General features: G+C 42.0%; 1 protein-coding gene across 3 annotated transcripts; it reads left to right on the forward strand.

Moving 5' to 3' along the window:
* The first annotated feature begins 14214 nt into the window (after window positions 1-14214).
* LOC103662937 (multifunctional methyltransferase subunit TRM112-like protein) lies at window positions 14215-40086 on the forward strand. Of its 3 annotated transcripts, none has more exons than XR_005834121.1 (2): window positions 14215-14313; window positions 18581-18666. XR_005834121.1 is itself a non-coding variant. In XM_040627075.1 (2 exons), the coding sequence occupies exon 2, from the start codon at window positions 39315-39317 to the stop codon at window positions 39690-39692; it is 378 nt and encodes a 125-aa protein (XP_040483009.1). In that variant the 5' UTR covers window positions 14215-14313; window positions 39228-39314; the 3' UTR covers window positions 39693-40086. The 3 variants fall into 3 exon arrangements, 2 of the variants coding, with proteins under 2 accessions (XP_040483009.1, XP_040483010.1); XM_040627075.1 differs by lacking the exon at window positions 18581-18666 and adding an exon at window positions 39228-40086; XM_040627076.1 differs by lacking the exons at window positions 14215-14313; window positions 18581-18666 and adding exons at window positions 38148-38797; window positions 39228-40086.
* The last annotated feature ends 32003 nt before the right edge of the window (window positions 40087-72089 follow it).

Raw genomic sequence — 72089 nt, forward strand, 5'->3', positions numbered from 1 at the left:
GGCCTCAGTTTGGGGGTCTACCACCCAGGAGTTAATAAAATCAGATTAATTAATAAGCTGGGAGACTCAGAAGACTAAAACTTATAAATAGGAAAAAAAATAAAAGAATTTGGGGCTGAATGTGCTTCCTACAGCAGTGTCCTTGCTAAATAAATGCTAGTCTCCTCTATTTTTCCTCGTGAAGAGGGGGGAAATGTTTTCAATAAAAGAGTGAGAAGGGAGTCCTTGTCAATAGGACCATCCACAAGAAGGTCTGTGCGCACTGAATGCTTCTATTTAAAATTCAGTCCTGAATACCACACAGGTGTTTCTTCCAGAGTTGATGGTCTCCTGTCCGCCCCCACCTCCCACCCCATAACGTGGGCCCTGCCTGGCCTTCAGCATTCCCTTGGGTTGGGACTGCAATCTGGCTACTTTTGGGCATCACCATAATTATGTTGGTCAAGGCCTGTGTTCTTGACAAAGAAAACATTCCTCTAACTCAACCTGAGTAATCCTTAATGAGTCCTTGTATCTTGTGATAAATTTCATAATTATTCAGCCCCTACCACTAACACCGAAATTCATCAGTCAAAGCAAATTAGCCGAGATTCATTAGAATAAGACATCTAGTAGGCACATGTACTTTATTAGCCTCTTACACCAATAGTTTTAATTAGGTACATATTTCACAGCTCTCGAGCTACTCCAGTGAAGGGCTGCCTTTATCTCTTTTATTTACAGTAACAAGCTATCAAACAAACACCACCATAATTAAACTTGGATATAAAAAAACTTGTTTTATTAATGGCAGCCTATTCGAGCCTTGGATTTCTGAAACCTGCACTAGACAGATATTTTTATTAATTAAATAAATACTATTCAATTAAACTGAAAAGATGAGGTGATGCGCGAGGGGGCCACGGGCTTGAGTTAAGAGTGAAATTCTCATCTTCCTTGCTTGCTCATGGTTTCCTCTATCTCACCTTCAGCCAGGGGAAAAAAACATCCCTTCATCAGATATTTTAGTGATGAGAAAAGTGATTAAAATCCAGAACATTTTTAAATTATTAATAAGGAATTTAAATGATGTTATAAAAAAGGGAAATACAGGAGAAAATGTTACACATTCATGGAATTTTGGCTCATGCATAATAAACAGCTGAAAACACTTCACTTATACTACTACCCAAATTAAAGAGGCAAGAAGCCGCGCCACACGCTTTTGTACGCGGGTGTCAATGAATGACAAATGGCGCCATCTGCTGGTCCGCAAGTTAAACACTTAATTCAGAGCCCCGTTGTCAAGAGCCATCAGTTCCGAGGTTATCAAAAAAAAAAAAAAAAAGGTATGATCGAACGCCCTGCCTACTGATACTTTCAGATGGTTAGACAAGGTATAACCCTATAAGAAAGTCAAAGTTTGAACCTAACCCTAAGTGTCTCATCCAGAGGCTTCACAGCAAGATGATGTCCGGGGGGAGATTACTATCCTTTCTGATCTCCTAAGAGTAATATGCGCCGAGTTCTCTTTGCGGTGTACACAGAAGTATCACAGCCAGATCCTCAAAAGGCAACAGGGTATGGCAAAAAAACTGCACAGCACACACACCGTCTGATGCCTTTGAACCCCCAGTTTCTCAATTACTAGAGGAGGGAGCCGCACAGAATTCCAGGATGGTACCCCATGCTCTCTCTGGCACATACTGTGACACCATCGCCGTCATCCACAAGTCATTCTCTGGAATGTTTCTTTCTTTGTTTCCATTCCCACCTCTGCTCTTCCCTGTCTGTGTCTCCCTGCATGAATATGAAATTCCTCACTCTTCAGACCTCCCAGGGGCTGGTCTGAACCCAATGAAATAACATCATTTTAATACAAATGAGCTATATTGATTAACTAAACCAGTTTATATAAATCATTGAACAAAAAAATATATGTGGAAAACCTTTGAATATATCTTCTAAAATTCAAATCCTCAAAAAGAGAAAGACTATCCATGATCCCAACATTTGCAAAAAGTCTCCCTCTTTTTAAGTCTGACCAACTCAATCAGTCCTGCAGAGGCCATCAATACCTGCAAACTGAAAATCTACATTTCCAGACACCACTGTCACTGGGACCTTTATCCCTGGGCCACATTTTGGAGTAAAATGTGAAATTAGATCATTTTTAGATTCCTTTATTGTTGTTATAATATTGCTCCTAAGTAACAGATTCCAGAGAAAATAATTTACATTTTTATAGGATATCATTTAGAGGTTATTGCAAACAAAAATGTTATTAACAAAATTTGAGTGAACTTGTATTGCTTCTGCCCTTTCTGTGAGGTAGCACTCGGAAACACTCTTCCCATGGGACTTCCGTGAGTAAGAAGAGCCTAACTCTGGGCTGCCAGATTATAGTGTGGGTCACCCACATAGTGTGGAATGATGGGGGGGGTTGTAAATTTCCCCACATCTATCTTCTTTGGGGCTTAAATCTTCTGTGCAAATAGAAGACAGCCTAGGAAAGCCTCCTGCTAAGGAGAATCACCTACCCTTGAAATATTCCTTAATATAGGCAAGTAGTCTTTTTTTTTTTTTTTTACTGAGGTATAATCGACATACATGATACTAGTTTCAGGTACAATATAATGATTCAAAACGTATTTGTATGTTTTGTGAAATGATCACCACAGTAAGTCTAGGTAACATCTGTCACCATACATAGTTATGGATCTTCTTTTCCTTGTGATGAGAACTTTTAAGCTTAATACTCTTAGCAATGCTCAAATATGCAACACAGTATTATTAACTATCTTTGCCATGCTGTACATTCAATCCCAGGACTTATCTATTTGATAATTGGAAGTTTGTAACTTTTGACTCCCTCTGCCCAAACTCCTGCTAATCCTCTCTACTTGGGCATTCTACAGGCATGCTGACTCAACATGTTCCGAATCGTCTGTCTTTCCACCAAATTATACCTAACTTCATGATGCTCTTCTCAGTCAGTGCCATGCCCATGTCCGGTCTCCTGACCAGAATGTTGACGTCATCCTGCTGCTTCCTGAGCCCAGCCCAATCAGTCACACACTTCTGATCGTCCCACCACCTCCACAGATCTTAGATCCCATGTACTTCTTGCTGCCCCTGCTGCTCCTGTCCCACTTTCTACCGTAGCCTTCTCTTTGTCTATTGCCATAGCTTCCTGACGAGACCTCTGCCTTCAGATTGGCCTTCTCAGCTCTCCCCTTCACAGAATCATCAAAGAGATCCTTCTAAAATGTAAACCTTCCTGTATCAGTCTATATTTTTCAAGACTCTCTGGATGGCCAGTGTCAGAAACCAATTCCAAACCGGCTCACGCAAAAGAAAGACTTTATTGGTTCTTCTAACTTGAAAAGTCGACCCGGGTGTTCAGAAGATGAAGACAGGGGCCCGTCTGTCTTTACCCTCAGATCTGCTACCTCTGGGTTGGTGCCAATTCATTCTTTGGAAGGCTCCCTTTGCGGGGACATAGTGGCCCAGCAGCTCCAGATGTATATTCTAGCAGTTTGCAACCTCATCAGACAGAATCTTGTTCCCAAGAGTTCTGGTGTAACTCTGGATTGATTCTGATATGGTCCACTCTGGCCACATGCTAATCTCTGAGCCAAACACTGTGGTCTGGAGGATGAAATCATGCTTGTTCAGGTGCACCTCACATGCCTACCACCCCTGTATGTCACCAGAGCCGCGTGAAATGAGAGGATGGGAGCAGGGTTCCCTGAAGGAAACCAAAGGCTCTTACCAGAAAAGGGCAAATGGATGCTGGGCATACACAAACCATCCCTTTTTATCTTCCAGTGTTAGGAGGGCCATTATCCAAAAAGAGAAAATCACGAGTGTTGGTGAGGGTGTGGAGAAACTGGAAGCCTTGTACACTTCTGGGCACACCAGTATAAAGTGGTGCAGCTGCTGCGGACGGCAGGATGAGAGCACCTCAAAAAATTAAATACAGAATTACCATACGACCCAGAAATCCTTCTTCTGGTTATATACCCAAAAGAGTGGAAAGCAGAGTCTCAAACAGATATTTGTACACCCATGTTCCTTTCTGCATTGTTCACAATAGTCAAAAGGTGGAAACAACCCAAGTATCCATGGATAGATGAGTAGATTTAAAAAATGTGGCATGTACATACAATGAAAATTATTCAGCCTTTAAAAGAAATAAAATTCTGATGCATGCTACAACACGGATGTACTTTAAAAACATTATGCTAAATGAAATAATACAGGCCTAAAAGGAACTTTGTACGAAACTACTCACATGAGGTACATAGAATAGTTAACTTTATAGAGAAAGAAAATAGTATGGTAGTTACCAGGGGCTGGAGAGTTACCCCAGGGGTATGAGGTATCATGGTAACTCCTCTCATTCTGGTATTCTTTCACACATTCATTCATTCATTTGCACAACTCTTTGCTAGGCACTGGAGATGTCAAGACAAATCCAGTTCTTGCTATAAAGCTCACACTCCATCCCTCTTCCAGCAACCTTGACGACCCCTGTTCTGCCCATTAGCCAGGTCCTTTGCCTATCCCCACTGACCTCAGCCATGAAAATCCCTCACTGCCTAGTTTCACCCCCTTTCCCAGCCAACTAGCCCTTCTTCAATTTCTGACCTCTGGCAAAAAACACTCACCTCTGTCTCCCGCATCTGGAATATAGGCAATTCTAGAAGTATAGAAAGATCAGCCACTATAAACAGAGGAGGACTGTGTGAGGGAGAAGAGGCCCCCTGAAACAGGGCTGCCCTGCATCTGCCCTAGACATTCTTAGGATACGCCTCTATTAAAGTGGGTCATACAAATCCCCAAAAGTCTAAAAGGTCTGAAAGTCCTAGAAGAGGGGAAGCAGTCTCTTTGAGGATAAATTGCAGAGGAATGTTGACCATTCACAGTCAGTCATGGTGGAGGGTATCTGACCATTTAGGATAGAAGATAAGAGCAGTGGCTTTCAACTCTGGGGGCATCAGAATCACCTGGGGGAAGTTTTTGGAAACTAACAATTCCTGGGTTCTGCCAGGCCTGCTGAATCAGCATCTTTGGGGGGGGGGCTGGGCATTTGTATTTGAGAAAGCTCCACAGGTAGTTGTATTATGCCCAAAGCATGAGAATCTTCAGTCTAGAGGATAAGGAAACAGGAACCCGGGCCCGAGAACCAAGTACGAAGTGCTGGAAAGGTTTTACCATGAGTCCCTAGCTACAGCATCCCATGCAGAGAGAACTCTGGAATCAACAGTTTATCAGTGGGTTAAGTCTGATACCCATCTGTATTAGTCTGCTAGGGCTGCCATAGAAAATTATCACAGACTAAGTGACTTAAGCGACAGATATTTCCTTATTTTCTGGCAGTTCTAGAGGCTAGAAACCCAAGACAACATGTCGACAGGGTTGGTTTCTTCGGTTGCCTCCCTCCCTGGATTGTAAACAGCAGTCTTCTTCCCGTGTCTTCACATGGTCTTCCCTCTGTACATATTTGTGTCCTAATTTCCTCTTCTTATAAGGACACCACTCATATTGGGTTAGGACCCACTCTAATGACCTCATTTTAACTTAATTACCTCTTTAAGGATCCTACCTACTAATACACTTTCTGAAGTAGCGAGGGTTATAGGACTTCAACATATAAATTTTGGAAAGGGGCCTGGGGAGGCACAATCCAGCCCATAACACCTACGTTAAGGACAAATTCAAGTCTTCCTTGCCCAAAGCCAATAGAAATCCTATGTGCATAAGCTTGTCCTGAGTTGGAAAAAAATATGACACCTATCTTGTCAACATCTGCTGCGAGAGTCCCACATGAGGCAGAAGAAAGTGGCCCATGAATAGCACATACATAAAGTGAAACAGAAATTATTATCATGAGAATATTTGCAGTCTTCCCCCTCTTGCATTGGTTCTGACTGTGTCAGGTCACAAGTTACAGAAGACCTGACGAACGGTAGCTTATATAAAAAGGCTCATTTTTCTCATGTAACAAGAAGTCTGGAGACAGGCTTCTTCTGTGTGAGTTCTGCAACTTACGCATGCTGACACCAATGCCTCTGTGCTTTTCATGGACTTTCTCTCACGCTTGTGACTTCATGGCCACAGTGGCTGCTGTAGATCCAAACACCATGCTCTCATTCAAGGTAAGAAGAAAGAGGGAGGAGCCATGCCATATAGAAGAACCTTTACCGGGGAAATGAAAATATCCTTAGAAACTCTCTGCAGATTTTTACTTGTCATTGGCCGGAACTGTCATTTGGCGACTCCTAAGGAATCTGGGAAGGCAAGTATTTGACTGGATGCATTTATTCATTAATTCAATAAATGTATTTATTGAGTGCGTAATATATGTCAGATACTGCTCTAGGTACTTGGGATACAGCAGTGACTAGAAGAAAAAAATCCTGCCTCGTGGAGCTTATATTCTAGAGGACGCTTATAGCCTGGTGCTCACATTGTCACTTCCTTAATAAAACTGGGTGGAGAGATAATACCTGTCACATCCTCCAGGATGCAAAAACAGAACCCTGTAACTTCCATCCTAATTTTGCACCTGCATTCTCCTCAAAAGTCTTGCTGGAGATGGGCTAGGTCAACTTAACATAACAAAGATATAGATGAGGGGAGGGAGGAGAGGAAGAGAAAAATCAGTGAGGGTCTAAGAAGAAGAGACTGGAATAGCCACGGGAATGGAAACAAGGAAGCGAGGAAAAGGAATTGTGTTCTTCTTTGAGTCTTAGTCATGATTTTTGAGAAGGCAGAGTGAAGAAATTGGGCTACTCAGAAATTCCTTTGGTTACATGGGTTGTGACACTGCTCTGATACTGAGTCGCCTGGGCCTCAACGTCCTAAAGGTAATACCTTCTTTGTAGCTGAGATTGTACAGTCATCATTTCTTGACTTTGCATCGTACAACCTCATAATCACCTTCCAAACTTCACGTTAATTCATGGCTGCGTCACTCTCCCCTCCCTAAAATCCTTGGTCCTCATTCTCAAAGTTAATCCTGCCTCAATTCTTCCCCACGTCCCAAGTTGTATATTCTACTTAGCCCCCTGTAGCCCATCCAACCTTCTCCACCAAGTCCATCCAAATTGTCTGTTCCCCTCATTCCCCCAACCTGTAGCTAGGAGAAAATTCCATACCCAGACAAGACAGAAGCAACAATCCACAGTCTGGTTCTCAAAGTATGAGTCTTTCAATCTTAAACCCATGTCAGGGAACACAAGCACACTTCTCTAACAAAATCCTTTTCAGAAAATCTTCTTTCCTTTTTTTTCCCCTAAAAACATAGGAGCAAAAGACTACCCAGTTTAGGTTACTAAATAGAACACTTTGCATCATCTGCAGAGAGATTTTTAGTGCCCTTACAGTTTACTCCAAGGATAATGGGTGGAACTTGCCTTGTATTTGTGACTCAAGAACAAATCTTAGTGAGTTTCCCAAAACAAAGGAAGTTAAAGAACCAGACAGAAAGCAAATAACACCCATAGCTGTATCTTTACTAAAAATAATAGAATGTAACAAAATTATTCTTCTCTGGAAAATTAACTAGAAGATTCCAGTGTATTTTTTTTAAAAGTCAGTTTTATTTCCTGGAGCCATCTCTTCCTTATATACACACACTTATAAGAATACACACACCTGGGGCGCTTGGGTGGCTCAGCTGGTTAAGCATCCAAGTCTTGATTTGGCTCAGTTCATGATCTCAGGGTTGTGAGATCAGGCCCCGTGTGCTTGAGATTCTCTCTCCTTCTCCCTCTGGCCCCACCCCCACCCTCTCTTAAAAAAAAAAAAAACAAAAAAAAAAGAACACACACTCATGCAACACTGTATTAGTTAGAATTAAGTTCTTCTGGGAGTAGCAGAAAACTCAAAATTATAAGGCCTAAACAAGGTGGAAATTTTTTCTCTATTTCAGGTAACATACAGGCAGACATGTCAGTCCAGGGTTTCTATGGAGCTCCACAGTGCCAGGGACCAAGGCTCTTATCTTATTGCACCACCATCTGTGGTCTCCATTACCAAGGTCATCTTCTTGTTCAAGATGGTTACTCCAGCTCTAGCTTTAATGCCACATTTCACCAAATACATTCAAGAAAAGAAATAAGTGGTACTTGTCACTCCTGCTCACATACCATTGGCTAGAATTTAATCATATGGTCACACCTAGCTGCAAGGCACTTTGGGAAATGTAGTCTTCTCATGATAGCCGTTTATGCGGCTAAACACTTATTTAGTTTACTACTATAAAGGAAGGGAACGACAAAAAAATGTAGTATTGAATTATAATGCAAAGTAAAAAAAAAATACGTTTGGCCATACTAATATAAATAAATGGTTGACTAAACAAAGAGGAAAGAATAAACAAATCTGATACTCCACTCTTAAGGAGGTCAAGCATAATTCTCTACTCCTTAAGTGTGCGCTGCACTTAAAAGTGAATTTCTTCCAAAGATTACAGTATGGGAAAAAGAGAGTAACTCTACAGTGGATAAACCAAACAAATATTACCTCAAGCCAGGTAATCAAGGTTAACATCAATAGTGATCAATCATGTTGATAGTATCTACCGTTGATGTGACATGATAAGGATGGCACTTTACCTCTGTGGTCTTCCCAAAAGCATATACCCTTCAATCTAATCATGAGAAAAACATCAGACAAATCACAATTGAGGGACATTCTACAAAATACCTGACTGGTACTCCTAAAATTGTCAAGGTCATCAAAAACAAGGAAAGTCTCAGAAACTGTCATAACCAAGAAGAGTCAAAGGATACATGACTAAGAAGTATAATGTGAGATCCTGGATGGGATCCTGGAATAAAAAAAAAAAAAGGTATTTGTAAAAAAACTGAGGAAATCTGAAAAAAAATATGGACTTCAGTCAATAATAATGCATCAATATTGGTTTATTAATTGTGACAAATGTACTGTATTAAAATAAGGTGTAGTAACAGAAGAAACTAGGCATGGATATATGAGAACTCTACTGTCTTTGCAAAATTCTGTAAGTTGAAAACTGTTCTAAAATGTAAGTTTATTTGGGGTGACTGGGTGGCTCAGTCAGTTAAGCATCTAAACTCTTGATTTGGCTCAGGTCATGATCTCAGGTCCTGAAATCAAGCCCCTCATTGGGCTCTTCACTGAGTATGGAGCCTGCTTGAGATTTGTTCTCTCTCTCTCTCTCTCTCTCTCTCTCCCTCTGCCCCTCCCCCATCACACTTTCTCTCTCAAAAAAGGAAAAAATTTAAAATGAAAGTTAATTAAAAAAAAAAAAAAAGAGGAAACTCGACATTGGAGGTTAACTAGCAGTTTTTCCCCCAACCCCATACATGAGCCATCTCTTCTCTCTATACCCCCAAATCCAAGAGATGTTCACACTCGAAAGGGCCTTTGAGGCCATGGCTTATCCCCCAAAATGAGGGAAAGAAATCAAAAGAAACCCCCAAAGAGTGCTGGCCAGCTATTACCCAGCTAGCTGGTGGAAAAGCTAGAACCAGAAGCCAGACCTCTTGACAAAGGTCCAAGTGCTCACCCCACTTTTTCACCCTGGTGAAGGAGATACCTTGGCATAGTGGGAAGAGCTCTGCCATTAACTGTCCTTGTAACAGTGGCAAGTCACTCCATCTCTCTGAGCAATGGTTTCCTCACCTTGAAAACGCAGATAGTGCTAACTGCCCTGTTATCTTAACGGGACTGTTGTGAGAAGTGAAACCCGTATAAACATCTGGCATTCTCTGTTGTAATAGTCCAGTAGGGACCTTTTGACATACTGAAATTTGTGACACAGCCCAACAGAATTGACCCAAACATCACATTTACTTATTCAACATGTAGGCAGTATTAAATTGTCTTTCAAAATTGGGATCTAAAATCTGGTCACAGTCGGTACTTTTCTTTTTTCTGATTACTTGCTGGAGGTTTGCTGTTAACAGGCTGTTCCGGTGCCTCTCACACCTCCTTGCTCCCTGACTGACCATCCAGGAAGCCTGGATTCGTGCACAGACCCCCAGAAGAATACCAGAAGCTGTTCAGGCCACCAGCCTCCTCACCACCACTCCGCCTCTCCTAGCAACACAGTGACAGTCCTGTGGGGTCTGGCAGATGGTATTGATTCCCTGGGGAACGCTGCCTCGCAGATCCAGGTCTCTGCACAGGCCTGCTGGGCCACTCCAAAGGAGGACAGCGCCATGTCCTCAGGGCCGGCTGCAGCGAGAATCTCCCACATCTGTGCTCCTACCATGCAGCGACTCATGCCCCGCTCTCTATTCCCATTCTTTGGCACTCCTTAGCCTCAGAGGCACTGAGCTGGTCTTGGCTCTAGTGTCTACTACCTCAGGGGTTCAGATCCCCACTCTTCTTCCTTCCAGGGCTCCACCTTTGGAGTCCAATTGCTTTGGTTTTTATCTTAAACCCTCAACACTCAAAATGTTTCCCAGATTGTCCTAGAACACTCATTCACTCTCTCCTATAGTAAGTTGAGTTGGGTATCTCAAAGGTACCTTACACCCACCCTTTGGAGGAAAACCATCATCAGGACTCAAAGACATTGCAGCTATGTAAGGGAGACTCCCAAATAATTTCCCCTCTACCCTTTGTGGGATGTGGTACTACTCTCAATGATGGCAAGACTTTTTAACATTCGTGATTGAAAGTATGAACCCCTTGATGAAGAAAAGAGAGAGAGAGACAAAAAAAAATCATACTATCTGACAAGGCATTTTCTATAAACAAACAAAACATTAAAAAAAATTGAGTACCTACAATGTCCCAAGCGTTGGGACATTGGGAATCAAGAAATCGATCAGTGTTCCTGACTCAAGAAGTTAGAGCTTCGGAGAGGAAACAGACAGATGGTTACCATGCAGTTCATAAGTATCCTAAGTGGCTATTTACTAGGGGATATCATGCCAACACAAAGGAGGGACCCAACCAGTCTTGCGGAAAGCAGTCACCCGCAACTACTCTATGTCTAAGAGGGTGTCCCTGTGGAGGCGGCCCTCTGGGCTGGGAGATGATCAGACTGACCCCTGGTTTCAAGTCGAGGACAGAAGGATAAAGTGTGGGATTTCCTCAGTACTAATATTATGAAAAACTTAATATGACATCAGATAAAAACAAGAAAAAGGAGAGATTCTTGTATTAGTCTGGCCTCTCTTGGTTGAAAGTGACAGAAGTTGAGTCCAACTGAGCTGGGCCTAACAGAGAATTGAAAGATACAGGACCATAATAAAGGCAGGGGCCCAGGAAAAACCTGAAATTGGAGCTTGACCTATTGGCTCTATTTGATCTATGGCTCTATTTCTCCCTGGGAGAGGCTTCGTTTTCTTCCACGGATTGCCTGCCTTCATGTGCCGGAGACCACAGCTCGGAAAGCTCTCGGGTTCAGCATCCAAGAGCTGCTTCCCCAGAAAGACGTGCACAATCATCTCTTGATTCCCATTTGGAAAACCCCAAGGGAAGATTCTGTTTGGCCTGGTTTGGGTCAGTGTTCATACCCAGACCCATAAACTAGAGCAGGGCTGAGTGAGGAGAGATGGTCCTTTGAAAGTCACCTCAAATAGATGAAATCTCTGTAATTATAAGCACACAGTAATACTCTCCTAATTATTTTCTAGTCACCAGGAAGTTGGCTGGAGTAAATAGATATGAACTGTTTACACCTATCTAGCATTTTGCTAAGGAAGCACTGAGGGGATGGGGTGAGACTAGGGATCGGAAGGGATAAGGTTCAGCACCTGCCCTCAAGGAACTTACCGCTACTGGAGTCACCTTGGGTCTGAAGTGGATCTGGGAAGCCACCTGAGAGCAGGGGAGAGGCTGGAGCAGTGGCGGAAGATGAGCCCTAAGAGGCTGAGCTCCTGGTCTCCTGCTTCTAGAGTCTCACCTGCTTCATGAGTTCTATATATTGGATCTCACATAGAATCATGTCTGTGAAAAAGGGTTTTACATCTTTAAAAATGTGTGAACACTTACAAGTATATTCCAGCTCCCTTGTTTTGCTCCTGGAGATTCTGATGTCCAGGAGATCTGCCTATTACATGCATTTAATCCTCACAACCATGCCAAGATCTGGCTGGTGGAGGCAAAAATGAATGTGAAGCCCCTTCTCCTGACTCTCCACTACCCCCCACCGGCCACTGTTCTGCCACCAGCCTTCACTTCACGTGCATGAAACAGCCAGATAAAACCATAGCCAAGAGTCCACATATGGAAACTCAGAGAAGAGAGGACGTTCTCTTGAACTGTCCTACAGCAGTGCACTGACCAGCACCTCACGCGGACTGAGGGAGAGGCAGATGAGAGGGTGAGAGGAAGGGAAAGAGAGCTAGCACGGATGGGACGGCGCACTGAGAATGGGGCCAGGTGCACGATGTGCCAAGAAGCCGGGGCAAGAAGTGGGCCAGGAGAAGAGAAGGAAGGATTGCAAAGGAGAGGAGGTAGAGGAAAGAGGGGAGATACAGAGGCCAGAGCAGCCCAGAATGCCAAGAACTGCCCTTCCAACAGCTCAGCGTCTTCCCCTGACGTTGCACCACAAATTAAGTCCTGAAGTCACTGATCAACATTTGCTCCGGAATTCATAACCAGATGCTTGAACGGAGGTTCACCTAACTGCGAAGGCACAGCGAGAGCGACTGTGTGCTAGGCACTGAGCTCAGGGCCAGGCAGAACATGCGGAGCCCGGGGAGACTTGCTTGGTGTCCCTACAAGCCAATATCCTCCTGACCAACCGTCATTTACTGAGAATGGGAAAAACAAATTTGCTACTAATATAATTCAAATATGTCTTTCTTGATGTTAAAAACAAGAGAATCATCTCATGCACTGAAACATTTTAACTTTATTAGAATTGCCTTCCATTCACTTCTTTTAGTCTTATAACCAAATAGTGCTTCTTTCAAAGGACAGAGATAACTTATATTGATAGAGTTGTAAAATCTTGTTCAAATTTTGCTTAAAAATCTAATTTTTCTGACTTTTCATTTTGACAGAATGTTTCCCATGTTTTTGTTTTTGTATTCTCTTAAGATTCTCTAAATCAAACAACTGCTTGGGAAGGTTGGTATCAGGATTCAGATTTAGATAATAGCATAATTCTCCAGAAGACAGCCACAGGCCAGGCATTATTTGCCTGATTTTCGGTCTCAGGGTGGGTGGCAGCAGCCTGAAACCCAGCAACACTGGCAAATAGGGATTTTGTTTTTCCTCTGAAGGTTACTGTCTCTTCTGGCAGGATAAGATCAATTCCTTCTAGTCGGATAAGTCAGGATCATGTCCAGAAAGCGGAGATTTATCACTTATTCCGGAGGTGTCTGGTGTGTCTTAAACATTGACACACAACCCCCCTCCCCACAGGCAGCTGCCTTGATGGCCCAGCTCTTCATTTGGCTTTCGTGGTGCCAATTGTTCACTATTTAATCCTCACAACAATGCTAAGAAAATAAGTCATATTATTATATGCATTTTATAGATGAGGAAATTGAGACTTAGAGAAATAAATAATTTGTCTAAGGACAAACTAACTGAAAAGCAAAGGAGCCATGATTGGACCAGAACTTCAAGCCTATGTTCTTATGCACATCATTGTCGACTCACTCCTCTAGAAAAGGTAAGCACATCATTCACTTACATCCGTATTTTAGAATTTCTGCCAAAATGGCTATTTTTGAACTGAGGCCTTCAAAATCAGAAGCACTAACTTTGGGTTCCTCACTCATTCAATCCTATCAATGAAGAGTGTGTCGGGTGGTAGAAACAGCATGGGTCTAGGACACCTGGTCTGTGAATCACAGTACCTGACACATAGTAGGTGTTCAGTAACCCCTTGTGAAATTGAGACCCACAAGTCACTGTGTACATTTGATTATGTCTTTCTCCTGCGTGTTCAAGAGGGCACGTTAATGAAAGATCCCACAGTTCACGCCAGCATCACAGGGGTTGCAAAACATTGTAGTGTAGCATGAAAAACTACCACCATTTACTGAAAATCCATTAAACTTCCTTCACAGTAGAATTTTGGGAACAAGGATAATGGGATAATATAGGAGACTTTTGCTCAAAGTAGCCTCTGCCTCTAACTGCTATTTTGTTCAACTTGTCATAATTTCTAACTTTGTCCCAGAAAAATCTCAAGGGAAAGGAAATTAAGCTGTTTCCCAGATTTGCTTTTTAAAATTAGTCCTGGGCCGGCCTTCAATACTGCAAACATTCTGTGTGGCCACAAGGGAGGATTGCACTGAATTCTTGGACCAACTACGAAGCTTTGGGGGCCTGACAAGCTGAGAGAGTGCAAGAAAAATGACACAGGTGGGTGTTTCGCACTAATTGCTGCCTGCCTTGCTGGTCTGTCCAGGGGCATACACCTCTTTGCCTTGCCCTTCGGTTTGTCCTTGCCCTTTCCTGCTATTGGAAATAATGTCTATTTGCTGCCTCTGCTTGGGTTTGGGGCTGGGGAAAGTTATCCACAATGACTAAATCAGGCCAAAGTTTTGCACAAGTGCCCAGGGACCATCATCAAAGTCCCTGCAGTTTCCCAATCCAAATGGTCCCTTCTCCATGGAGGTGGGAGGTGGCAAAGTCTTACTTGACATTGGCGGCCACCAGCTGGGGTGAGTCATCGCTTCAGAGAACCCATCTGTAAATGCTAGACTTCGGCAAGGACTTGGTTTTTTCATTTTCTTGGGAACAAAGGAATTCAATTTTAAATCTGCATATTCATCATTCTGGAGAAATAAAAACAGTATGAAACTCACTAAAAGATTTAATAGTCAACATTTAATAATTCCCCAGTCATATGTGGGACGAGATTTTGTTCTAAAGAACTTTAACTCTCACAGATATGTGATGGTGCAGGCAACATTCAAGAGAGCTCTCTTTCTTTCCCACAATAGATTTTCTTTCATTCGATGTGGGTTTTCAACAGATTACCCCCAAGAGGAAAATCCTGCCTACTCTCTCTTTTCCTCACGGTGCTGTGGTCGTGGTGTTTTAAGCATTGCTGGGAATTTCTTTTGTATCTGAGTCTTTCTTACCTTCTCATCCTTAAAGTCATCTTTTCAATGACATTCTCTCTTTAAAAAAATTTAATGTAAACTATAAGAACTACACCAGACATGAGTCTTCATCTCAAGGCGGTCCTCTGTTTTTTTCTTAGCCACAGAAAGACTGCTTGGGCCCTGGGAAAATGTAATCTACTGGTTTCAATAGAGAGATTGAGGGAGAAAATTTTAGGAGTCAAACACCCATGAAAGCTCTTGCCAATAAAAATGTGGATTTCACCAAGACTTTAAAAAAATATATTGAAAATTGGGAGAGATTTAGAGGCACAGCTTGTGATTGAACTATGTTGGTGCTATTCATAAATGCCACTCATTTTCCATCGTACAAGAAATTTACGAAACTTGAACCAATCCCTCTTGCATAGGTATTATTCAGTAGTAACAAGTTCCGATAATGGAGAATCAGGTTTCCTTCTGTCTAATCATACGGCCATTTTCCCAACTGTTTCACACATGCTAATGGAGTGTGACAAGTAAAACACATTTGGCTCAGTATATGGTCCAACATGAAATGGCTTCACGACGACGAGGCTCCTAATCATTTTTCTCCTAATCTACCACTGCTTTAGGGGGTTGATGTCTTCCCTGTCATGAGCGATTTCAGTGCACTGATCAGGGTGGACTTGACAGATTCTTTATCAATGTCAAGTGTCTTTTGTGGTTAAGTCCAGTAACGCTAAAACAAAACGCCTCATAGATATTAGATATATGGTGGCATTACAGAATGCTCTTGCAGGCAATAGTTTTTGGCCAACCTATGAAAAGAAAAATGGAGTGGGGCCGAAAATCAAAGGAAGATGCAGCAAAAGTCTTGGCAGTTATTTCTGTGGAAGTCAGACAATGTGACTGACATGGGGCCAATCACTCTCCCCTCCTCCATTCAAGTTAGAATAGAACAAAGAGAAATTGCCAACAAAGAAAGCAATGATCTAGGGGGAGGGGACTGAATCTCAATAGGTTTTTAATTTCAGGAAAAAGAGCAGTATTGCAGAAAAACATGGGACCCCCGCATAGGGTACATGCCTAACTTATCAATTAAAATCATACATTTTCCCTATGAATTTTTCTTTTGACTTGTGAAGTTAATCTGCCAGGCTTCACTAACATTACCAACTCTCCCAATATCTAACGTTAGTGCAAACTGGCTCAGAAAAAATACAATCCAAGAACCTCTGAGTAAAATAGAGACTCTGGTTGATTTTAAATTTGCTTTTGGTAAAAAGAGTCTCCAGTGCCATCAATATTGTGCCTTCTCCAGCAGTCTAGCCATGATAACTTCATTATGGAGAATGTTTGCTTTTTCAGTGCGTAACAATGGTGATTCTATAAACAAATTTTAAAAGATTTTCTCATAAGTGTACAAAGTGAGGCCTGCCAATCCCCTTTCCCCCCAAATAAAGAAAATGTCCCAACCACTTGCTAAATCTGTGGTAAATTTTGTTAAACCAATGTTTCAGAATACCACAATCCAGAATAACATGGGATGCAAGAAGTCTCATTGTCTTTAGAAACCTGAAAGCCAGGGCTAATAAAATTCTCATCAGAGCTGCAAATGGACAGTAGAAAAAAGTGCTCTAAGTGTTGTGGGTGCTAACCTGGAATTGTTATTTGTTACACTATTAAATCCGCAAGTTAGTATGAATGAACAAGACAGACTGCACCCCTTCCTCAGCCATCAGCTGCTCTTCTGCATTACACAGTGAAAGGCTAAAGCTATTTCGCTACTTTCTCCAATTTTTTTTCTTTTTTGTACTAATTTAGAAAGTTGGTACTTTAATGTAATTGAACTCACTGAAGCTAAAAATGTCCAGGCCTTTTTAATAAGGTACCCTTCAATATTAAACTTTGGGGTCTGTTCTCTTCCCAAGTAGGCACTTAACTCCCATTAGCACTAATGGCAGTTGTACACAAACACTGAGTAGGAAATATATATCTCTTTGTCTCTTTGTACTGAGCTCCAAGGGAGACAGAGGGGAAGAAAAGGAAAAACAACTCTGAGATTGAATAAAAGAGGTAGAGTTGCTGATTCATTTACAAAGATGAAATTAATGCTTGGCAACCCCAAATTTCAGGGAACATGCACTTTTAATAAGTGAGATGAGAAAATTTCTAAATCATTTTGAATAATACCCAAACCATGTTTCCCCGAGAAATCTGTTTTACCTCCATCCCCAGCACATACATTAGACCCATTTTGCACTTGTTATGTACATAATGATTCTCGACAACATAAGACAATTTCATGATTTTTTTCTTATCATTTTTACTTATCTACCAGTGAGCCAATTTATGCAGCTTAAACCACTGCTAAAGAAGATGCATCAAAAATTGTCTGTAATCATTACAAATAATAGCGCAAAATGTTCACAAGTAGCTGTTTTCTTATCATATTTTCATTAAAACGTCTTTTCACCTGCTTTGCTTTTCCCACGTCTGAAACCTGCATTGTAATCAGTCTTATTAACTGAGAACATAAATATGATTTATTATGGTCTGATAATGGAAGCTACGTGGACTCAGAGAAGGGCTATATTGTCCTTTGATAAAATGGCTCTTTTCTCTCAAATGGAGAGCTCTATCATGAGAACATGCAGAATGTAGTGAGTGATTATTTCCTCAGGGTGAGTGATGGCGAAGCCCGACAGAAAATCTTCTTGTTGACCATGACAGCCTCAGAGGGTCCCCAAACCTCCCTGAGTTTGACAACCTGCAGACACTTTTGATGAACTGTATTCTTCTGTCAGAGACAGCCTGTCTGGGAGGAGAAAAGAGACCCTTATTGTCTGATCGGCTATTATTGTCTTGATCTTTTATAAGCAATCTCTAATGCACATGAATATAATATCCTTTCACACAAGTGCCAAGCATAATAGAAATGTAGTTATAGGACACTCCCCCTGGTTATGTAAATGTCCCTACGCCATAATTAAGAGAGATGGTTGGTGACTGATAGGGGAAAGAAAGAGTCATCAAACTGTTTTAGCATTTCTCCCTATTTTAAAGACTTCAACCAGGGTAAACAGCATTTATGGTAGATATAGGGAAGCAGATTATTTTGAAGTCTCAGACTAAAAGGAAAAATAGTTTTGAATATGGTATTAGTGTTATATTTTTATTAAACATGCAAATGGCAGCTGGTTTTCAGCCAAAAGTGATTATCATGCTGATATGACTTAGAAGAAAATGAGTATGCCTCTCAAAATACCTGGCTGAGGGGTTACAGCAAGAACAAAGCCCTATTAATAAGGAATGTACTTGCACAAATGGGTCCTCCAGTCCAAATAAAGTTCTCCAATAAATTTCCCTCTTATCCATTTCCAGAAGTCCAAATATGGCAAAAAAAAATATTTTTTCAATTAACCAATATATTGGCAGGCAAAACTCTTGCAATTATTGGGCAATTAAATCTACTTCTTAATGTGGCCCTTGGGAGCCATCTCCATTTCTGAACTGTGAAGGATAGTTCTAGATGGTGTTTGTTTGGATTTGATGACAAAGATTTTCTGATCTTCCAGGTAAAATCCAACCAACTTGTAGCAAGCAGGCCAGCCCATGGAGGCCAGCAGCTTGATGCTCAACCTCAGCGGCAGAAAGGAGAAAAAGACATCACCCACCCAAAAAATTTTAATCCCCCAGCAAAATACAATACTCAATTTTTCATTAACCTTCTGACATCTGGACTCGGAGTATCCCCACACTAATCACTAATGGGTTTTGCATTACCAATTAGTGGAGCGAATTCTCCAGCACTGGTGCCAAAGGGTTAATCATTAGTTTCACACCACTGGGTGGTCAGAGTTAGAAGAGCAGCCCCCAAACCCAAAAGACTGGCGAGTGAGGGGCCGGGCATTGGAGAGAGCTCTCATTATTGAGAAGAAACATGCAGCTCACAGGCATTGACCTCCATACCCCTCTCCTGGCATCTTGCTTCGAGGTGGATTTAAGTAGGATACACGTGTGCGCATGCGCACACACGCGCACATATTTATACACAAGTCGGGGCCCAGAACAAATCACCAATCTAGCCAGTCTCTACTGAGCCTCTTCCATCAAAGGTAGATCAGACCAGAGGGATTCTCTCCCTCTCTCTCTCTCCCTCTCTCTCAGCACCTCTCTCTATTTGCTTCTCTAAGCAATGACTTTCCCATGGGAATGAAAAAATTTGCCATTTCAGAGGGAGCTGGGTTTTGAGAAGTGTTTGATCTCTCTTAAGAGATACTTCTCTGAAGTTCTGCCAACCCTCGATTATCTGTACAAATGAGGCTTAGAGAAAGTATGGAAAGATTCGATTCACAGATAATCTTCAAACTCCAGTTTGGTCTATATTTTAGTTTCTTTCTGAACAAATTGTACCAGAGCAATTAACAAACAAAACTGATTGGATGTTTCCTGTCTCCTTTTATGGTCAATTTTGTGGATGTCAGCAGCATGAGGAAATTGTCAAAACACTGGCAACAAGGAGAGAGGAAAGGGAAGAAACAAAATACCCAGATAGTCTGCGAACTAGATAATCTGCTCCTGAATAATTGAGAAGAATCTAATTTCAAAGATAATAAAAGAAGGCCCAGAGAGCAATTCCGTCTTGAAAACGCACAACCCCTTCCCCTAACCCCAAAACAGCCAGTAGGAAAACAAATAAGTAAACAAAAAACCACAAGAAAAATTTGAACCTACTGTCCCCATCCAGTTTTTCCCTGATTTAATCTACACATGTTCTAAGTTAAGTTATATTCTAAAGAGGGTCAGGGCAAGGAGGAGAAGGAAGCACAGAAGACACTTCTTATTTGTGTTCTGTCTAGCTCTGTCGTCAGGTACTGATAGCAGCAGGATTGCTTTCAAAACTATACAGCCTAAAACTACTGAAATCGATCCACTTCTCTCTGTCCCTTTCTTCTTTTTTCTTTTCTCTCTCTCTCTCTCTTTTTTTAGGAAACCCAGCATTCAAAAAGGAACAGCAGTGACTCAGCACTTTATTATGTTTTTAGTCCCCAATTTTTTATTCCTTATACCAAAAAATGCTCGAGACCATTTGATACTGAAATCAGAAACTTTGCTACTCTTGATTCTCCACGGTGCTTCCACTCAAGGCCAGAATTTAAAACTTCTCAGTTAAGGGAAGAAAGACTCTTAATGAGCCTAATCACGCACATTATTTTGGCCAGAGTCATTGACTGACTGCACTTATTTAGTTCTGCTTTAGAAATGAAAATCTAATAAAGTAACTGGCAGTTTAAATGTCACAGAAATTTTCTCCAACATCCCAACTGGAATTGTGAAAACAGGCTCAAATTCCTCTAATCTCCCTCTCTTTCACCTTCAAATGCCACGCTTCTAAACCAAACCATTTCCTAAGAAATAGCAAAACTTGGTTGGGTTCAGAGGTCGGGTCAAGGGTGGGGAGGAGGAAAACTCTTTCTTCAAGTTGGAGGGGATTTGCTTTTTTCCAAACACTAAGGCAAGAAGGACCGGAATCTTGAGGCTGGGAATGTTCTGTCTCTTGCAACGGAATTCAAAGGAGCCATTGTGTTTGATACTTTTGCTTCCCAATTGGCCTCTGACAGCAACATCAGAAGCAACAGATACTTCAGTTCTACATCTGGAAAGAGGCATTTTTTTACAAAGAAAAAAAAAAAACACTCCTAAAGACACTGAAGCCTAATCACTCTATATTCCATAGTCTTAAAGATTGAGATCTCTCTGATACTATGTGATAACCCCTTGAGTAATGGGAGCAGCTCCATTAGGACTTGAACAGATAGCATTTCTATACTTTCCCCTCAATAAAACTAATATTTAGAATAAGCATACTGGTTGGATGCTTTCATTTCCCCAGCCACTGAATTGTAATGATCATTGTACAGGCTACAGCACCATTTATTAAGGTGCCAACTGGCAAATAAACTCTTCACTAAAATGACTTAGGATGTACAGGACTAAACGATCAAGCAAACAGTTTAGGTTGACCACTGTCCCACTTGCTCTTCTAGAAGATGTATACATCAAGTCCTCAGATTTATGATGGGGCTTTTAAAGTTCTGAATAGTCTGGACCATAATAACCTCATAAATCCATGCTAAAGAACAGAAGATATTCTGAGCACCATGGTCGTTACCATCATGATGGTTGGGACCACTACATAATATACCCTGGTGGAAATTTCCCCCATTTCTAGTGCTACTCTGACCCAAACAGAGATGAATCGAGGGCAGGAAAAGAGAGAAAGAATGGGAGTAGCACTCTGGGAAGCACTCAAGCAGGGACAGGAGAAAGGATAGGGCAGGAGAGGGGGCATTAGTTGGTAGAGAGGTTTTATGAAACCATTAGCAAGCATGATAAAGGGAAAAAAGGCAGCCACTGAGAAAGAATTCATTTCCCAAATTTTAATCACACATGAAGAGCCCTAGGTAATTTTAGTTGTTCTGTCAGCCAAGTCAAATCCTGGGCCTCTCAGAAGCCATTGGAAATGTCTCAGGTTCTCATTCTGCTATTCTGATGGAAATTAAACTTGTAAATCAATAATAGAACAGAACCAACTCGGTGTGAAAGCACTACTCCTTTATCCTCTCCAGCATTCTTGCCCAAATGATTTAAGATTCCCAAATGCAAGTGAAAAAACTTAAGTTTGAGACTTCCTTGTACAATTTCAGCTCAAGTCTCCTATTGAAAGAACACTGTGAAGTAGACATGGAGAATAACACTGCATAGCACTCGTGTGCTCACGGGCTAGTCCCCGAAAGTTTCTGAAGTGATTGGCGTGTGCATCCCAGGGGAATCTGGGGTTGTAGACATGAGCGACAGCAACAGACTTCTCAAACTTGCCCTTGTTCATCCTTCGCTGGCTCTCCTCCACCACCGCCCTTCTTCTGGGCATCTTTTTTCCTCTTCTTTTCTTTTAAATGTATGTCATCTTCTATTCTTTCCTCTAGATTTTTACCATCTGTTATTCAGCTTTATTTTTTTCTATTGTACATTTCTGTCCCAACTTCTTAATTTTTATTGTCCCATGATAAGCACCGCATTCCTCTAGACCACACGCACAACACTAAAGAAGTCCTCCAACTAATGATATTGATGCCCGTTACAGACACAGCCGCTCTCCCCAGCACTCAGCTTTTCTCAGCCTTTCTCACTCCACCAATTAAGACTTTCCACATCTGGAGCAAGATTAAGAAATGCGTATCCATTGCTGGTCCGTTGCTGGTACAAAAATGGTAGTTGCTGAGAAACCCTGAAACAAACACCAACCAAAATGAAAGCATGACATTACCAGCAAAGACCAGAACCAATACTTGGGAAGAATGTCATCCAATCCCTGATTCTTGATCCCCAACTCTGAGACCCCAAGAGCATCCAGGGCATCCATGTTCCCCAAAGGCCTCAGTCTGGTTCTTGATTCTTAACTCTAACCTCTGGCTAGTAAAAAATTAGACTGAAGCCTAATTTGGGGCAATCTCATTTCCTAGTGACTTTACAGTCACCCTTTTGAACACTTCTTCAGGGCTTTGCCAAAATCCTGCATTTTTATTCACTCCACTGTAAAGGCTTCTTTTTGGCTATAAAGACTGATGTCAATTAAAATTACATTTTTTCATCTTCTTGGAGGCTTCACATCTACAACGACTGTGTGACTCCATCTGCCGTAGTGAGTGATCTCTCAGCCATAATCACAGTCTCTGGAGCACGTCATTCCCAGCCTCGCTTTTTTTTTTTTACAAGTGTGAAAATATTAAAGTAAAATGTTCTGCAATAGAGCATCTCCTTGTGCTAATCATCTGATTTAAAGTTAAAAAGGTAGAAACTTCATATATGTGACAAAGATTAAAAGAAGAAATGAAATGAAAAATACGGGAAGGGATATTCTCTCCTGGGACTGTCATTCAGGTGCAAGCATGCGGGTAACTCTTGCTGAATCCTGCTCAGGGAGGGGGCATTAGCCAGAGAAAGCCAAACCTTTAGTTTCCACTTCTTACACAATCACTTCTGGGACTATTGACAGCAGAAGTCAACCAGCAAGAGATCATTTGTCCCAATACACAAATGCACGTCATGTGACAAACACACTAAGGAATTCTCATAAAATGAGGTGGGCGGTAGAGAAAAAGAAAAATCACAAATAGGGTACCCCACATTGGGGAGTCCATCAGTGATGATGACATAAAACTCAATTCAAACCACATAACCATAAAAAAGAAATCTCTTGCCCATGTGACTGGGAAGTCCAAGGTGAGTTCTAGCCTCAGATGAGGCTCACCCAGGTGCTCGAACAGTGTGCTCGGAAATCTGTATCTTTTCTCATCATCTCTTACCTCTGCCTTATTCTGTGTTAGTTTTAGTTTCAGGCAAGATTTCTCTACCTGGTGGTAAAGAAAACCATCAGCAGATCCAAGCTTACACTGACCTTTACCAGGGCATCCTAGAAAAAACTATGTCTTCCTCTTTCCCAGAAATTATATCAAATCCCCAAAGGACTCTTAAGAGTGCTCTTTGGGTCACTTGCTGATGGAGAAACCTGACCATTTGATTGACAGCCTTACCAGAGTACGAGGAATGTGGGAAAGGTAGATCTCAAGGAAAAACGGCTTTTATTAGAAGAAAGGAGAATGGAGGCTGGGTAGTCAAAGGCAGATGTCCTTCAAGCAGTGCTCTTCCAGTCACTTTGAACCTAAATCACTAGCAGGAGCCTTTGGAACTCATTAGCATCCCCTGGCTCAATGGGAAGATAGCACCTCACCTTGCTCCAAGTTACTGCGGTGTTTTTTGTTTTGTTTCTTCTTGCCTGAGTGGAGAACAGACTTCAGCACCTTATGAGCCCCAAGTACATGGATGAATAAGATCTGCTCAGCAGCTTGCAATGATTTCTTTATTGCCATTACCAACCATCATGCAAGTAAGTAGTTACTGACTTAAGAACTCACTATTTACTCAATAACCCTCGATGGGAACTGTGATCCCTTTACACAGTTATAGAAGTACATAATTATAGACTTTTCAAATGGGTATTTCTTTTAGACATTTGCCTGTAATAGCTCCTTCAAAGCTGTTAAGCTTTTATCATGTGAAGACCCAAGTAGAAAATATTTAGTTCACTCCTCATTGACCTAATAGAGAACAAACTCATCTTTAAGATGGTGTTATGGTGTTAGCTTCTTGCCAAGAACACATGGATAGCCTTGTAAAAAAGGTTTGGCTTGGGCTATTTGGGCAGGAAATCACATTGCTATTAGATCACACTCACCTCATTGAGTAATTTAATATTGACACTAAGTCATCATTGGCCATTGTTTCTATAGTCCCTCCTGAAGGAAACCTTGTCACATCCACTTGTCCTGACTTTATTACTATCCAGTGAGGGTCCTATAAAAGTAAAAATCCGCATGGGTTCCCTGAATTCATCCTATTTCATTACTGAAACACAGAGCATAATTCTTATTTAATGGAGAGTATATTTTTTAGGCATATTAAATAAATCGGTCCCACCAAGGAAGCCACAAAGAAGATCATCGAGAGATACCTGCTGAGGTCATGGGCTCAATAAAGTTCTGTGATATACGTTGCAGTGTAATGCATATATCTGACACAATCATTATATGCTCTGTATACCATATACAAAAATTAGTGGCATACCATGTTCAAATGGGTCTTAAGGATATATAGTGAAATTTAACTTGCTTAGTTCAAATTGAAACACCACAAAGTATTCACAACTTTCTCAAAGGTGCTAGGCTAAGTGACAGAGATACAAAGATAAAGTTGGAGATCATGCTTGCTCAGCTACATCAGGATTTTATGTTTACTAGCCCGTGTCCTATCATTCTTGCGCTCTCTCGTCTTTACTACTTACAACTTCTCGCTCAGTCTCAGATTAAGTGCAGCTCCTTTCTCAGCTTTCTACCTTTGCACATAGAGCTTCTTCTGATCGGAATCCTCCCTCCTTTCTTCCACCTACACCTTACTAAAATGTCATATCCTCAGAGAAATTTCCCTCATTCATCCAGGCAGAGCTAGCCACACACCATCTCTGTTTCTGAAGCACATTCTACAAGCATCTATTTGTACCATATGCATTTGTTTGAATGTTTTCCCCCTATTACACTTGTGAGCTCTGTAAAGGTCAAAATCATGTCTGACTCATGGCTATCTCTTTAGGACTCTTGCAGAGTACCAGGTACAAACAAGTCTCTAGTAAAATGCTGAGTGATGGTCATTTATTTGACTGCATTCCTTCTGCAGAGAAAAAGCAATGTTGCTCTCACTGCATTTCTGCTGTCCAGGCCTCATAGGCTCCTGGGAAAAGAGATATAGATGCACAAACACAATTAGATTAACTCAGTCAATGCTGATGGAAAGTCAAGAACAAGCAATGGTGGGAGGGGACTTGGAGGTATGAGGAAAAGGAGGAGGGAAGAAAGGGAGAGGGAAGTGGAGAGAGCAAGAGAGAAAGATGGAGTGAGACTTTGCAGAAGGAATAGGACGGCATGAGCTGAGGGGAAGATGAACAGCATGAAGGAAGGAGAAATACAGGAACTCTGAGGGGAGCGAGCTTGGGGGCAGTGCGAACTGCACGGGTAAGACACAAGACTGCCATGTCAGAAAAGGGGGCTGGATTAGGACGGACCACTGAGGGCCTGAATTGCCAGGCTGAGCAATTTGCAGTTTGCACTCTGCAATGGTGGAGAGTTGAGAAGAAGAGTGACATGGAGGCATCTGATCGCACCTGGGCTTCGGTAGACCAATGAGGAAGCTATGAAGACTTGGTTTCCAATACTGCAGAATCAAAAACTCAAAACACGCTTTGCAAGAATCTAATCTCTCAGCCAATCTTAGTGAAACCCAGGCCATCCTGGATGCACGAGATGAGAGAATTAGATTGCAGGCGATCAGCCCCAGCATTCTGTCATCTCCAGACCGGCAAGCATGCCAGGCAACTTGCTGTGTCCTCTGCCTGGGACTCACTTAACCCTGGGCATTCTCATGGCTTTCCCTTCTGTCATTAAGGTCCCTGCTCAAATATCATCTTTACAGAGAGCATTTTCCTAACGGCCACGTCAAAACCGCATCCCATCACTCTAGCCTTTTGTCCTGCTTTATTTTTTCCTCAAAGCACTACTGACTACCTGACATTATATTATATGTCTATTTGTCTATGCCCTTACTATCTATATACTCCAAGATAGGGATTGTCAAAGTTTCTATAAAGTGTTAGATAGTAAATATTTTATAATTTGCAGGGCATATTGTCTCTGTAGTAATGACTCAGTGGTGCCATTGTAGCATGCAAGCAGTCATAAACTCATAAATAAATGAACATGGTTGTGTCCCAAAATATCTTAACTCCCAAAAACGGGCTATGGCCAGATTTGCCCAAGGGTCATAATTTGCCAATCCTTGCTTTACTAAAAAGTTCCAAGAGGTCAGCAACACTGTTTATCTGGCTCACTTGTGGATTTCCAGAGCTTGGCACAAAGTTGGCACTCAATAAGTAATTTTTAAAGAGTTCATGAATGAATGGAGTTCTACAGAAAACAGGATTGTAGGAATACTACACCCATGTGAATATATATATATATATATATTCCCTTTGTGATGGTTAATTTTACATATCAACTTGGCTGGGCCATGGTGCCCAGAAATATAATCGATGTTATTCTGGATGATTCTGTGAGAGAGTTTTGGGATGAAATTAATATTTACATTAGTGGACTCTGAGTGAAGCAAATTGTCCTCCATAATAGGGTGTGCCTTATCCAATCAGTTGAAGAACTGAAGAGAACAAAAGAATAACCTCTCTTGAGCAAGGAATTCTGCCTGCAGATGGCCTTTAGACTTGAACTGCTGTATCAACTCTTCCCTGGTCTCCAGCCTGATGGCCCATCCTGAAGATTTTGGACTTGCCAGCTTCCATGATCATGAATCACGCAAACCATTTCCTTAAAATATGTGCACATGCGTGTGCACATGCACACACACACACACACACACACACACACTCATCTTATTGGTTCTGTTTCTCTGACTAATAAACACATAAATATACAGCAGATTTACTCCATTGGCAAGGTAGGAAATCAGTTGGTTCTGTAGAACTGGAAGACTTCAGCTGGTTGTACTCAAATCATTGTCATAACAGAGCTTTCAAGGATGCCCTATGGTCTTCAGGGAAATGTTTCTCAACATGAAAGAACTTTCTGGGCCTGGCTTCCACCTATCTCCAATTCTATGTCCAGTCAACTTGGGTGTGCACCATACATGAGAGCCATACAACACTGCTCACTCCTCACTGCTCCCTGGAGGTCAAGCTCTCTCAAGTTACTATACCTATGCTACACCCTCTGCCTGAAATGACATCCCACTGCCTTCTCACCTGGCTAATTCCTATCCATTCTTCCACAGTTCCCCTGGAAGCTAGGGGACACAGGACAGGGCTACGTGTTGATTTGCTCCTGTCCTCCCACCTGGTGTGAGCTCCAACCCCCTCAAAGGTAGAGATCCCCTGCTCATCTCTCTATTCACCTCTTCCCACCACCAGTCTATACCTGACATGCAAGGAGGGCATTGATGGGCAAACATCAATAAACAAACAAAATATTTTAAGAAACTAAACCAAGTATAAGATGGTATTGCTTACTTGTGATCTGTGAAAATACAGCTTAGTACCACCCAAGGAAGATGCAAAGTCAGATTTCAGGGGTATTAAGTATCTGCTCTGGGGGGCCTCTGGCTGGGCAGAACTCCCGGTGACTTAGAAAATGACTGCTCAGAGTGAACACCAAATGGGGAGGGGGGAGAATACTGCATTCTCCTCTCAGCTCCATACCATCTTTCTTTCCGACTTCTCAAAACACTAATGAGGTGGGAGTAGGGTGGGAGGTGGAGTGATTAAAAATAGCCGGAGCCTGAGCAACCACTTTCAGCTCTCTCCCATGTCAAAAATGTTGAGCTCTAACTATGGGAGTAATTTGAGGGCCCATGTCTTTTCGAAAGACACTAACGGGAAAATGGGATTTGCTTTACAGCAATGGATAGACAACTTAGCTGAAACACATCTGATCCATGAAGGCAGGTTCACCTGGTTGGCAGGAGCTCTCATTAGCGTGAGTGTCCTTAGTAGATGGCTACTAACTAGATTGAATTTAGTTCTATCAGATTATAAGACTTCCTGGTTCTATCACCGACCTGCTCTAGAACTTTTAAGCTTCGTGCTTTTATTTCTCAGTACCTCAGTTTCTGCATCTGTAAAACAGGGAGAATAATTCTTGCCACCTGCCACCCAGGAGGGTAATGCAAATAAACAAGGCAGCATCTGTAAAGCACTTTGCATTTCCATTACTTCCTCTCTATGAATCTGAAGTAGGATTATTATTACTGAAAATGTCAGCTATCATCTGAAAGGCTTATTTCAATCAAAGGCTTTCTTGAGGAACATTTCATAAAGGAAAAGTGAAAGCATGCACATTCTCCTTGGAACTATCATAATTAGTCCCAGTAACAGTTGGGCCATTTTTTTTTTCAGTTCATTTATAGTCAGATTCTACAAAATTGAAAACATCCAACATCTGGGCTGAAAAACTTGTACAAAGCCAGAAAGCCCCCCAAATGGGCATGTGTGGGCTTCAGCGACATAGGAGCCAGATGTACTTTTTGCCTCAACTACTCTTTTCAACCTTAGGGAAAAAAATTATAACTAATTTTCACACTTACAAACCCTTGGTTTTCTTCTCTATTTTTTTAAAGTATCCTCTCCCCAAATAATCAGAAATCTTTAAAAAAGGAATCTTTTAGTGAATGTATAAAAGCATTCAGGGATCCAGTTTTAATATGTAAACTTTCACAGGGACAAATAACAGTTAACATGTATTGTCCCTACATTATGGCCAGGCCCTGTGGTAAGCGCTGAGCAGGTATTATCTCATTTAATCTTTGCATCCACGCCATGAAGCAGGTACCATCATCTTCCCCATTTCACGGGTAAAAATCCAAGAAACAGCTAGATTAAGTAACTTGCCAAAGTACCATTAGTACAGAAAAAAGCAAAGTGTTTTGGTTACTTCTTGAAGTTTGAAAGAAAATTTTGCTTACTTCTACCTAAACACAGCAAGAATTGAAGACAACCTTTGATATAATAAATTTTCCCCCGCCAGATTCAACCACTCTCTCTCCCGGGAAGAGCTGCGCAGAGCCTATAATACAGTTCCCAGAGATGAGCTGATTTGGGCTCTAACAAACAATCCCAACTTGAGAATTTGCTTCTGTTTCTGCCATCTTCTTTGATATTCTAGGGGAAGAAAACACACACATACACTCATAGTAACTTATTTCAGCTATTTGCTGAAGAAAAGCTGTCTTCAATTCCTGTTGTCTGTGGCATGCCACCCAACAGCATCTAGAAGCTTCCTCAGGGAGGCAGGGGAATTTGCTGGATTGCCAAACAGCCTTAGAAAATCTGCTGGGACACTCCATCGAAGGGCTTTGTGAACAAAGATAAAGAAAGCACATTAGCGTTGCCTTGTTTCATGAAAAAAGGAACACACACAACAAAACTTGATTACAAAATCTCATTTTACAAACTCAAGGTAAGATGCACCTCCTTGGGGCAATGGCCCAGCACCCCCATAGGTTTCTTCCACCATGTGCTCTCTAAGTAAAGACCTGATTCGACTCCAAGGGTTGGGTTAGATAAAACGGGAAGGGTTTATGTGCACAGCATTTAACTTTAAACATTTCTTCATGGAAATTTACAATGCACATAATTTACATATTCAATACCAGTGACAATTTACTTCTCCCATCTGAACAGGGCTTTCAACTATGCCACTTGAACTAAATTAATAAACAGTAATTACAGAATGTTGTGTGAGCTAGCTGTTGATGTTGAGCAGATTCTAATCAACACCTTCTTTTAAGGGCCAATTAAAGCTGAATGTATGCAATATAAACATCTTCGAGTATTTAGACATGAACCGCAGAACAAGGTAAAAAAAAAATTAAAATCCAAACAATTAGACTAGGGATGAGCCAGTCAAACCTGGAGAGATGGACCCTTTTCAGCCAGTCTCTAAAGTCATGTTAATTTCTTCAAATGACGAGATTTTTGTGAAATGGGGAGGGGCTCCAAGGACTCGTTAGGCCAAACCCCATCCGTTTTGAGATTTCTTCAGCATCTTGTATTATTTTCCATATGCTTTAAGTTCCAAGGCATTTCTTTTTAAATTGCCTCAAACACTTTTTCTCCTTAATTCATGTGCATCTCAGCGAAAACTTAATCTCCATATTTCTGACTCATTTATGTATAAATCATCTATGTGCTATTTGGTATCTAAGAAACCTCTCCCTAGGCCCCTTCCTTGGCCATCCAGGAGCTACACAAAACAGAGTTGCCCCAGGCCCCTCTAGGGGGGATTTTATCCCAAATAAATAGAACACATACAAATTACTAAGGAGAGGGATTAGGAGCTATGGGGAGGAGAAATCAGACAGCACTTCAATCAGTTGTCCTCAGAACCAATTGCCTCTGCTTTCTAACATGGAAGCATCTGGGGCTGGCTTCATGGCTTTGGGAAAAAGAGTATAGGGGAGACATTCGAGGAATGGTAAAAAGCTCTGGATAATGTACAGAATGGCAATAGTGACCAATATATGTGGTAGTGAATGGGTTTCTCCCATAGCTGGGAGATAACGATAACCTCATTTCTTCCAAGCATCTCAGAAGGTTGGAATGGGAGCAAATTACCTATAGATACCACTTTATATGGAACAGAAAATGGCATACCCACAAGAAGTCTAGAATGAACCCAGTCTGAGTGGTTGCATGAGGATACACTCATGGGCCTCATTACCTAGAATTACCTGCCTTCCCCTTTCTAACTTAGACTCCAAAGTTATACCTCACCATTGCCCTGCTTCCCTCAGGCTGCTTGACTCCTGCTTTTACAACACACCTGGGCTACCTGTCCTTCCTCTTTTCTACTCGGATCTCCCTTTTCTCTCTCCTGGACTTGCCTCATCCCTAACTGTCCAAACCATGCCCAATCTCAAGGCTAGCTTCAGGCCGCTTCTCTGACTGTGGTTAGTTCCCCACTCCACTGACAGCTATGCTCGTCTTCCCCTCTTAACTAAATTACAAACGACCTGAGAACAGAGACTTTGTACTTAACCTGGCTTCAACATAGCATCTAGCACAGGACTATTTATTTGAGTAAGTGTTAAATGAATGTTTGTTAGATGAATATGAATGAAGCATTCCTTAAAGTGAACAAAATGAAAGTCTCTTCTGGCTTCAAATATTTCCCAAGAAAATTTGGAAGTACAATGATAGACTCTGTACCAGAAATCAAAATTTCAAGATAGTTCTTACTCACTAGTCACATATTAAAGCGGAGGATTATGGAGCCATGGGGCTGGGAAGGACCACAGGAAATCATTTTATCCCATATTCCTGCCTCTGAAGAGGACTATACAAAATACACTCCTGAAAAATAGTCGCTGATTTTTACTCCATGTGGAATCATAACCACAGTAATACTAATAGTGATCATTTATTGAGTGTTCACTACAGGAAGAAAAGGGCCCCTCACCGCTGCCACTAAAGCCTGACTGAGGCCTGGGAGCCAAATTACTATGGGTACAATCCAGGTATGCCCATGAACTGATGCCACCAGAGAAGATGCCTTAGACTCTCCCATCCCTCATCTTTGATCCATGTGAGCAGTTCATTTTTTTGTTCTCCCTCTCTTCACATTCCATATGTTTCCGTGGACAATCTCAGCTGTTTCCCACGGCATCACCCAACATCTCAGCTGAGGAGTAGGAAAGAAGAGAGTTCTGGGGAGGTATCTTAAGCCCATGTGCCTCTCCTGAGGTTTGGTCCCATATTTCTAACCATGCGAAGGTCATCCTCATTGGTGTCATACAGCTCTCTCAAACATCATGTGCCCTCAAATGAATCTCTGTGCCCTTTTCCTGTTAAAACCAGCTCTTTCTTCTCTTTCTTGTTTTCTTTCCTTATAAATGGTATCAGTATTCATCCTCTCACCTGTATCCAAAATCTGAGCTTTATCTTTGATAATATGGTATGGAGGAAAGAGTAGGAGCTTTGGGGTCTAACAGGACTGAATTTGAAAACTGCCTTAACCATTGACTAACAGCTCTGTGGCTTTGGATAAACTTGCCTGAATATATTTTCTCGCCTGAAAATAGAAACATATTAACAAGGCTATCACGTATTAGACCTTCAAAAAATGTATATTTCCTTCACTTTCTTCCTTTTTCTCTCTGTCCTACTCCATCTCCCTCTGTCTCTCTCTGCCTCTCACTCTCCCATAACAAATCAGTCATCAAGCCTTATTGATTATGCATCCTGGGTAACTGCCCTCTTCTCTCCATCCCTACTCTCCTCAACATCTCACCTGCAATAGCTCCTGATCCACATCTTCTGCGCTGTTTCCTTCTTCACTAGTCTATCCTGCTCTGTGCTATCAATTACATGAATACCTAACTCCTCTACATAAAACCCACATTTGTTCACGGTTGCTTCCGGGAGAAAAACCAAACTCCTTGGCAGTAATTCATGACCCCTATACTCCTAACTTACTTTTCCAGTTTTTTCTCCAGCTAATATCTAAAGGTCCCCCGACGTTTTGTCTGGGTTCTCGCCATTCCTTGGCTATGACATTTTCTTTAGTACCCTTAGGTCTTCATGCATGCTACTCCCTTTAGACCCTCTCCTACATCATTCAACACATACACAACCTGGCAAACTTATACAGACATTACCTGACACTGATTGAACATGAGGTTCTTGTGAAAACCATCCCTGAACCACATAGGCTAGTTAGGTTGCTCCCTCTGAGCTTTCAAAGGCCCTAATTGTGGTGTCTTGTCCTCCTTCCATTCCAACTGTTCCCTGGGTCTTGACATTGCTTTATATAGTTCCACATCCCTACAAGTTGTATATACCCTGAATCCAAATACCTTACATCCTGGCATTCCCTGCCTACAGAAATCCATACTACAGCCATCCCTTCTGGAAGAGCAGAGTATTAACTTTCTAGCCTGGAATTTGGTATCATAGAATCCAAGTTTCCAGTCTTGGCTTCACTGCATATTAACTGCATGATCTTCAACAAAATACCCAAAATCCCTGAGTCTTAGTAGTACCTTCTTTATGTAACTGTTAAAAGATTAAATAACTAGCATAAAAATAGACATATAGGTCAATGGAATTCAGAGTCCAGAAATAAACCCTTACTTTTTTTTGTAGCCAGTTGATTTTCTACAAAGATTGCAAGACAATTTGACAGGAAAGAATGTTTCAACAAATGAGGCTGAGGCAACTGAATATCCACATGCAAAAATAAATAAATAAGGTTGAACCCCTACCTCACATCATATATAAAAATTAACTCAAAATGGATCCTAGACCTAAATATAAGAGCTAAACTATAAAACTCTTAGAAGAAAACATGGGAGTAAGTCTTCATGAGCTTGGATTAGAAAACAGTTATTTGATGTGACATCAAAAACACAAGAGATGAAATAATAAACTAGACTACATCAAAATTAAAGAATTAGAGGCTTCAAAGGACATTATCAATGTGAAAATGTCACCACAGAATAGGAGAAAATATTTGTGATTCATAGATCTGACAAGGAATTTGTATCCAGAATATATAAAAAACTTAAAACTCAAAAATGAAAAGACCATAACAACCCAATTTAAAAATAGGCAAAAGATTTGAATAGATGTTTCTCCAAAGAAAATACACAGATGGGCAACAAGCACGTGAAAAGATGCTCAACATCATTAGTTTTTAGGGAAATGCAAATCAAAACCACAATGAGATACCACTTTACACCCATCAGAGTGGCTAAAATAAAAATATGGACAATAATAATTTGTCAGTTTCTCAAAAAGTTAAACAGAGAGTTGCCATATGACCCATCAATTGCACTTTTATGTACATACCTAGGAATATAAAAAATATATGTCCACATGGGTGCCTGGGTGGCTCAGTCAGTTAAGCATCTGCATTCAGCTCAGGTCATGATCCCAGGGTCCTGGGATCAAGTCCTGCATCAGGCTCCCTGCTCAATGGGCAGTCTGCTTCTTCCTCTGTCCCTCCACCCTTGCTCGTGCTCTCTTTCTCCTCACTCTCACTCTCAAATAAATAAATAAAAATAAATTAAAAATTTTTTAAATGTCCAAACTTATACACGAATGTTCATAGTAACATTATTCATAGTAGTCAAAAAATAGGAGCAACTCCTATGTCTATCAGTTGATGAAGAGACAAAATATGACATATCTACACAATGGAATATTATTTGTGATAAAAAGAAGTAGATAATACATGCTACAACATGGATGAGCCTTGAAAACTGTGCTAAATGAAATAAGCCAGACACCAAAGGTCATATATTGAATTATTCCAATTATATTAAAAGATCCAAATAAGCAAATCCACAGAGACAGAAAGTAGATTAGTAATCACCAGGGGCTAGGGAGATGAGGGGAATAGAAAATGCCTGGTGACAGGTAGGTATTTCTGTTTGGGGTGATCAAATGTTCTGGAATCAGATAGTGGTGGTGGTTTGCACTACTTTATACCAAAAACACTGCATTATATTTAAAGAGGTGGATTTTGTGATATGGGAAACATATCTTAATAAAGCTATTATAAAAAATAATTAAAATTAAAAAATTTTAAAGATTATATAAGATACTTGGCATGGAAAGTGTACAATAAATGCTAATTACTATTATAATGTTCACCTCTGTTGCTGCATTGTTTTTATCCTGCTGTAATATCCAGATTAATTTCTGGACACTAGAACATGAGCCCCTTGAAGACAGGGGCCATGACTTGCTTAGAACTTATGCCTTTTTTATTTCTCTCTCCCCAGTCCCTGGAGAGGTGTTTGGCATAGACAAAACCGTATATAATATCACATCACATCACGCCACATCACATCACATAAGATAATTATAGATAAATTTAAATGAATGAGTGAGCAAGTGAAGTTTTCACAGACATGTTCAGCACCTCTATATTATACTGGGCTTGAGCTTAGACATTTTCAGGAAAATACAGACCAACATGCAGGGATGCTAACAGTTCCAGGGACCCTTCACAGCTATTCACAACCCAGAGTTTGGTGGGAGAGAGGGGAGAAAACAGAGATGGCGGAATCCTAGTGGTACTCCCTTAGGGTTTCACTTGACTTGACCCATTCACTGATTTACTGTCAGTTCTTCTGAGTTAAAGTTCTTCAGAAACTGTTAAACTCAAACCTCAAAACACAGAAAAACTCAGAGCTAATCAAAAGCCAAGGTTTTTAATTACTTTTATTTTAAGTCACAATTTTCTCACAAAAAGCTGCCAGTGGCTCTTTCTGAGCACTACTGAGATAGCATTAAGTGGGATTTGGAATTCCAGTCCTGTTTTACACAGGATTTCAGTCTCCCTTCCTGCCCCTATGAGAGACTGGCAATCAGTCATGACATATTTCCTACCAAGCCTGGATTTGGCCTAGAAATCCTCTCAACACAGTACTCCAAAAACCACTACCAACCTGTTCCACTTAACTATTGCTGTATAACAACTCACCCTAAAACTCATGGTTTAAAATAATAACCATTTTATTATCTCCCACAGTTTTGTGGGTTGTCTGGGCGTGGCTAGATGGTCTTCTAACCTGTGTAATGATGCCTGGGTTACAGTTATTGGAAAGGCTAAAATGTCCAAGTGAGCTTCCGCGTTCTAGTTGTCAGTTGGCGCTCACTTTCAGCTGGGAGCTCACATGGGGCCATCAACTGAAGAATCTCAGTTCTTCTCTACCTGACTTCTCTGTATCACTTGGGCTTATCACGGTATGGCAGATGGGCTGACGAGTAGAAGCTGCCCATTCTAAAACATCACTTCCACCACATTCTATTGGTCAAAGTCAGTCACAATATCAACCCACATTCGGGGCGCCTGGGTAGCGCAGTCGTTAAAGCGTCTGCCTTCGGCTCAGGGCGTGATCCTGGCAATCCGGGATCGAGTCCCACATCAGGCTCTTCCGCTATGAGCCTGCTTCTTCCTCTCCCACTCCCCCTGCTGTGTTCCCTCTCTCGCTGGCTGTCTCTCTGTCACATAAATAAATAAAATCTTTAAAAAAAAAAAAAATCAACCCACATTCAAGAGTATGAGAAGGAGAAATTATCCCCACCTCTTAACGTGAAGAGCAGTTTGTACATACTGCCAGGGGAGGAATGTTGGGAGCCAAACTTTGAGAGCTACTACAGAAATATCATAGGAATTCATGCTCCTCTCATGTGCAGGATATATTCCCTCTCTCCCTAGATCTCCAAAAGTCTCATCCTATCATGGCTACAGCATCAGCTTAAAGTCTGAGATTTCATTATCTAATCAGGTATAGCTGCAGATGCACGGTCCCCTCCGTACACTCAGGTATGGTTCCTCAAGTTCAAGTAAAGTAAAGGTAAGTTTTCTACTCCCCACACACCCAGCATACAGCAGTGAGAAAGGGACAGGATAACCACAACAGATGCTTCCATTCATAAAGGCGGGAAGGCTATGAGAGGCACATGGAAGTCACTGGTCCATAGCAATTCTGAAATCCTCCAATGTTCCTGGCATAGGGCTCACTTCTGCCCCGTGAAGTAGTTTTCCATGGCCCTTAGTTCTGCCCTCTGAGTCATTTCTTCTTCATTAGAAATGCATTGTTTGATGCAGATTAGCTTTCTTAATCTGCTTCCTGACCATTAGAGGTTAGGGCCTCAGAGACTACTTTTGATTTTTAAGTATGTTTGTCCCTTTTAGTCCATGCTGACATAATTATTTTAAGTTTTTGTGGGCTTGCTATATCAAATTATAATTTAATCTATTAAAAACAACCCACATTCATAAATCTCTCCAAAATAAGTTCCTCTCTGCCTTGAACTGAGAGTCAAGGTGCTATGGGAAAATGCCATGAAGACTCTTGCAAACTCTTTGTTAAAATGAGAGAGTACAGGTAATAGGTTCTTACAATTCTTAAAACCCTACTGTCCAGCTTAGAAGATCTACAAGACACAAATTTAAATCTTTCTGAGGTTTTCACAAAGGGTCTTCCAACCACATCCTTGATCTGGTTTTGACCTCCAAGGTCATGATTTACTGGCAGTGTCATGGAATTAATCTCTGTTTCCAGATTTTAATTTACTTTAAGAATTTTTTTATAGGCTGGAGAGGTTGGGAATGAGAAACTGTTTTATTTTCCAGCTCAGCAGATCCTGGGCTGGGAATGTTCCCTCGTGATTCTGCTGGAAAACGAAATGGTTCCTTCTCTAATTTATCTCTCTCCATCTGTACCTTATCAGGCACCACAAAAAAACAATCACTTGGCCCTTCTTCTCAGGAAATCTTCTCAGGAAAATCCACAAGTTCATTAGATAAATATTTTCTATCTTCCATGTTATTACAGTGTCACTTACTGCCATTACATAATTCAGGTCACCTTTTCTCTAGTCTCCAATACAATTTTCTTATTGTTATTAGCATTGTGTTAACATTCTTCTCAAGATTCTCCTAGAGTTTACTCACTGCCCGATCCCAAAACCAATGCCATAGGTTTATGTTTTTATAACAACAATGCCCCACTTCTAGGTAAAAATTATTGTTTCTGTAGTCTATTAATTGTTGGAGAAAAAAAAAACTTACTCCAAAACTTAGTAGCTTCAAACAACCATTGTTATTGTTTCTCAGAGTTCTGTGGGTCAGGAACTTGGACAGGGCACAACAGAAATGGCTTATATCTTCTTCTCATAACTTCTGCTGGGGCAAGAACATCCAAAGAAGCTTCTTCACTCACGTGTCTGTTGCTTCAGCTAGGATGGTTCAAAGGGCTGGGGGTAGCTGGAATGATTTGCCTGGGTTCATATGGCTAGAGCCTCAGCTGCTGGCTGGGTTCCCCAGTTCTCCTTCATGGAGTCTCAGGGTCCCTCCTCTCTCCACATGGCCTCTCCACATGATCTCTCTAGCAGGGCAAACAGACTTCTTACATGACAGCTTAGGGCTCCCAGGAGCAAAAAGCAGACACTGCCAGGTCTTCTTAAGGCTTCAGCCAAAACTGTACAACCACACTTCTGCCACACTTTACTGGTTAAAGCAAGTCAGAGGAGTGGCCTCAATTTGAGGAAAGGTGGTCACACAATGATGAGAATACCAGGAGGAACAATTTACTGGGGGCTGGGGGAGGGCACCGATATAACTGACTACCACACAATCTACTGGAACTGCCAAGGAAGATGAATTCTGTTTGCCATTCCTGACCTTTTGCTAGATCTATTTGTTCTAGTCTGAAGCATATCACAGCTTGAAAACAGATGTGTGACATCACATAGTAACATTGCCACATGCTGGCTCTGAGCATCTCACACTGATACATGGCCTCTTCTTCCCCTTCCTTTACTACTAATCCCTGCATATCCCTTGACAGACTCAAGTAAACCATTAGTGTTTGGTTTGTCTCCTTCACTCATGTCGCCCATAGAGCATTTTGGAGAAAACTGTTTCAGATTGCCTCAGCCAAACATTAGTTATTAATAGCGGTTCCCATTTCAGGAAGGCCAACTGTTTGCACCAAAAATACAGAGGAGATACCAGATAACCCCTACCCACAGACGGAGAGCACTTGTGTCTCATCTGCTCTGGGGTTAAATGGCAACTGAAAGCTTAAATCTGGGATAAGAGGTAAGGAACACTGAGAATTTATCTATCAGAAGGTGTCTTGCCACAGAGTCCATAGATGGGCTGCAGGAGTCTATGTACTATCAAAATCACATGCAAAATTTTGGATGGTTGTGTGTTTTTCTGGGGAAAAGACCCATTAGCTTTCATCAGATTATTAAAAGGGACTCCATGAACAAGAAAGGGCTGAGAACCTGATCGCACATAGAAATACATGACACACTTTTTCCATCACTCAAGGGCCAACTTGCAACTCATGTTAAAACCACAACTTACCATCTCAATATGCAGAAATATAGACTTGATCAATTATACATACCAAAGATAAGAACAATGCACCTTTACTATTCTCTGCTGCATGATCATCATGCTCCTCCTCTCTGTTTTCCTCTTGTCCTTACTTTCTTTCCCTCTCTATATCCTTCCATTCCAGGTCATCTGAATATTTTAAAAATATTCCAGCCAAGCGGAGTTTCTGCCTTCTTCCGGTTCCGGCCTGCTGAGGGCACGCTGTGGTGACATGAAGCTTCTCACGCACAACCTGCCCAGCTCGCATGTGCAGGGGGTGGGGCCCCGTGGCTTCCCTCTGCACCTCCAGGCCACCGAGGTCCGCATCAATCCCATGGAGTTCAACCCTGACTCCCTGGCGTGTATGATACCCAAGGTGGAGTGGGCAGTGCTTTTGGAGGCGGCAGATACCTTGCATCTGGTCGAGGTGCCCAAAGGGCTGACTGAAGGATATGATCATGATGAGAAATTCCTGAGGCAGATGCACCACGTGCTGCTGGAGGAGGATGTGTTGGAGGGCACCTTGCAGTGCCCAGAGTCTGGGCATCTGTTCCCCATCAGTCGCAGGATCCCCAACATGCTGCTGAGTGATGAGGAAACAGAGACTTAATCGTGAAGGCACTAGTTTTCCAGTCTGTTACCATGAATGTTTTTATTTATGTATATCCTGTTTCCTAGGTTTGTCCTGTACCCTTGGCCCAATGACACAGGAAACACAGTGTTCTTGAGCTCGATATATTTTTCTCTTTAAAGGTTCAGAACCAAATATACATATATTCCAGCCATATCCCTGGTCATGACTTTACCTCTTTCTGACACTGAATGGCCTGTAATAGAGAGGACCTTACAGCTGGAAGAAATTGTGTTACTTATACCCATGGAATAATTTGAGATGAGAACTAGTAGATTATAATGAAACACTGGTGCATGCTTCTGTGTGCTTTCTGTCTCATTTGGAGATAAGCTTTCCCTTTAACAGTCCCCAAGAATAGAGCTGACTTATGTTGTATACTATTCTGATTAAATTATTCTAGCGATTTTCAATAACACCTTGTGTGGAAGTGCACAAATTTTCCCTTTTTATTTATAGTTTTCTGTTCCAAATGGGACAGAGGGCAGAGAAAGAATTGGTTGCCCCATTACGATGGAGAAGTGCAGATTCTGTGTATGAATACATCCACTCACAGATAACCATCAACCCTTCTTGCCAATTCAATTCATTAAACATCAATGAGCCAGGTGCCCATCTAGGTTCAGTGGTGAAGACAAGGAGGAATAAAACATTTCTGCCCTCACTTATGGTCTAGTGAGGGGGACAAATAAGGATGTATGCAAATAGGAAGAGGAAGTGTAGAATCAGACTAGAGGTCTAACAATCTCAGAACGAAAACAGGAACGAGGAATTTAGTCATATCTCCCATCTCTGCCTTCAATTCCTTCTAGAACTCTCTGCTCTTGATATTTCTCCCTTGTTGCTTAAGTAAAGAAATCAATAGAGTACAAGTGAAAGTAGAAGAGCCTCTCACTCCAGCTTCTTGTCTTTCCCCCCTTTTTCCTTCCAAGTGCTTTTTCTGTTCTGTTTTGGTGCCCTCTGCTCTAACTTTTTGCGCTCCGGCCCCATCCCCTCTGCCACCACTTCACCTATAGGTAGGACCCTTTCCCCCAAGAATGTGTGATCAGCAAACACACCCATGCTCTGCGCTAGGCTCTAGAGACATAAAAATGAATCCAAACACTGTCTAGAGAGAGCTTGTTTACAGAACTCTCCAATTCCTAGGGATCTCTCTCACTTTCATATTATGTTCCTTTTTTATTTCTCCCACTCTCTCTCCTCAGACTATTTTTATTTCCATCTCAACTGCTGTTAGAGGCCTCCTATGAGAAGGAAATTATCTATAATGGAACAGGAACATTAAAAGCCTCAGTTTCCTTAGAAATTATTGAACTCATGAGGGGTTCACATTGGGTTTTGAATTTTGAGAACTAAGTTATAAGAAACTTTGCTTTTCTAACCAGATTATTTTAGCACTTGCCCTTTCTAGCTCTTCTTTAGATACTGTTTTTTAAATGCCTGGCTGCTAGGATTTTCTATAGGCTTCCATCAATGCCAGATTATGAAGGAATGCCTATCCAAGTTGCTAAACTTGAATTAAATATATCCAAAGTAGGAGGCCTAGAAGCAGTTGATACCCACATCACTGCACGGGCAAGCTTGAATGTGTATATGGGACAAGAAGTTGCGGAGATGACTCAACTGGCCTGTGTGATCTACTAGTGTGCAGCCCAAGTCCAAGGTAACACTAATAACAATTACCAGTTTTTGACCATCATTCATCTATTTATTCACATAAATATACTCTGAGCACTTACTATGCAGTAGGCACTAAGCTGGATGTTGGGATTTTAACAGTGCACAAGACAGACATTAATGCCTGCTTCATTGGAATTTTCAGAGTAGCTAGGAATATGGACAATCCAATATGCACAGTAATTCTTTTTTAAAAAAGGATTTATTTGTTTGTTTATTTATTTATTTGAGAGAAAGAGAGAGAGCACAAGCAGGGGGAGCTGCAGCCAGAGCAGGCAGAGGGAGAAGCAGGCTCCCCGCTGAGCAAGGAGCCCGATGTGGGACTCCATCCCAGGAGCCTGGGATCAAGACCTGAGCCAAAGGCAGACACTTAACCAACTGAGCCATCCAGGCGTCCCATGCACAGTAATTCTAATAAAGTGTCCTGTGTGATAGCACTCTCAATGCACCAAGCACTGGGCTCGGTGTTCATAACACCCTATGAGCTCAGCACTATTACTCTCCCCAGTTTACATATAAGGAAATTAAGACAAACTCACCCAAAATCACAGAGCTCTGAACTCAGGTCTCCATAACCAGAGTTCTTATCCACCACACTACACTGGTTCACACAAAATGGAAAGACGGCCCCATGCTTGACATCATAAACTGGCTGTTGTCAGCACTGGGAAAGAATAAAACGAAGCAACGTTAACAGCGTCTCGAGCTACTCAGCTGCAGGGAGCTCTCGTATGAGAATTAGGAATAAGATAACAACATGCTTTAGAAAGGTCATTCTCTATGACCCAGACCATTTTCTAATTCTAGGAGTGAAAGGAATCTCTGCAAAATGAATAAAAGTGATAAAAGAATTGTTTTTTTAAAAAGATTCTCACTCATTTTCACAAAGGCTGTATTCATATTTCCATGGCTTTGTCAGAAACTCAAGACTAAAAAGAAAAAATGATATAAAGACTAGCTCCCCTTCTTAAGAGGAAAAAAAGATAGATAGAGACAGAAGAGACTATACATGAAAGCACAGTTTAAAAAATTCTGTCTCCGGCCAAGGTCAGCAGACTGCCCAGATTCAGACAACCCCAACTGGAACCCAAAGTTTGTAAATGCCCCATATCTCACTCTGTCGGATATGATGGGACATATTTCTACAGCTGTTATTACCATTTGGTGGGTCAGAGAGAAGCAGCTATTCTTTGACTTTTCCTGGGAAGATTTTCTTTCACCAGCAGAAAAGGATAAAACTTAATTCTTGTAAAAAGAAGAGGTCTCAAGAAGGTGGATTTAAAAAACAATCCACTCTGGCAAAAATTGCTTCATAAAGAATTTTCTGCTACACACTTACTTGTAGTCTGTACATGATATCTTAAGATAGCCAGTGTATGGACTGCTTGTTGAAATGTTCAGATTCTGGTTCCAACTTCGGAATAACTAGGAGGGTCAATTTTTGCAAGTCATTTTACTTCCCTGGGCCTCAGTTTCCTTTTCTATAAAAGGAGAGTATTTAGACTTTGTACTTCCCCTTCCAGCTCAAATAATCTGTGATTATATTCCACGAACCCTTTTCTTAGTTACTTATCCTGATCGTCTTTCCAAAAGAAGCATTCCCATGGGAAACCAGACTCTCTGAGCATTTGTAATAAGTCATATTTACATCTGAGTATGCAGGCCACCTGGCTTTGATGACCTTCCTCATGCCAGGAGAAGTTTAAGATAGGGAAAAACTCAAGAGAAAACTAGTTAAAAATGCATTGTATAACTTCCTGACCTGGGAATATAATGAGGTTCATATTAACTAAAGGGAATCTATGTCATGAAGATAATATTTTTAATGTAATATGCTCTTTATACCTTTTACCTCTTCTTCTAACTTATGTTTCATAGCAGCCACTCTACACCTTGAGCACAAAGGAAGTAGAGAGTGAACTTCAGGCAGGAGGAAGTAATGATGTGTGTGTAGGTAGGGACAGAGGGAGGGTTCCTCCCACTCGACTGAAGAAGAAAGTTAAAATCTGTCCTACTAGCCCCCAGTGGACTGTGTGAAGCATAAGGGAACAGAGGTAAGAGAGAAATGATGGGACATGAATGCTGTGAACAATTCTTCTCAGCTAGTTCTTGAGAGTTAATCATTGGTGCAAAATGAGTTTCCATAAACTTAGTATCTTAGAATAACATGCATGTATTATATCACAGGTCCTCTGCTTACTGTCTTGCAAGGCAGCAATCAAGATGTCAACCAGCCTGTGTTCTCATGTGCAGGCAGGCTTCCAAACTCAGATTGTCGGCAGTTTTCATTGTCTTGTGGTTGTAAAACTCATGGCCCTTGCTTCTTATTGGCTGATGTCTGCTGGGCCCACAGACCCTAGAGGTCACCCACAGTTCCTAGAGTTCATCCACAGTTCTTGCCACATGGGCTTCACCAACATGGCGACTTCATCAAATCAGCAAGGGAAGTCCATAGAGTGAATCTACTAGCAAGATGGAGTCTTCTATAATATAATGTAATCACAGGACTGATACTGCATCCCTTTGCCATATTCTGTTTGGGAGAAGCAATCACAGGTCCCACCCATACTCAAGGGGAGGAGGAAGTGGGGAACACAGGGTCACCCTTGAGTCTGTTAGTCCTGACCAAAAACAGAGAGGCCCCTGTCCTCATCTGAATCTCTGAGGAAAGACTGTCTTGCAGAGTATTGCCCCTACCCCCATACCCAGCGATAGCCATATCACAGCAAAATCATGGGGTTAGGCTGAGAGAAGGCCTGAGCTGGTCTCCTGAAATCTCCTTCTTATATGGAAAGTATTCAGAAGTTCCTGGGTGCGCTAGAGAAGGAACTGGAAAGTAACTGACTTGCTGGATAGTCAGCTTACCAGAGCGGTCGTCAGGGTGGAGCAAAATGACCCTGCAGCCAAGGGAAGTCCAGGCCAGTAAGCACATGGGGGTCACAGCCAGACTTCAGAAGGCTATGTGGCACCAGGTGGGTGCTCTCAAAAGAGAGGCCCAACAGGCCATCACCAAACTGAGAGAAAAGAGGTCTGAAGTTTCCAGGAGCAGATGCCAGCTGGGCAAGCACTAACAATACAGGGAAGATACGAGATCCAGCAGGGCCAGTGTGGACTCCGAGAGCCCCCAAGAGCCTGCATGAAGATGTCTGGGACCATTCCTCTTTGCCATGGAGACAGAGTAAACTCCCCCATCTACCACCTTGAGGGGAAGGATTCCGAAAGCCTGAGCATTTACCTGAAAGAGATGGTTTTAAACCAAAAGGAGACTGACATATTGTTAATTGGCTCATTTAAAGTTCACATTTGTTTTCCTGCTACCTCAGGGCTGAAGGATCTTGAAGAAAATTCAGTCAGTTATGGAGAAATAAAGAAATTACATTTTCTTTGCACAATTGGATTTTGTGAGTAAATTTGTAATCTTGCTACACCTGCTATGTAACAGACACTACACACATATGTTTTCATAGAGTTCTCCTACAATCCTATAAGGTAAGTGTTATTATATTCCCATTTCACAAATGAAGTTGAAACTCTGAGAGGTTAAGTAATTGGTGCAAGGTCACACAGCTGGTAAGTGGAAAAGTTTGTAAAGAACCCAGAATTGTCTGAGTCTAATTCTTATGCTCTATTCACTGTACCTCTGTATTAGTCAGAGTAGGCTAACTCCTGTAACAAGCATTCCCCAAATCTCAGTGGCTTTGCACAATGAAATCTTGATTCTCACTGTCACAGTCCAGTGCAGGTTGATGGAGGGGGTTTGCTTTACATAGTCATTGAGAAACCCACACTCCTTCCACCCTCTGACTTCACTCTCCTCTAAATCCTCAGAGTCCTCTCCACTCAGCCAGAAAATACAGGAGAAGAGAGCATGGAGGGTTGTGTAGGGTAATTTTATGGGCCAGCCTAGAAATGGTACACACCACTTCTGCCAACATCTGTAGGCCAGAACTCAGTGACATGATGCCACCTAATTGCAAAGATGGCTTGGAAATGTAGTCTAGGTGTGTGCATAAAAGACAAAGGAGTGATAGTTGGTGGACACATACTATTCTTTGCCACACCCCATATACCCATAACCTGAAAGATGAATGTGGCATCTTTCCCACTTCCCTCACCCCGGAAACATCAGATTTACCTATCATTATATCTGAAAGTCAAAATTCAGAAGATTAATCTGATAATAAAATGGTAAAGATAATAGATGCAGCCAGAAAACTTAAATTTGGCTTCATGATACTCTACATTTCATCATGAATTATCTATGATCAATTTTAGAAACCAGCGGCTTAGGTCCATGTTCTCTGGGTTGTCTGTAGGAAGAAAGTGAGCTATGGTTGATTCTAGTTGCTTAGTGAAATCATACGGTGACCAAATTCTGTGACGTATTCATGGCTTGGATATTGATGTTCCTATGGGAGGAAAAATCCAAGACAGCTCATTTTTTTTTTACTGTGGTCCTAGAGTGGCCTTAACTGCCTGGACTTAAATCAGTCTGAGAAAATAATAATTATATGACAACTTAGAGTTGAAGCTACCATGTCATACTGAATTTTGTATTCACAAGACTAGTAGGCACTAGAGGAGTGCTTATTGATTTGATCTTACCAATAAATTTCTTTTAATGGTCACCATATGAACACAGGCTATAATATGTACTTTTGACTGAAATTAGGACAATACTTCTCTTTTTGAAACCACTGATGTCTTAAAATAATATTATGCTTGATAAATGTAGAAATGGGACAAATAACTTTCCACTTAGGGATGATTGCCATGTGTCCCTGATTTAGGATGAGATCAGTGATATTCCAGCTGTGCTTTCTGGTGTCCTTCAAAATTTGATGGGAGTTGCTGAAGAAACCATGACTTATGGGAGGTAGGCACAAGAAGGGCACTGTCCCCTAGTCTTTTATTTTTTATTTGCCAAATTGGGCCATCAAGTTTATTATACTGTCGTTTCTTAAAGGCTCCAATTTACCTAAACTGCCCTTTCTTTTTTTTAATAATAATATTTTTTATTATATTATGTTAGTCATCATACAGTACATCCCCAGTTCTTGATGCAATGTTCCATGATTCATTACTTGCATATAACACCCAGTGCACCATGCAATATGTGCCCTCCTTAATATCCATCACCAGCCTATCCCATTCCCCCCACCTCCCGAAGCCCTCAGTTAGTTTCCCAGAGTCCCCTACTCTTAATTTAAGCCCAGGAGCTTTGTCTTAATCTCTTGAACATATTGGTTTACCATATAAAATTTGAAGAAAGGATACTTAGGCTGAAGTCATTGGTAAACTGATGGACTAAACCACTAGATTTGCTTAGGCATCATGTGTGGCATAAATAATTCTGCCTATCTCTCTGTGCCTGAGAAAGGAATAATTGGGCAGGTGATGGTTGGCAATTCAGAGTCTATCTTTCTCAAAGGCAATTTGGAGACTGGAAAGGGCATGGGCTCGGGAAGCAGACAGCTGTGAGATCAAAATATGGATCTTATTAGTTATGTACAGTAATTACATGACTTTGCAGGTTGGTTATGAAGAATCTGCAAGACTGCAGATTCAAAGGGGGGGGACTATATATTATAGTGGTTATGAGTATAAGATAGGGAGTTGGACTACCTGATTCTAGGCTCTGCCTCTTACTAGCTGAGTAACCACAGGAGAATTAATTAACTTCACTGATCTTGGTCTCCTCATCTGTGAAATGGATTTAATAATAATACTCACCTCATAAGCTTGTGATAAGGACTAAATGAATCAATGTCTGAAAAGCACCTAGCACAGTGCCTGGCACATAGGAAGTGTAAGTGATGACAATTATTACAAATTAGTAACATAGATCCAGATATACAGTGGCATTCAATAAACCGTAACTATGGCAATTTTAAGACTAGATCTCTCCTTGGACAATGTAAAACTAAAGTGAAGGAAAAGAAAGGGGGCATGGATTGCTAATACAGAATGGAAGAGTAATCCTTTTTTAAAGTGTTGAAAATGAGTAGAAAAATTAAACAAGTAGATAAGCAAAAGAGTGGCAGTCATTCATGGGCTTAGGGACCACAGATAGACACACTTGGGGCCAGTTTCATGCTCAGATACAGATATTACCATGTAAGAGTTAAAGCTAAGAGGACTAGCATGACTCAGTGGGCCTTATTCCAGAAAAGGAACAGGCTCAATAAAACGCTCTATGAACCCATATCTTGTGTCTTACGGGGATGACCGTCCAGGTCAGAGCGATGCAGGCAGGCAGCTGAGACGAAGGAGGCCAAGTAAGGAGGGATGGTTTGCCCAGAAAGGGGTCAGCTCTGTAGTTGGGACCTTCACTTTTCAAATCAGCTCCTGTCATTTAACAAGCAAGTGTTGGTATCCAGTTATGCAGGGTTCTGCATTAAATAATAGACAAAGAGAATAGCATATACGTAGCTCCTGCCGTCAGGCCCCTCGGGATCCAAGACTCTTCAGAGAATCCCTTTCCTAGGCATCCCACCAGGCAATAAGATCAGACGTTAACTTTGCAAACTCATGTTTTATCTTCTTAATATAAAAGCCAATCCCTCAAATTATCCATTAGAGGCAAAAGAAAAGGAAAAAAAACCACCCTACAGTAACTTCTAAAATCCAAACTGATTAATTTCACAAGTGAATAATTTAAATCTTAGACATGAAATCATTTGGAAAAGAGCTTCTACTTTAAGTAATTTCATTCTGTACCTTTCAACCCCAATACATGCCACAATTTCACAAAACCTAATGTTTGTCCCATCGGCAACATGACGTCAATACCACCAATCAAAGGGGGCAAAGCTGGGACGAAAGCCAGGGCAGGGTTCCCAATTCTGAAGAGGAAAGGGCAGAACAAGGGTGAGCTGCAGCCAGGTCAATCCCTTTGCCCTAAGCAAACAGATCCTTACGGGTGAATGGTCAGGAATTGAGACATTAATCTAGAAGTGTTATCTGGAGACTAGATGGTCTATTCGTCTTCAAAATACTTGAGTACAATAAGATGCATCTTGGTGATTACATTATAATCTGTCTTTAATGATCAAAGCCATCGTAATAAATGTTAATTGCCATTATATGGCAGTTGTGTGGAAACATATTCAATAACACGCATGCCAGTTGTACCTACAGCAGAAACGTCAGGACCATGGGTTACCTTGACTCAACCATTTATTACCTGTGTGACCTTGACTTACCTCTGCACCTCAAGTTACTAATCTATAAAATGGGAATAATGAGATCACTTCTCTCATAGTGTTGAAATAAGTATTAAATGGTTGATGTAATCCAGGCATATAAATCAATACAGTATCTAACATATAGCACTCTTTGTCCTTATTATTATTGTCATTATTATTGTCAGATGTTGCAGCATGGGGCTATTTTAAAATGCACCCTTTTCTTCCTTACATCTCACCTTTACGGCTCTCTCCAGACCCTTGAGATATGAAAGAGAAAAACTCTCTGCATGTGCTGCTGTGACCTATTTCTCTGAGATCCTGGAATCCAGAATGCACTAGACTTGATCTCAAGTCCCAGTTGTGCCCATTACTTGCTACATGACCTTAGACAAGACGTTCAACCTTCTTAAGTCTCAGTTTACTCATCTGTGAAGTAGGGTAATAGAATTTTTGAGGATTAAACGAATTTCTATATTTAGGTCATTCAGCACAGCACTAATTCTAATAATAATATTATTAGAGTAACAAGTTTCACCTGTCCGGCTTCAGGACCCTTTTCTCCAAAATAAAGGAATTAGACTAGATTAATTCTAAGATCCTTGCCAGAATTAACATTTTTAAAGTTTCTGAATCTATTGCCACTTTACAGATGCAAAAACTGAGTCACAATTCACAGATAACAAATGCAATGGTTTCTTAGACCACTACCCTCACAACTAGACTCTAAATAGTTTATCCTGCTTTAATTTACAGGCCTACCAAAAGCCTGGGCCTTTTGAATGTTCAGCTGGAATGTTAATTATGGGAAATTCCAGAATCCGTGGCCTAGAGACAAATTCTCATTTACTCTGTTCTCTGGCACTGGGAACCTTCTTGCCTTGCCTTCAGAACACTGACTTACTTTCCAAAGCCCACGAAACTGGAGCCAGATGGCAGTGTCACCTGGTCCCAGCTGCCTGGGGCCCTCCCAGCCCTGCCAGTCCTCAGAGCTCCCTCCCTGGGTCTTCACTTACTCGTCCTCCTCACCCCAACCCCAGGTCTCAAAGGTGGCTCTAAAGAAAGTCTTGTTTTCTACAACTTCCAGAAACACATTCTACACCCTTTCCTGGGCCTGAGCCACTATTAAACAGGAAGCACTACAGGTTCACTTGTTCTTTATCAGATATAACCACCATTCACTTTGTTCACCGGTGTTTTACTTTGGTGTCACTTGCTTTCACGGCGGTGGCCATGCAGGGTAATGGAACGTTTTACCAGCGGACTCACCCGCTGGCTTGTTTGACTCCTCTCTCCGTAATGCGGGAGCACGGAGTTTCCAGAGACTGAATCACAAAGCCCAGGGCTCCTGGAGTCACTAGCTGAGCTGTTTTGCCTCCTCTGCCACCTGACTTCTCAACTCCATAGGTGACTGGGATGCAGAGAAAGGCCACACTGCTCCACGATGGGAGGTTCTAAACATGTGCTCCGTGGTAGAGGTTCGGGAAGAGGGAGATGCTAGGTATTCAGAGAAGGGGATTGTGTAGGTGCAAAGGATCTTCAAAATCCTCAGAGCAGTCAGAAGACAGAAAAACAAATCAAAACAACTGCGGTATTTCAGCTCCCTGATTCTCCCATATTCTTGTAGGCGATGATCTGTATGCTTCAAGGATAATCCTGAGGGGCAGAATCACTTTCAAGGGCAGAGGCACTAATTAACTCTTGTGGGTGGACCACTGGGGAGACCCACGTCAGTCAGATCCTACTCAGTTCCTTCAAGTGAAGAGAGGATGAGGAGGCAGATGGGTGCATGGTCCTTGCCCCTGAATAGCACATGACTTGGTATGAATGGTGAATGACTTTCACAAATACTTTCAGTTTATCCTCATTTTAGAGAGAAAAAAAAATGGAGGCACTCCTGGATCAATGAATTTTCTTTAGGTTATGTGGCCAGTTTAGCACCAGGAAGAACAGGATGGCTGGCTCCTGACCCCCACCCAGGTTCTCTCTGCAGGAGGTCACTGTACCTGCTTTGTGCAGGACAAGAATCATCAGAGTTTAAGGCATTGGCCTGACATGCTCAGGTGGGCCTGCCTTCCCTTCCTTCCTGCAGGGAACCAGTCACCTTGACAAGGGAAAATGAATTTTGCTAGGACACCAGCCAGAGTCTTGGAAGCCTTCATTTTTCTCCTCCAAGTACTCAACTCCCAGAGAGCCAAGCAATCTGCCTAGTGTAGCAGAAAGCCATGTCCATTTTTATTTGGAGCTATTTAATACATATTAGCAACATGCCAAGCACTGTTCCATGATCCCCAAGAGCTTTCCTCCCCACTTTGGACTGATTTATGCTAAAACAATTACACACTCTGGAGCTTCACTCAAACGCTTGCTGTGAAGGCCGCCCCATGGGACGCTGTGATAAGTAGAAGTGTTAAAGCAGTATCTCCTTGGCATTTCTAAGGTTAGGCACCTCAGGTGCACTCTAAGGCAGATCGGCTTTATGTCGAGTGTGCGGGACACGCATGCGGTCTGGCTGAGGTTTCAGTGCACTGGGGGAAGAGGTGCTAGTGGAACCCTAGAAGCTCTCTCACTCAAGACTAGCCAGCTGCTCAGGTTGCAGATGCTTTCACATTCCCCTGGAGGACACGCTGACTGAGGCCCTCAGCATGTGAACACCCAACAGCAAGGGCCACTCTAGGAATCCACAGGCCTCTATTCCTACAATCTCAGGTGTGTGCTTATCAAGAATCAGTTGTGTTGTTGCTTAGACTCTTTCTTCCAAATTACCTTGCTATTACAATTACATAATTTTGGTCAATATTATGTAACCTGATGAAATATGAGTTCTGAGGACCAAAAAAGGCTGTTTCTGTGAAAACTAAACCAGAATAATCTGGAAAGAATTGGTAAAGGCAGTTGTTTAAAAAAATTGCTGTCTAATGAGATGTGGGCAAAACAACTGTAAATAATTGGGCAAAATAGTAAAAATTCAAAATGGCCCTGCATTCAGATTGCTTCACAGGAGTCTTTCAGTTTGCTTCCTACATTAAAAGAAACCAAGCTGGAAATCATAGGTATTGAGTTATGGGTGTGGCTTATGCAAAACTATGGGGGGAGATCCAATCAGTGGACCTTTTACTCAAAGAAAAAAGCCTTGGCTCTATATTAGAAAGAAAGGAAGAAAGGAAAGAAAGGAAGGAAAGGAAAGAAGAAAGGGAAGAAGGAAGGGAGGAAGGGAGGGAAGGAGGAAGGAAAGGGCTAGTAAATGAAAGTTCATTTATATATATTAAGATAAAATAAAAATATTTAAGAAATAAATGCATAGTTTTCTATAATACTCCTTTTAACTGATTTTTTCAGGTAACCAACTACCAGTCTGAAGTGGAAAATTCTACCGCATTAGGAGATAAATATACCAACTTACAAAGTGCCCAGACAGTGAATTAGACAAGAGAATGTGCAGCCACAAACCTGAAGGCTTTGTCCTCCTTTATTGCTCCTCTGGTCTTTTTTCTTTCGCTTGTTCATTTCCTGAGTTTACTGATATCCTGAAGCGCCTCCTGGGAAAGGAAGGCACTATGCCAGGGACTAGGATGTGGTGAGGAGCAAGGTGGATGGCAGCAACCCCAGGGGGCTCATTTTGCCAGAGCTCCATCCCCTGCCTCCGCACCCACTTTCCATCCCACCTACCCCCTAGCCTGACCCCACCTCACCTTAGCCCCATGCCACTGTAACCCCCTCAACTTTGCTTCTGCTATCTCCTTTGCCCAGAATCCCCTACCTCCGCTCTCAGTCTGCCCAAAGCCTTCCCATCCCGTATGCCACCTCCTCCTCGGAGTCTACTCTCTCCACAGGCAGAGGTGAGCCCTTCCCACTTTAACTCCCAAGGGATTTCCTATGTAACTCCTTCATGAAATTTATAGGTTTCTGCCTTAGACTTAATCCCCTTCCTAATTTGCGAGGCCACTTTGGTCAATAACCAAGACTTATTCATTTGGCATCTCCACACCACCTGGCCTAGGGTCTTATTCATAAATTCTAACTGCTGCTTTGGTTGCTAAAGTGCTACATATAAAGATTAACTAAACACAGGAGATGATCAAGAAAAAAAATACCCCTTGATAGATTATGAATGTGTCTCCTTGTCCCTAAGAAACATTTTTAATTGACTATGCAAACTTCAAAGCATCTTTTATTCACCAGCTAGTTTGCAAGTAATACAATGATATCTGCTAAAAGGAAAATTCTTTTGGAAGTTTTATTTGTTTGGGAACCTTACATTCTATGGAGATTTTCCTTCCTGCTGGAAAACATCTGGATATAAAATGAAAGAAATTAAGTTTTTCCTCATATTTCTAGAAATATTATTCTTCCAGGGATTTTGTTTATTCTCACATGCCCAGATGGAGAGGTAAGGGACTATGAAGCACATGATACCTCTTCGGAAATTTCAGAATTCTAAAAGCATTATTCTCCCAATTGCATTGTAAGGGATGTGAATCTGCCTTGTCATAACCTAGGCGACAGTAAATGAGAATGACCTAAGGAATTACCCAAGATGGCCATGATTCCAAATCATTATAGCAGTTAGCCCTATGAACCAAACACATTCATAGGTGCCCAAAATTGCAAGTCTCTGAAACACAATCACTTCCAAAGAAAATAATTACACTCAATAATGCTCTTTATGCTGTTAATGAGAGTTGGTCAGTGACCATGCTGATCCTGTGTCTGCATAGCTTTGGCTAATGTCCATTGCTTAGCATGCCACGGAAGCAGATTATGCCTGGAAGGAAATTCGTTTACTGTCCTTTATAAAGGACTTGGAGAGAAGCAGGATCTCATAGTAGAGAGATCACCAGCCAGGGGGCCGAACATCCTAGGCTAACATTCAGCTTTGCCTCTTGTGAGCTATAGGACTTAGCTTCCTCATCTGCTGAATGGGGAGAAGAATATACTTAGCAGGGTTGTGGTGAGAAATAAGTGAGATATCACAGGTAAAATGGCTTGTGCCTAGATTACCATGGATGTACTACTGAACTCCTTACTTTGGTTTGTGTTTGCTGCTCATAAAACATTTGCATACTCAACTCATTTTGAGTCTCTTAAGCTCCCTGTGAGAGAGGCAAGGCAAAGTCTACGGGTTGAATTATCTGAAATGGGGATACTTGACTATTGTGACCTATTAAAATAGATTGTGGATCCATCTAATATTACCCTATCTTACAGATATGGAAACTGCAGAACCCAATAGTTCTGTCTCTTGGCCAGTATGTGGTATTCCACCAAAGGGTCTGTCACCAAAGTCTTACTCAAAATAGAAAAGACAAACACAGCAAAAGAAACATAGGCAAAGCCTAAGAGCAGACATTGCACAGAAGAGACACAAATGGCCAATAAATGGGAAGAAATTGGGCAAACTGACCAGTAATCAAGGATATAAACTAAAACAAAATGAGATGCTTTCTCCCCACCCCCATCAAATCAATAGTTTTTTAATGTTACTACTCAATGTTGAAGAAGATACAGGGAAATGTATATGCTCACGCATACTGGGTAGGTGTGTGCAGCAGTATAACTTTTCTGAACTTGAATATGTATTAAAACCCTAAAATAGTTCAGGAGTCAGTGTCCAGGAATTTATCTAAAAACACACTTAAAGCATGAAAAATCAAAGATGCATATTACGGTATTATTTATGATATAAAATTGTAAACAACCTAAATACCCAAAATAGAGAAAATTAATTAAATAAATTTAGCAACAGCCATATATTTGGACTCTGCCCCACTAAAAAATCATCTTTTAGAAGAATATTTGACGATACAAGAAACATTACATGTTTATATGAAGCAAATGAGTAGGTTTAAATGATGTATATAATTTGAATTTTGTAGTTATACACACATATAGACCTACTTATGCATTAATAAAATCTAGCAAGAAATAGAAAACAGTTTTAATAATTATTCTCACTAGGGGTAAGGAAATATGCATTTTTCCTGTTTCATACTCCTTTGTATTTTCTAGATTTTCTTCAATGAACAAGTATTATCAGAAAAAAAATTTGCAAATATCACTGTTTCTAAATCAAAAGATTACTTGAAGCAAAAGAAACAATTTTCCTAAAGAACAAAAAAACTAACCATAATCCTCATGTATCATCTTACCAGACAAAACACTATTTCAATGTGGTAACATATCAAAAAATTATGCTAAGCATTACACCAAAAACAGAGGTGCTAACCCTGTCACGTTCAGGACATGACTGAAACTGATCCAGGAATCAGCAATGGGATGTGGCAGATAAGGAAAAACAAGGATGTAGGATTTAACTTACCCATCAGACCAATGATCAGTGTCATCAAGGTAATGAACACATGGTTCTTGAGTTCAACGATTGGAAATCTAGAAATTGGTGAAAACAGAAAGGCCAGGCAGTTGAGAAGATTCAAGTAAGGGACAGAATGGCCATCTATTAAACATATTTGTGGAGCGAAAAGGGCAAAAGATCTCTATTCCACATAGTCTGATAGCTTTTTTTGATTGCTTCTGTTGTAGACCTTCATCGTTTATCCTTCTTCTATCCTTCACCCATTCTATAATAATATGGCTCAATCCATGCAGCTTAGTTTGGGCCAACATACCCACAAATTGCCCTCCACACAACACATGCAAGGTCTTTGTGTCAACCTAATCCTAGCTGATAGAATCCTCCAGTTTCATAGCCACAGTGATGACCTCGGAGGTAGGCACAGGACTCAGTCAAACCAATCTATCTTTCCTGGTATTTTATCACAGTTCTTGAGAAATATAATTATTTGGGGTTATCAGAAGTCATCTTGGTATTCATGGAAAGAAACTTCCTGAGAATTAAACCAAGCATAGGCAATGCAAAGAAAAGAAATGATAAACATTATTTGAAGTGCCGGATCCAACTATTCCTGGAGCTAGATGTTGCTCATGAACTTACTGTAGCAGTCATTTTGCAATATATATAGATATCAAATCATTATGTTGTACACCTTAAACTTATATAGTGTTATATATTGATATCTCAATAAAGCTGGGGGTGGGGAAGAACTGAATGTATACTCATTCACCCAGTGTCAAACACTGAGAAGGCACTGGGACCACAAAGAAGATGAAGACAGTCTCTTCCCCTGTAATAAAGTGATATACAAGGTGGTCTGGGAGCCCAGGAAAAGCCTGAAATTCCCAGGAAAGCTTCACAAAAGAGAACTTATTTGGGCTGACTCTTGAGCAGAATTCTACATTTGGACAAGGGAGTGGAGAGCTTTCCCAGGGAAAGGGAACAACAGAAGTCTAGAGGTACAGAAGAGCCCGGCATAAGCAATCAATGGCCAGAATGTCTGTGTGACTGGAACATAAGTTAATCCCATGGAGTGGTGGAGAGGAGAGGCTGTAGTATTTATGAGAAATGGCAAGTTTTTCATTATATGAACTAATGTATGAAATTCAGCCAGAACGATAAGAGAGAGCATCCACATGGATAACACCAACAAGGTAGTCAGCCTCTGCTGAAATTCTTGAGCTCCTGCTCTGTGCCAGGTACTCTTCCAGGTGCCTAGTGAACAAACCAAAGATGCCTGCCCTTAAGGAGCTTATATCCTAATGCAGAGACAGACAACAATAAACCTAATAGACAAGCAAACTACATAAGAAGATAGATGATAAGCAAAAAGAAAAAAAAAAGAGTAGGATATAGGACAGAGTAGGGAGGATCAGCAGTACAGAGGTTGGGGAGACAGATTTTGTGGTTCTAACTAGGGTGGTCAGGGAAGACTCCCCTGGGAAGTGAGATTCAAGCAAAGACTTGAAGTAGATAAGGGAGAAGCCAAGCAGATGCAGGAGAAGAGCTTCCAGGCAGAGAAGGAAAAAGGTCCTGAGGTTGGAAGACCAGCAAGGCAGTCAGGGAGTGTGTGTAATGTGAGCAAGGAGAGAGACACAGGAAATGAGGTCAGAGAGCTGATGGGGAGCCAGATTCTGTGGGGCTGTGTGGCCACTGTAAGAACTTTGGCTTCTCCTCTGAGTTGGGAGCCATGCTAATGGGAATATCCCCGTGGAGGGTCAGACATCGAAGATGGGAGAGGTGCTGTAGCAGTACCCTTGAGTCAATGATGAGGATAGGGCAACACGCACAGGCAGAGGGACTGGCTGGAAATGGGAACACAGTAGCTCTTCTGCAGGAACAGCGTGCAAGGCCTTGTCTGTAGGTGCAGATGGTAGTAGGTGGGTGGAGGTGGGGTGGGAAACTGTGCACTTTCTCGTCGGATGGCTTCAATTTTCCTCAGTGAAGTAGGAACCAAGGTCATTAGCTGAGAGTGAGTGTTGGGGGAGGAAATGAGTTAACTGAGAAAACGAAAGGACCAGGAACTAAGCGTTAAGGGCCCACTAAAGGTTCATGGTCATGAATTTAAAGTGAGGCCTATCTGCATGGCTGTGTGTTTTTCCCAGTCATATTCAGGTGCACAGATGGAGGAGGAAGAGAGTTGGTTTTAACCAAGATTGTGGTTTTGCCAAATGAGTCTGAGGAAATGAGAAAGGGGCAAGGGGGTCAACAGTATATGGCAGGATGTAATTATGATGATTGAGCATGGAATTTAAGCCCAGTATGAAGAAGAATGAGGACATCAAAGCGGTGAGGGATGTGAAAATGTGGAAGAATCAATAGAGTATGGTCCTGGTGACCAAGGGTTTGTTCAGGCTCGGGTACTACACAGAATGAGCTGGAAAGATAGGAGGTGGGAGCTAACAGCAAGCACATTACTTTGAGATTACAGAAGAGCTGTCATTTTGGCAATGGCACAGGAGGGAGTAGCTGAGGAGGGGTCGAGTAGTTAAAGAAATCACATCTGGGCTACCAGTGGTAGGGGTAAAGATTCAAGGGTCATGGGTGTTTGAAGCCATGTTGAAACTGAGAATCCCAGAGAGAATTCAAATGAAGTGAGACAGGGCTGAGCTCAGAGACCCAAGATGTGGGACACTGGACAGAAGGAGGGCAAGCAGGAAAAAGTGGTGTCCTAGAAGCCAAGAGACAAATAGTCTGGAGAAGAGAAAGTCTGCCAGCAGAGTCAGAGTCCTCAGAAAGGTCAAATAAGTAAGGACCAAACATTGTCCATCAGCTTTGGCAGTAACACCTCCTCAGTGAATTTAATAGCAGCTGGTGGAGTGAGGAAGAGTAAAAAAAAAGAAAGAAAGAAAAAGAAAAAGAAAATATCAAGGCAGCAAGTGTGGACCCCAGTCTCTTTGAAGAAGCTTGGGAGCAAATCAAGCCAGTTGTTAGACTACATCTGATAGTTACTCCCTTATGGCTATAAGCTGAGCCTACTGACAGGCCCTTCCCTAGAAATACAAAATGAAAAGAAGAAAATACAATCATTTCATTGCTTTAAATCACACAGATCAGCATGCGTACATCTGTAAAACGGTGTTGTCAAGGTAACTGACAAAGCCTCACAAGCCCGTCCCTCACTTCATTCACCTATCACCTTGGTCTATGCCTGTGGGGGCCTGCCTTCTTTCTGATGCTGTTACATAACCTTAACGTAGATGAGGCCCTGACCATTTCAGACACAGTGAAACCATTACTATTTTTGGAACGGACAACTGCCCATTTGTGGAAGTGGTAGTGAAGAGGACCTTAAGTAGAAGATGCAGGGATGACCATGACCCAACATACAACATGCGAGATAGGCCACTGACAGTCCCAGTTGGACCACAGATGGCCTGAAGAATTATATATATATATATATCCTTTAAGGTCTACTACCCACTTATTTGAGAAACAGAATGAAAACATAAACCACCTATTTCATAGGGTTGTTGGAGAATATATTATTAGTAACTACATAATATGCTAAGGGAAAATAAGGCATTATAAATGATATTTTAGTTATTCTAGGTCTTTTGAAACCTTCTTGGGCATTGACGCAGTTTAAACTATAAATAAGGAGGGGCGCCTGGGTGGCACAGCGGTTAAGCGTCTGCCTTCGGCTCAGGGCGTGATCCTGGTGTTACGGGATCGAGCCCCACATCAGGCTCCTCTGCTATGAGCCTGCTTCTTCCTCTCCCACTCCCCCTGCTTGTGTTCCCTCTCTCGCTAGCTGTCTCTATCTCTGTTCAATAAATAAATAAATAAAATCTTAAAAAAAAAATAAAATAAAAAATAAACTATAAATAAGGAGAACCTATTTCATCTAAGTTACTGACAAAGGTATACAGGGTGACTTCTGTGATGCAATGAGCCCTGGGTATTATATAAGACTGATGAATGACCTCTACCTCAGAAACCAATAATACATTATATTTAATTAATTGAATTTAAATTAAAAATGAAAATAAATAAATATAAATTTGTAAAAAAAAATAGGGTGACTTCAAAATGTTCAATGGAATTATTCTCAAAGTGTTATATGAAACACAATCACTAATAATAGGCCTATGTCTGGGGTACCCTAAGAAATTCAATAGATAACAGACATCCTAGATGAGCTCTGCATTATCTCTCTTTGATAGATGAGAAGGTAACGTAAATGGTCCAATTTCACGTACCTGTAAGTGCCAGAACCAGGATCAGAACATAGGTCTATTTGACTGCAATGCTGGTAGGGGGTAAAATCTGGAGGCAAACTCCATGTGTGTCACGCTCTCTCCAACTACCACTGGAGACATTCACATTGGAGTAATGATGCATCCCAAACAGAGACTTGAGTTAATCAATGCAGGTGGAGAAGAATGAAAACCCTAGATAGGAATGTCTTCTAGTCCAGAATGTCTTAAACACTCAGCCTCTTTTTTTCTCAAATGTGTTCAGTTTGTACAACCACACTTGTTACCTGATTTTTTTCTCTGTAACCTTTGACACTGTAGCTATTATGTGTCATGGTGTGGACATCCTTGGGTTCATCTTGTTGTGAACTCTCTGTGCTGCTTGAACTTGGATGTCTGTTTCCTGCTCCAGGTTAGGGAAGTTATCAGCTACTACTTCAAATAAATTTTCTGTCCCTTCTCTCTCTGTTCTCCTTTGGGACCCTTATCATGAAAATATTTGATTGCTTGATGTTGTCCAAAAGATCTCCTGACCTATCCTCATTTTTAAAATTCTTTTTTCTTTTTGCTGTTCCACTTGGGGGCTCTCCATAGCCTGTCTTCCAGATTGCTGATGCACTCCTCTGCATCCACTAACCTACTGTTGATTTCCCCTGGTGTATTTTTCATTTCAATTCTTGTCTGCGATTCTGCGTCCTTTTTATATTTTCTCTCTGTTGAAGTTCTGAGTTCTTCCACTCTTCTCTCCAGCCCAGTGGGCATCTTTACAATCATTAAACTCTTTATCAGGGGCATTGCTTATCTCTGTTTCACTTAGTTCTTTTGAAGTTTTTGCCTTGTTCTTTCATTCCTCCATCTCCCCATTCTGCTTCACTTTCTGTGCTCGTTTCTGTGAATTAGGCAGAGCAGCTACTTCTCCTAAACTTGAAGGAATGGTCTTGTGTATAGCTGTCCCCTGTGTACACTGTGTGTGTCTGGTGACTCTGGCTGGCTGGCTGGAGCTGTGGTTGGTATGGGCTGGGGGTCCCGGGGCACTCTGTGCTGGGATTGCCCTGGTGTGATGGCCAGAGCTGAAGTGGGCATGGGCTAGGGATTCCTGGAGATCTCCAGACAGAGAACACCCTGGCAGGATAGCTGAGGCTGAAGTGAGCGCAAGCTGCTCTGTCCGACGGCTTTCTGCACAGGGGGCACCCGGGCACGCGGCTACAGCTGCAGCAGGTATGAGCCAGGAGGTCTCTGTGCCAAAGGTGCCCTAGCGAGCCATCTGGAGCAGAAGTCGTGCAGACAAGGAGTATTCCAGGGTGCCTTGTGCCTGTATCACCTTTGTGTCACAGCTGGAGCTGTAGTGATCACGGACCAGGGGTAGCGCCGTGTGTGCCTCAGTGGGGCTCACTAAGGCAGCCTTCTGGCTGGGACAGTCGGAATCCTGCTCCCGGCCACACTACCCACTATCAAGGTGGAGGGGGAAGTAAACCATGGCGCTCACCAACCCCTCTGACCCCGAGAAAGTTCCACCAGCTCCCTCGCTGTTGGCAGGGTCCTAGGCCTGGTTCCTCTCTTTTCTAGTTGATCGTTCAAAGCCCGACTTTTTCTCTGTTCCCCAGAGCCTCCGTGCTCTGCCCTGCCAGGGTGCTGAGGCGGCAGGCTGTGCCCCAGCGCAGACGAATCTGTCCACCTCTCTTAGTCCTGTCGCCGCATGGTGGTCCCTAGTATCGGGGGTGTGGGCTCCCTTCCGCGCACGTCGCAGACTTGCCGTGCTCCGTGTGGTCGCCGTATCCTTTGTTGTGCAGAAGCTGTCCAATCAGCCCTTAGTTCTTCGGGAGGAACCGCTCTATACAGAGGGTTAGGATTGGTGCGCCCCTGGCAGGGGCGGGTTCGCGTCTTCCTACGTCGCCATCTTGGACCAGATAAAACCGCTTTTAAAAACATTCTCCTCCCCGGCCATGCCCTGTCAAATGCACTTCCCGCCGCTCCTGAAATTGTCTTCAGCTGACACGTGGACTTTTCCCCATTTGTTTTCATTGTGTAAGTCATAGTGAGCTAGTTTGATTCATCATGGAAATCCCATTTGTTTTTAGCAAGCTAGGGTGTTGGACCACGTGATAGACGAACCCGCTCCCAGGAGCCACCGCAGCTGTGCGCAAGCTGCTGACATTCCTTTTGCCCTTTCACCTTTGGGCACGTGCTTTGGTAAGACCGTTCGAGTCATCAGGCGCACCTGGCTTCACAGTGGCATGGTGACAGGCCGTATCCTTGGCCTTGTCAGTGCTCTATGGGCTCCTGAGTTTTATGCATAACCGCAATGGTTTGTTACTCCAATTAAGTCTGCAGCTATTTGAATGGCTTCTCTAGGAGAAGGGCGAGCACAATATGTAATTTCAGATTTTTTTGAGGAGTTTCAACCCTGCCATGAACTAAATCATTTTATCAGTTTTTTTAATTTTTTTTCACTTGTCCCATTAAACTACAGAACTGGAACATACTCATGAATGGTTTCTTTCTGCTTTTACCCAAGGAGTTCCTGACATAACAAAAACTGGTAATTAACTGGCTCGGAGACTTTTACAATAGCCTCTTTAAATAAGTTCCAGTGCGCAGCCCCGGCAGTCCCGACTCCACACTGCTGATAGCGCCGCAATGCACCCGCCATTAAACAAGCTCTCGCTTCACGCCCTGGTCCCCCCAGCTCCTGGCAGCACTGTCTTGCTGCTTGGAAGAGCCCTCCTCTCCCCAGTTTCCCTCCTTAGCTAGGCCATTCCCCGTGTGTGATTCCTCCCTCACTGCTTCCACCAGCCTCTGCACTCCCCAAAACGGCGATCCTGCCAGCATCGCAGGACATGACCTGGGGTGGCCGATGTTTCCTGGAAATGTGGCTGCAAGGACTGAGCCAAGGAGAACGTCACCCTGCCATTGGCTCTCACAATAAGAGGTTATCGCACCTTAATCTGTCCCTCCTCTTCCACTTCCACTGCCAGCCTTGGCAAGGACAACACCAATGTCTTTCCGCAAATAATCCAGTGAGTTCAACACATTTACACAAAACCCCCTGACTGGTTTTTCTGAAAGTTTCCAGATTTGCCTGCACTACCTCCACCTCCTTGTCCACAAAGCAGCCAGAACGTTCTTTGAAAATGTAAGGTTTGCGCCCCTCCCGAAGGTTCCCATTGCCCTTGGAATGAGTCAAATTCCTTACCGAGACAGCATTACCTGGGACAAGCCTACTTGACGCGGCTCATCTCTTCTGGGAGTGCTTCCCCGACCCCCAAACGCAGGCATGCACACAGGACCAGTCATTCCGTCACATCCTCCAATTTTATTTTATTTTATTATTTTTTAAATTTTTATTTATTTATTTGAGAGAGAGAGAGCATGAGCAGGGAGTGGGGGGAGAGGGAGAAGGAGGCTCCCTGCTGGGCAGGGAGCCCAGAATCCTGAGATCATGACCTGAACCGAAGGCAAACTCTTAACCAACTGAGCCACCCAGGCATCCCTCCAATTTTATTTTTTTAATTACAATCTTCCTCTACAATTACTACTGCAATCCTTTATTTACTGGGACTTGTGTTTCACTCATACAATGGAAGCCCCTCTCAAGCAGGGACCTCATTTATCTTGTCATATCTACTCTATCTGGCACAGGGAAAGTTTCTCAAATGAAGTTGTTTGTGACAGGAGCTATGCTAGACACTAAAACTATACCGATGACCAAGTACCTGCTGTCTGGGATCCACAATCTAGAGCAGGAAACAGACAGAAAAATACCACTTCAGTCAAGAACACTTGGAAAGTGCAGTGGTGATACACTGTGGTGGAGCTCTGCATGGAAGCAAAGCCCTGCCTTCGGATTAAACCACCACGGCATCTCCAGAGCAGGGACAGGTGATCTTTGGCAGAGATTTGGTTCTGAGACCGAGTGACTGTGCCCTGAAGTTAAACACCGAAAACCAAACTGAAAAGAAGGTGGTTCCTGGTTAAATACACCCTACCCTGTTACTAACTCACCCTGCTGTGCAAATTTATTAAAGCAGTCTCCAAATAAACAAGTCCTAAAACTAATCAGGAAGTGGAAAAACATAAAAATAATCCCCAGCCCACAACACACACCCATGAAAACAAGAAATAAAGAAAAATGTTCTATATAAAACCCATGGGGCCAAACTCTGTCCTCAATTAGTGGTGCAGGCTGCCAGCTGAAGTCAATGGAGGTTTTCAGTCCAATAATAGAGGCAAGATTTGAGGCCCACTATGCATTGCATTCATTTTTAGGTAATAAATCAGGAATGTCAAGTGGGTGTGCATTGGCCTTGCTGACATGGTAATTAAACTGAACAGTACTATCTTCCACACTGAGATCCACTGGAGCTCATAGCAACCAAGGAGGTTCTGGTGTGTGTGTGTGTGTGTGTGTGTGAAGAGATATCCCTGCACGGGCCGTGTTGGACATCACTGAGTGAGGGGAGAGAACTCTGCCAGCCAAAGCCAGGCCTATGTCCCGCCCAGGACTGGCTACATAATTTGTGGCCCTCAGGGCAAAATGGAAGTGCCCCATGTTCAAAAATAATTCAAAATTTCAAGAAGGTGACAACAAAACATTAAGCCAAATCCAGGGCCCTTTAGAGCACAAGGTCCTGAAAGGCTGCACATGTTGCTCACCCATGAAGCTGGCCTTGACANCAGGAATAATTCTGGAAAAGAAGCTTGGGATCAGGTTTAAAGCTCTCCATCAGTATCAGAGCTGATAATTTTGAGCATTTCCCATGTGCAAGGAACTGTTCTAAGTACTTTACATATATTAACTCCTTTATCCTCACAATAAGCCCATAAGAAAAGAAGTCTAATTATCCACATTTTCTGTTAAAGAAACAGAGCTGCTGAGGTCATACAGCTTGAAAGTATCCATGCTGAGATTTGAAGCCACAGAGAGGGATCTTAACCACCTTCTCGCCTTCTTAGTCAATGCACATGCCATTCCATGTTTCTCTCATTCTCACACTCACCCATGTCTCTTGAGACCCATTCTCATCACAATCAGGGACTAAGTTCAAATACCCACTTGGTGGCTTGCTACTTGTGAGGCCTTATGCAGCCTTGAACAAGTACCTTGACCCCTCCCAGCTTTCTCATCTGAGTAAAAGGGATTAAAATAGTGCATATCTGGGGCGCCTGGGTGGCTCAGTCGTTAAGCGTCTGCCTTCCGGCTCAGGGCGTGATCCTGGTGTTCTGGGATCCAGCCCCGCATCAGGCTCCTCGCTGGGAGCCTGCTTCTTCCTCTCCCACTCCCCCTGCTTGTGTTCCCTCTCTCGCTGGCTGTCTCTCTGTCTGTCAAATAAATAAATAAAATCTTAAAAAAAAAAAATAGTGCATATCTCTTAGTGTTGTTGTAAGAACTTACCGAGTTACTTGAAATAAAGTGTCAGGTGCATAGAAAGTACTAACAAATGTTAGCTGCTAAATAAATATTATTCCAGTTAAGATTATGATTGATTTGCAAACCTTACATAAAAGATTTCAAGCTAATTGTTGCTACTTGCTCTTTTCTCCCATTTGCTGGAATTTCTAGTAATAAAATTAGTAAAGAAGAACTATAGCCTATCATATTTCACTGAGAAATTTATCCATGAGCCTAACAACAATAATTATAATAGTAGTAGCTACCATGTATTAAAACTTATCATATACCAGGAACTTTACATAAATTATGTCATTTATTTTTCAAAACCTAATGAAGGATGTCAAGGTAGTTAAACAGGGAAAGAATTGTCTTCTTGACAAATGATGTCAGGACAACTGTATATCCATCTATGTACCAAGAGTAAAAGTGGAACCTTACCTTACGCCACATACAAAAATTCAAAATGGATTAAACACCTTAATGTAAGAGCTGAACTACCAAACTCTTGAAAGAAAACATAGGAGTAAATCTTCAAGACCTAGAGTTAAGCAATGGTTCTTAGATATGACACCAGAAGTACAAGTTACAAGAGAAAAAATAAATTGTCAAAATTAAAAGCTTTTGTGCTTCAAATGACACATCGAGAAAGTGAAAAGACGATCCAGACAATAGGTAAGAACATTCGTAAATCACGTATCATGCAAAGGGACTTGTATCCAGAATATATAAAGAACTCTTAAAATTCAACAAGAAAAAGACAAGTAACCCAATTAAAAGTCAGCAAAGCATTTTAAATATTTATCCAAAGAAAATATATGGATGACCAATAAGTACACGAAAACTCGTTCAACATCATTAGTCATTAAGGACATGCAAATCAAAATCACACTGTGAGACCATTTCACTCCCGCTAAGATGGCTAAGATCAAAAGGATATACGATAACAAGTGCTATTGAGGATCTGAAACAATTGGAAGCCTCATTTTTTGCTGGCAGGATGATAAATGGTGCAACTGCTTTGGGAAACAACTAGGCAAATCCTCAAAAAGTTAAGTAGAGTTTGTATCTGAGCCAGCAATTCCGTCATAGGCCTGTACCCCAGAGAAAGGAAAACATATATCCATGCACAACTTCGTACACTAATGTTCATAGCATTATTCATAACAGTCAAAAAAGCGAAAATAACCCAAATGCCCATCAACATATCAGATGCATAGATAAAATATGGTTTATTCACACAATGGAAGATTATTCGGCAAGAAAAAGGAATGAAGTACCCATGCATGCTACAACATGGATTAATCGTGAAAACATTATGCAAGTAAGAGAAGCCAGCCACAAAGACCACACATTGTAGGATCTTATGTATCTGAAATGTCTAGAATAGACAAATCCGTAGAGACAGAAAGTAGATTAGTGGTTGCCAAGAGTTGGGGGAAAGGAGAAATGGGGAGTGATTGCTAATGTGTATGGGTTTCTTTTGGGAGTGATGAAAACGTTCTAAAATTAGGTAGTGCTGATGGTTGCACACTGTAAGTATATGAAAAACTGCTGAAATCACTTTAAAAGGGCAAATTTTACGGTACGTAAATTATATCCCAATAAATCTGTTATTAAAAACAAAACTCCCAAATTCTAATGAGGTCAGTTTCATTTCCCCTATTTTGCGGACAAAGGAAGTGAGGTTCAGAGTGGGTGAATAACTTGCTCAGGGTCAAAGAGCAAGGCAGTAGGGGCTTCGATTTCAACCTCCGTGCTTCTCATTTCCACCTCTATGCCTTCACAAACTGCCTGCAAAGCTTTGGAAATGAGAAAAATTCCTCCTCAAAAGAAGGAAGAGGCTCCGCCACAGCTGGCTTAGATCTGAGGTCACTTAATTCAATCCTCATTTCCCATGTCCTTTACCACCAGCTCGATCCTAGGTCCCTGGCAGATGGGCGTGTGGCAAGGCACACGGGAAGCCTATGAAAGGTCATAAACCTTATGTCGGTGTGACCACCGACCCAGACTGTGGCCCACTGGCTCCGATCGAGAAGTCTATCCCAACAATCGATAGTAATGGCAGAGGTTCAATTCAATTGCTCACAAATCCCCATCCATCATCAGGACAGCAGAATGACAGCCCTGGCCTTCCTAGGACCTAGTCTTTCACATTCACGGGCTTAATGCAAGTAGATGGTCCTTTCATCCTTAATGATTCCCCATTTCGGAGCACTGAAGCTTCTCCTGAAGTAGCGCCCAATATATACTCCTATCATTTATTGTACATCGTATTTTCTCTGTGCTATATATCATAATTATCTGCTGACCTATCTTCCTCTACTCCCTCTTCGGTCTGACTCTTAAAGGAAGACTGTGTTCTATTCATTTGTAGATTTTCCACACCAAGGAAACTTCCCATCGCTTGTTAATAAAAGTTCTGGTTCCACTTCCTGAGTGTGCACTCTGTGCCTGGCTCTGGGCTAAAGTTTTACAAGCCTGATCGTATTTTGATTCTCCCAACAACCCTAGGAGTATCACAACCTCAAGTTTACAGCTAGCAAGTGGCAGCCCAATAAATCTCTTTGAATTTCTCTGGACTTCATTCTTGGTCATTGTGATTATTCTTCTTTCTGGTTCACAGACACAGTAAAGGCAGGGGCTATATTTTCACGGATTTAGATCATGTTATATACACCCGGCAAACAGAGTGGTGTCAACTAGAACATAACAGATGAACAGCATACTCGTGGATTTGCTCATAAACACCTTCCCAGGGGTCAGCTGCCTAAATTCCAATCTTCCCATTCAGAAGGCAAGTTTATACAATAGTCCGCTTGAGAAGAACCCTTGTGAAAATTTCTATTACTATACTAAAGCAAAGTGAGAAATGGTGTCGTGTTTTCAAAGTCTGAGGAATTTAGTTGAATGCCTTTCTTTTTCTTTTTGGTAGAGGTTGGAGTTTCCCACTATTTGGAGTTATTTCTCTGACTGAGGGCTGTGGTACCTGCAGTCTGACAGTTGGTAACAACTTTCTGGAATTTAGGTGATCACTTTCAGTGACTAAGGCAAATCATTAAAAATGGGACTGTTGTTCCTCTCTCTTTGCAACTGGCTGGTTAAAGAATTTAAGGTGCTTTACCTCCATTCCAAGCACTCATAACGTTGATTTTTAAAACCAGCTAGCCACTTCCAAATGCATCAGCCAGGACTTGAAAAGGAATATCCTCAAGTTCTTTCTTTGTGATGTCAGCATAGATAGGATTCCCACACCTTATCATCTCTCCATAGCATTCAGAAAGGCCCATTTTAATGGGCCTTCCAGTTTCAACTTCACACTTGGGGACAGAATTTAAGACATCAGTTCTCACTGGCATGTACATGAGAATAACTGAGTAAGGCATAAAATATCTCCATGGCCACCTTCTGCTGCCTTGGCCCGATGCTCTATCGTAAATTACCATTTGTACCCCATGCAACCAGGTCACCAAGACTTTGATGTCCTTGTCTGTTCCCACCTAACCTGACCACCATCTGGAAAGAGGTGTTTTCTTATTGTGATAGATTTTATTGAGGGCGGAAGATGAAGTTTCTATTTCTGTGTTAGTTTTGGCTTGGGATATGTATTTGTTTTGCTTTATTTCATTTGGCAGAGGGAAATTTATGAAATGTAGGTTTATGAAAAAGCTTCTTTTTTTTTTTTTACTCGTTGCCCTCTTTTCTTGGACTCTGCCTCTCTCCCACCTCCTCTTTCTTTCTCTATCTTTCCTCATATCCTTGCCCCCAGTAACTCAGTATCCCTCTACTACCAGCTGGCTGTCCTAAGCCTATACATGGCCCAAGGAAGAAAATGGGGACATGGGAGAAGAGAATGTTTGATGTTGGTCAAGATCAGAGCAGGCTGGGTTAGTTTGGCAAAGCCATGAGCTGTTGAAATCTAAGGTAAGCCAGATGCCAGCCAGAGACCCTCAGATCTTTGTGGATATGAAGAAAATTGTCCAAAACCCACCTCACCCATTCTGTGGCCTTTGGAAGCCCAAAGCTTTGCTCCAAGTCTCTGCTCATCCCGGGGGCCCCTCCTCAAGGTCTTCGGCTGCAACTTTTTTTTTTTTAAATACAACCCTATCTTGTCTTTTTTTTTTTTTAAGATTTTATTTATTTATGTGACAGAGACATAGCCAGCGAGAGAGGGAACACAGCAGGGAGAGTGGGAGAGGAAGAAGCAGGCTCCCAGCAGAGGAGCCCGATGTGGGACTCGATCCCGGAATGCCAGGATCACGCCCTGATCGGCTGCAACTTCTTAACTAACTGCCTCCTTCCCCCGCCCCCGTCCCCCCAACCTTACAATGGATGCAGTACTTCCTTCATTTTCCATAATCAAAAGGTGAAACTCCCCTATCCAACTCTTTTACAGGTTTATAAACTTTACCAAAACATCCCAGGCAGGTTTACCCCCTCTCTCCTTCCTCACCCGTCTACTCTTACTCACCCAATTCCTGATTTCCACCCACCCAGCTCCAAACTTTTCTCCATTTATCACACAGAGTGGCTTCCTTTCCCCTTGGGGCCAGTCCAGACACCTCTCTCCAAGCACCCATCAAGACATCTCTTTAACCAAAGATACTTCTCCCCTCAAAAACACTCTGTTGCCAATTATAATAATAAAAATTTCTCCACCCCATTCCTCTGGGAAATCCTGGTGTTGTTCAGAAAATGGGAGGAGGTCATGTTCTGCTGAGATGCTGTTGGGAGCAAGATGAATTTAGGTAATAGTGAGGTCAGGTGGGCAGGGATTGAACAGGTGGAATAAGATTTGGACTGCACAGATACCAAATAAGGAAGGGGAAAGAGAAAGAGAGGGAGAGAAGAGGTATTCAAGGAGAAGAAAAATCAGTGGTTGGAGGTCTGTGGGAAAACTTAGGTGACAGAGACATCAAGGCAAGGGCAGCAGGAAAATCCCTGGGGCTAGGCTGCCCCAGAACTACTTCTCAGCTCTGTAGACAAGGGCTCACTCCCAGCGAAGGTGGGATTCTACACCTCCCGGGACACTGTCCTGAGCCACGGGTAGGCCCTGCTGTAGAAATGGGGCATTTGACAGCTCCGCCTCCAACTTGGGACCCTGGAGTCTTAAAAGGCTCAGAGTACTTTGTTTCCCTAGGCATCATGCCGTGCCGGCAGCCTCATGAGCTGACCTCAGCAACACTTGAGCTCCCTCACTGTGGGCGAGGAATGTGTTGGATTCAAATCCTGATTGAACAATTAACTAGCTATGTTATCATAGACAATTTCTTTTGAGTCTCAGTTTGAGTCTCAATTTCTTCACCCATCAGATAGAGACAGTGCCAGCCGCCTTACAGGCGTTCTGATGGGGACTAGAGACCATCTATAAAAGGCACAGGGCTTGACATATAGTGGTGCTCAGTAAAGGGCAGCTGGTTACATATATGAATGTGTATAAATAATTAATGTTTAATTATCGTTGCAGACAATAATGAATGTAATGTCCCATTAATTTTGTTGTAAGTTTTACTGAACTATGATCAGTGGTGTGTTGATAAATACATACCACTGATTATAGTTAAATGACAACCAGATTGGGGGAGGGGAAGCCTGATTGGAGCATTGGCTGACTTCCCATCGTGTCACTACTCCCATCACGGTCAATTTCGAACGACCAACGTGATGTCACTGAGCATGGCGCTGGGAAGAGACTAAGGCTGTCCTGCACATCCCTGACTATAATGCTCCAGTCTGCACACATGTGTTCAGACGTCACATATCGATGCTCACACATCGCAATTATGCACTTACAACTTAAAACAAGAGGAGCTATTGTAGAATATTCGTACTAAATCAAGAATTGCCTCTTAACAGGAAGCAGGGATTGCCCCTTTAGATCTTCATATTCTCCCAGTTCCACATTGTGCCTCTTCTTGTCAGCATGTGTTTTCATGCTTTTTAAAGACAGAAACCCCCAGAGGGTGCACACACACATGCATGCACGGGCACTGAGCTTTTCCACCCTTTTCTCTGATGATCCACATAAATATGGATTATATTTGAAAATCCGCCTTGACTAAACTAAACTCCTCTAATAGCTTGTCACATCAATTTAATGATCAATAAAATAAAGGAAAATTACATTCTCCTTCACTTAAACCCTACGCCGTTTTAATTGTTCTACAAAACAAAACAAAACAAAAAACAACAAAAAAAAAATCCCCCAAAACTAATTTCTCCCTGTAATTATCAATATATTTCCATCACCCCAGAAAATAAAAAGTCTCCTTTCAGGGGCATTTTTAACACCTGTAAATCCCCCAGACGTTAGAATGAGCCTGTGAGAGTAGAGAGAAAAACGTTTATTTTATAGTCTGGCAATTTCTCAGTTTGCTTTTTTATTTTTTAAATCCTTTCGTTGTATTTTTGATTAGTAGTGGATAAATAATGTTTGGATTAAAAATCCCTACTGCATGATTATACTCAACACTCCTGCTACCAGTTTTCCACATGGAAAAGTTAATGAACAGATATCTAGGTCTCAATGTAAGAACCATGACGGTCATACCTAGAACAGGAAGGAGCCGGAGGGGTCCTCTTCCCCCAACTTTTACTTGGTAAAGGAGCACCCTGAGGTACAGAACGGCACCATGATTTGCCCACAGGGTGTCGTATGGACTTTTACACTATGCTAGTCCACCCCCCGGACCCTCACCCCTCCACACACATACGCACACGCGCACACACATACATACAAGGTGGGGTGTATAGTTACAAAATTCAGCAGAAGCCATAACATTGGATACGCCCCCCCAAAATACAAAAGTAGGAATTTTAATAATTATTTATTGAAGAAATATTTATTGGACACCTACGATATGTGGGGTACTGCCATCTTGATACGATCTGTGCTTAAGCTTTGATGGAAACTCTTTTCCTTAAGCTCCTACAACACTAGTGTAATGTGCAGGCCTCCCAGATGTCAACTTATCCATCGTGCTCACCAGAAACTTGACTGCAAAACACCATGAGGTTTGGATTTACATTGATAACAAAACCTGGTGATTTCGTTCTCTGCTGTTTCTTTGCTTAACTCTGGACTTTATAAAGACAACAGAGGATTTGTGGGAATGATCAAACCCTTATTGTGGAAGAGGAACACCGGATGGCTTGCTAGGCAGTTAACCGAAACAGGATTATGGCCATAAATTGTTTTTTCCCCTAAGTCATGCCACCAACTGCAAAAGAATGGTTCTTGAATGAGACAGTTCTGGGAACATACCCAGCTCCAGCACCTACCTGCCGGGGGAACTTCAGCAAGTCACTGTACTCCTCTGAGCCTGTTTCCTCATCTGAAAAAAATGGGAACAATCGCATTTAGCGCAGAGTCTTGTCAGGAGACAAAATGTGACCCCCTAGGCAGCACAGCAGCCCACAGGGTAATCACCCTACACACGCGTACTCCCTTTCCTTTCACCTTCCCTACCCACCCCGATGGAAGGGGATGTGCAGGAGAATGGGAATTCGGGGAGACCACAAACAGGAGGGGATGGAAGCAAAAACAAAGGGTCAAGGAATGGAAAAAGAATG

This window comes from Ursus maritimus, unplaced genomic scaffold, assembly GCF_017311325.1.
Source record: "Ursus maritimus isolate PB19 unplaced genomic scaffold, ASM1731132v1 scaffold_12, whole genome shotgun sequence".
Taxonomy (NCBI): domain Eukaryota; kingdom Metazoa; phylum Chordata; class Mammalia; order Carnivora; family Ursidae; genus Ursus; species Ursus maritimus.

What these genes read in the sequence shown, in the direction of transcription:
- LOC103662937 (XM_040627075.1), top strand. Translation starts at nt 39,315, where the DNA reads ATGAAGCTTCTCACGCACAACCTGCCCAGCTCGCATGTGCAGGGGGTG.